The 63,180-nt window shown below is 32.1% G+C and overlaps 7 protein-coding genes and 1 pseudogene across 9 annotated transcripts; 3 read left to right on the forward strand and 5 right to left on the reverse strand.

Annotated features, from left to right (window-relative positions):
* Positions 1-3,126: 3,126 nt before the first annotated feature.
* LOC100306011 (uncharacterized) lies at positions 3,127-3,842 on the reverse strand. Its single transcript, NM_001249324.2, is given in 2 exon segments — positions 3,127-3,273; positions 3,383-3,842. Coding segments are annotated over 2 exon segments (417 nt in total). The 5' UTR covers positions 3,766-3,842; the 3' UTR covers positions 3,127-3,239.
* Positions 3,843-7,191: 3,349 nt separating this feature from the next.
* On the reverse strand, positions 7,192-8,034 carry LOC100500216 (alpha-amylase inhibitor/lipid transfer/seed storage family protein). Its single transcript, NM_001251704.3, has 2 exons — positions 7,578-8,034; positions 7,192-7,445 (listed from the first exon to the last, which is right to left on the reverse strand). Exons 1-2 carry the CDS (start codon positions 7,955-7,957, stop codon positions 7,412-7,414), a joined length of 414 nt encoding a protein of 137 aa, NP_001238633.2. The 5' UTR covers positions 7,958-8,034; the 3' UTR covers positions 7,192-7,411.
* A 3,012-nt stretch (positions 8,035-11,046) lies between these two features.
* Positions 11,047-16,162, reverse strand: LOC100779496 (probable polygalacturonase; annotated as a pseudogene).
* A 5,647-nt stretch (positions 16,163-21,809) lies between these two features.
* Positions 21,810-30,859, forward strand: LOC100809105 (auxin response factor 6). Its single transcript, XM_003519471.5, has 14 exons — positions 21,810-22,533; positions 23,181-23,293; positions 24,193-24,291; positions 24,377-24,433; positions 24,513-24,671; positions 24,761-24,845; positions 25,528-25,618; positions 26,004-26,168; positions 26,257-26,379; positions 27,687-27,762; positions 27,909-28,056; positions 28,195-29,324; positions 29,844-30,040; positions 30,462-30,859. The coding sequence occupies exons 1-14, from the start codon at positions 22,488-22,490 to the stop codon at positions 30,661-30,663; spliced, it is 2,691 nt and encodes an 896-aa protein (XP_003519519.1). The 5' UTR covers positions 21,810-22,487; the 3' UTR covers positions 30,664-30,859.
* Positions 30,860-32,103: 1,244 nt separating this feature from the next.
* LOC100780564 (pentatricopeptide repeat-containing protein At5g64320, mitochondrial) lies at positions 32,104-35,549 on the forward strand. Its single transcript, XM_003518445.4, has 2 exons — positions 32,104-34,900; positions 35,148-35,549. The coding sequence occupies exon 1, from the start codon at positions 32,356-32,358 to the stop codon at positions 34,573-34,575; it is 2,220 nt and encodes a 739-aa protein (XP_003518493.2). The 5' UTR covers positions 32,104-32,355; the 3' UTR covers positions 34,576-34,900; positions 35,148-35,549.
* Positions 35,550-38,317: 2,768 nt separating this feature from the next.
* LOC100781106 (uncharacterized) lies at positions 38,318-45,137 on the forward strand. The gene is made up of 8 exons (XM_006575570.4): positions 38,318-38,565; positions 38,656-38,761; positions 38,934-40,411; positions 40,992-42,322; positions 42,508-42,638; positions 42,781-43,574; positions 43,938-44,050; positions 44,630-45,137. Exons 1-8 carry the CDS (start codon positions 38,500-38,502, stop codon positions 44,922-44,924), a joined length of 4,314 nt encoding a protein of 1,437 aa, XP_006575633.1. The 5' UTR covers positions 38,318-38,499; the 3' UTR covers positions 44,925-45,137.
* A 2,082-nt stretch (positions 45,138-47,219) lies between these two features.
* LOC100811255 (polyamine oxidase 2) lies at positions 47,220-51,524 on the reverse strand. Its single transcript, XM_003519475.5, has 10 exons — positions 50,922-51,524; positions 50,189-50,304; positions 50,005-50,093; positions 49,788-49,901; positions 49,530-49,617; positions 49,278-49,363; positions 49,082-49,184; positions 48,664-48,761; positions 48,141-48,570; positions 47,220-47,928 (listed from the first exon to the last, which is right to left on the reverse strand). Exons 1-10 carry the CDS (start codon positions 50,959-50,961, stop codon positions 47,629-47,631), a joined length of 1,464 nt encoding a protein of 487 aa, XP_003519523.1. The 5' UTR covers positions 50,962-51,524; the 3' UTR covers positions 47,220-47,628.
* Positions 51,525-57,878: 6,354 nt separating this feature from the next.
* Positions 57,879-62,809, reverse strand: PIF4A (transcription factor PIF4). 3 transcript variants are annotated; one of them, XM_006575571.4, is made up of 9 exons: positions 62,548-62,809; positions 61,964-62,053; positions 60,930-61,869; positions 60,411-60,509; positions 60,253-60,318; positions 59,789-59,854; positions 59,391-59,687; positions 59,031-59,160; positions 57,879-58,242 (listed from the first exon to the last, which is right to left on the reverse strand). In XM_006575571.4, exons 2-9 carry the CDS (start codon positions 62,032-62,034, stop codon positions 58,223-58,225), a joined length of 1,689 nt encoding a protein of 562 aa, XP_006575634.1. In that variant the 5' UTR covers positions 62,035-62,053; positions 62,548-62,809; the 3' UTR covers positions 57,879-58,222. The 3 variants fall into 3 exon arrangements, with proteins under 3 accessions (XP_006575634.1, NP_001364086.1, XP_040862306.1); NM_001377157.1 differs by lacking the exon at positions 62,548-62,809 and adding an exon at positions 62,237-62,273; XM_041006372.1 differs by lacking the exon at positions 62,548-62,809 and having other exon boundaries at positions 61,964-62,054.
* Positions 62,810-63,180: the final 371 nt, after the last annotated feature.

Consider the following 63,180-nt stretch of genomic DNA (forward strand, 5'->3'; position numbering starts at 1 on the left):
AGAGTAAAATTTATTTTACTTATAACTATAATTGTAATTATAATTTAATAATAAATGAGCATTTTACCAACAAATGCACATGCATAAATTAACTGAAATGAAATTGTTTTATTTTAACAATATTTTGAATTCAAGTATTAAGTATAACCATGAATTAGGAGAATTTTTGGAAACATGACAAATTTTAATCCATGAGGGAGACAGACATAACATGGGCTCTATGTCATTTAGGGGTGTTGTTAGATGCATAGCATTATTTTTTGTGTACCTAAAAATTTTAAATAATTTCATAAATGGCCCTGTGTTTTCTTCTTCTTTTATAACTTGTTTAATGTGCTTTCTTCTTCGCTTCTTTATTTGGTGTTGGTTTTTCATTGTTGAGAGAGGTGCCGCTTCGAAGGTGAAAGTGTTATGGAAGTTTGTCGGTGGTGATTTGGTTGTTAACGGATGTCGGTCGGAGGTACGCCATAAAATATGTGTTTGCATGATATACAGATTAAATAATTCGTAAGTTTTAATATAACTTACGGATTACATAATTAATTCGTATGTTTTATACGAATTATGTAATCTGTATGGTTTATGCAGATTATTTAAAATACAAACAATACCTATTTTTAAAACAAAATTAAAATTTTTATATTTACAACTACAAATAAAATAACTATTTAAAAACATAATTCAAAATAAATCGTTTATTATTTCAAAAAATAACAATAACTATCTATAAGAAAAAAATATTTATATTTCATAGAAAACACATTTAAAAACAAAAATAAAATAACACTTTTTACATAAAAAACTTTTTCTATTAAAAACTAAAAATTCATTTTTTTTAATAATTAAAAAAAACATACAGTTGATCCATATGAAACCATAAACAACCCAACCACTAGAAGCAACCATTAACGAAGAGCATGAAGCTTACCTCGACAGCAAAAGCGGCAAAGATCAATGGAGACATCCTCAATGCCAACAACATAAGCACTCAATGACGACAACGCGGAGGAAACCAAGGAAGATGAAGCAACAAGAAGAACGCGCAGAAGCAACAAGAAGAACGCGCAGCGTGAGGGGAAAAGGAGAAGACGACGTGCGGATATGGAAATGAACAGTAGTGCGTCATGGTAGGATTTTTAAACTTTAAGTGAAAGACATTTTTGTCACTTCAGTTAAATTATTGGGTGCACTTAGTAGCATCCATCATTTAGGCATTGAAAGCCCAAGTTTTTTATTGGGCCAAAAACAATAAGTTGTTTTACCTTCATCAGGATAAAACAAAAATATCTTTAGGTTAAAAATTCTATTATACAACATATGAGTGGATGTATCAAAATTTGGTATCATACGCTTTTCTTTTTCTTTTTTTTTTATAAAAAAAGTAGTACCTTATAGATTTTTTTTCAGAAGTACCAGATACTTCCAACCAAATTTAAAATTACTTATAAAAAATGTAAATTTATCTCCCTAAAATACACGAGGATTTAAATTTGTAATTTGACAAATGAGAAATTTTGTCTTATTCTACTACACTATCTCTTTAATATTAAAAAGTATAAAAAAATGCTAGTTTGGCAGAATATTTCTTCCGAAATATTTGTCAATCCACTTAAAACATGACAGTTATCAATCTATTTAATTATACCTTCTAAAAAAACTTCGTTTCAAACGCATTTTTTACTCTTATCTTTATTATTTTATTTTAAAATTGTTCATGGAATTATTTACTTATGCTATTTATATAATTCAAACTAAATTTATAAAAAAAATAATCTCTACCATTTCTTTTTCTTTTTCACTCACCTTTTCCATCATATTAACGTTGGACTTTGTAAGGTGGACATCTAAAATGGTGTTTGATCCATCTTTACATCAAAGTTATTGCATTATATTTATGTTAGGTATCAGAAAATAAAATATGCACACAAAAGGCTTCAGGACAATTAACAATGCTAAACTAAGAATGAAAGTTAATAATAATTCGTAACAAGGAGGAGCTGGTCAACAAGAAATAACCATAAATCAAAAGACGTAACAACATTGGATTGTAACTAAGTCATCCCATGATGGTGTTAAACTAAGGAGTTGCCATTTGGCAGTAGTCGAAAATGTTTGCGGGACAACATCTTTTATATTTCGTATAAATAATTGTAAAATTCAAGGCTATATAAACAATGTACTGATCATATAGAATAATCATACACAGTGTTGAACAAAGATGAAAATCAATAGCAGAGAAAGAAGATACTTACAAGAAGTGAGGGAAGTGAAGAAGAAGCAGGAGGTAGAATAGCCATGAAATGAAAGATTTGAGTAGAGAGGGAAAGTGTGTGTGTGCGTGTGTGTGTCGCTTTTTATATGACAGTTACAGTGACAGTGCGCTAAGAAACAGCGACTCTGGCAGAAACATGACGATGGCGTGTGCTTGCGTTGTGCTTTGTTTGTGCAGTGGAAAGTGAAACTCAACACGGGCTTCTACTTCTGCTTCTGCTTCTCGAGTTAACACAAAAACCTCACTCCAACTTTCTCGATCCTCTCCTGCCGCTGCAGCAGGATCTTCCTTGCATCCCAAATCTGGACCCTTGATTATTTTCTTTAATCAATGGTTGTGATTTAACATTATTTTCTCGGTTCTCACCTCACTCACTCCCAAAACTTCTAACTTAAGCCACATGTCCTTCATTTATTTATTGTTAGTAGTAAACTCAATTGTGTTCCTGATAAGGTGACTAATTTTATTGATGTAGATTTTAAAAATTAGAGTAAAAAATAAATTATTTTTATATAATATATATTTCTTGAAAAAATTTATTTTTATCAATCAATTTTAACTATCGACATTTGACACTGATGTTGACAAAAACATTTTTATTTTTAGTGTTATTTGAAAAGACAAAATGTTTATAAATGAAATTAGTGAATTGACAGAAGCATTTTTAAAGAATGATTTACGGGTGACTTCATGGATTTCGTTCATTAAAATATTTAAAATTCGAAATAATTAATCACTTTTTTTTTATTTGAAACATTTTTTTCCGGAAATTAAAACACAAATTATTCAACTTAATTAAACATTATATATTAATCTATATGATGAAGATGCATATGAATAAGAACACATTTAGAAAATATCCACTCATTATTATTTCCAACATGAAACGCTTGTATATTCAACAAACCATTTTATTTTCTTTTTTCAAGAAGAAAGAAACTTCCAAACATGCATCAATTTTATTGTACTAATCTCTCCCTTGCCTTGAGCTTACAGGAACACTGAAAAAAGACGACAACAAAAAAATTGACAATGAAAACAAAATAGTTAATGATGACTATTAATATGATGGATTAATTTTTACATGATAAAAAAAAAAAAAAAACTTACTTGTTACAATTGGTGTTCTGCTTGCTCATGATAAAACCCAAATCAACACCACATAATTTAGGAAGTGAATTGGCCTTGTTTTCGAGCAAGGAAGGAAGGCGAGTTGCTACGTCGAAAAAGCACTTACATGCAGCCATTCGTTGAATTTGTGTTGGTGCTGATGCTTTCACTGCATTAACACTTTGGCAACAAACACCTGAAGGGGCACCATCATCTCCACCAATCATGTAATCTACGCACGAAACTAACAGGTTATAGACTTGTGAACAATTGTAGTCATTTGATGCTGAATTTGTTTTAACTGGTAGTCGTGCCTCTGAAGCTTTCGCTGTAAGAACAAATACAACTAGCACAGCTAAAAATGTGACAAACACTTTCTTCATTTTGTGAAATTGAAGCTAGTTTCTATATATCTCAATCAACTTTTTAGGATTTGCTTGTGTTTTGATGGGGATGAATGGAAGGTTGAGAAATGTGCTAGCTATATATAGCAACAGAAGTTTATGCAAGCAGTTAGTGGAATCCAGGTGTTGTGTTTCTAATTGGAACAATTAATAAAGCATATTAATGCATGAGCTAGCAAACAAAAGGCACCGCTTCTAGTATTAAATTCAATTTGCATTTGACCTGAATTCAGGTTATAAGAGAGAAAAAAAACATGCAGGTAAATAAAGAAAAAAAAACAAAACATATTCTCTTCATTCCAAAATAAATGTCGTAATAAAAAAAATCTTAATATAAATATTACATTTAACTTTTTAATATAACATTAATTATTTTTTTCATTGTTATCTTTAGTAAATATCATTTTAATTTTAAAATTTAATATTATAATAATATGATTGTCTTTTATTTATTTATTAAGATTAATTTTATAAAATTATTAAGTTAACTATTTCCTTTCCTTTCTTTTCTTTTAAATGAATATCTCAATTAAATGAATGTAAATTTAGAGTCATGTAACGTAATAAGCATTAAATTGTTTTATTCGTAAATTAAGAGTCATTAAATATCTCATTCAATGCCATTAAAAAAATTAAATATTTCATTAAATGAATATCTTTTTTTTATGGAGAGTCATTAAATATCTTAATTGACTGAATAGAATAATTTTTTAGGCAATAGAATAACTGTTTTAGTAACACATTTTATTAAAATGTCGATAACATACTTTTTAATATATTTTGTTTAATTTATTTTATTTTTTTTTATTAAATTTTAGTGAAAACTACAAATTTTGAAAAGAAATTAAAATTCTAAAAAAATTGTGATTTTTAATAAATTTTAGTTGATGATAAAATATGTTCAAAATAGTACGTTGCTAAGATTTTTTATTGATTGAAATTATTTTTGAATTTCAAATAATGAAACTTTATAAATATAAAATTATTTTAATTTTTGGGAATATATTCTATTCTAAAAAATATATTTTATCCTTACTTCAACTTCGTTGCATCATCCATGCTCTTAAATTATGATTATACATCAAATAGTCTATTTTTAATATAAAAAATTAATTAATTGGATATTACTACAAATGCGATTTTAAAATAATTATCATGAAAAATAACAATTTTATTATTATATATATATTATTAAATAATAATATAAAATTCTTAACACTCTCACTACATCCTAATTAAATTCTTATAACATATTTTTTTCTTTGGAACCCGATGATTTTTTTTTCTCAAGAGGTTATTTCCAGAATCAACCAATCGAGAAATCCGTAGTTCAGGTGACTCACAACCTCCCTCTAGCCAAAATAAAATAGAATGAATTAAAAAAACAAAAAAAAAAGCTTTTTGATTGATTCATGGCGCAACGAAACCAAATTCTTCCTTTACATTGTGTTTGGATGAAGGATTTGAAAATTTTCAGGAAATTCAAATACATCACATTTTAATTGTCTTGATTTAAATTCCTTTCATTTTGTAAATATTTTGTTTGGATGAAGTAATTTAGTTTTTTGTATTTTAGTTTTCTTGTTTGGATAAAGTAATTCAATTTCAATAAAATTTAAATTTTTATTTTTAAATATTTTTTTTTAAAAAAAAGTGTTGATAGCATTCCCAGCCACAACCCCTTCTAAACCAAAATCAATTGCGCCTGCTGCTTCTCTCACTTCATCTCCACCATCTTCATCCCCCAATGCTGCAATCGCAACCCTTCCCGTTTCATCTTCCATGATAGCATCTCCTTCGTTTAAAGCTGTTGCTCCAGCTCCAGCAACTACTCCTCCGGTGGCCACACCTCCCACGGCCACTCCTCCTGCGGCTACACCTCCTGTTGTGATACCTGTGAGCTCGCCGCCAACGCCAGTTCTGGTGAGTTCTCCACCATCGCCTGTTCCGATAAACTCTCCCCCTACATTGGCACTGACAACTCCAACACACATGGTAGCACCCAGTGCTGAGGTTCCCGCTCCCTAGTCGAAGAAGAAGACGAAGAAAAGTAAGAAGCACACTGCACCAGCACCGTCGTCGACATTGCTTGGCCCTCCCGCTCCTCCGGTAAGAGCTCCGGGATCAAGCCAGGATGCGTCGTCTCCTAAAAAAAAGGTATGAGAGAGAAAACGAAGGAGCCTATGGTACGGTGTGAAAGGAGAAAAGTTCAAATTCTTATCATTATGGTGGAATTTCAATTCCTATCATTTTAGTCTATTAAAATTCTTTTAAAAAATGATGTCATTTAAATTTTTTTAAAATCCTATATCCAAACAAATAAATTATGATGGGAGTATTTTAAATTCATTAAAAAAATAAATTGCCTTATTTAAATATTCCATCCAAACACAGGATTAATGTTCTTAGTTATCTAGTTAAATTCATTTTAATTCTTTAACCATGTTACCAATAAACGTGTAAACAACTCGCTTTACATAAGATTTTTTTAAAAACAAAAATAGCATTATAATTTTTATTCTTTTAGTTAAATTTAATTTCTAATTAGTATACAAATATTATTAGATGTTTTATTTATTTCTCTCCGCCCATTCTTTCCATCATCTAAAGAAACAGAGATTTTTTTTTTTTTTTTTACTTCTTCTCTTTTTATTTATATCCATCCAAACTAGAAGTAACAAAGATATCCCATGCACGTGGATTCCTATTTTCATAACAAATTAAATTGAATAGCTAAATGAATACTCACAAATAAGTTATACCTGTCTATATAACGAGGCTAGACAGGTATCGAGGTACACAATGTCCATAGGTAAGAAATTACTCAAATATCTTTACATATATTGTAGTCTCTGTTTTTCTTCTTCTTTTATTTGGACTTATTATATTGAAGTATTTTAGCGTCTAAATTGAAGTATTCTGGTTGGGGTATTTACGGATTTCAAGTATTTTAATTAAATTATTGACTAGCACAATTGTAGGTGGCCTATAAAAAAAACAATTGTTGTTTTTTTTTAAAAAAAAAAAATAAACTTTGCAAGTAACCATGGATATCCAGAAATATTGATAAGTATGAGACGAATGTTCAATGTTAAAGAAAAAAAATTCCACTCACGTCCCACATTACTTGATATTATGCTCAATGAACATGAATAAACATTGGACATGTTTATTTAAAACCAAAAATTAATTATTTTCACTTGTGACACATGTTTTAATATTTATTTAATGACCATTTAAAATAAATTTATAATATTATTTAATAATAAATTATAATTTAAATTACGTTAAGATAATTATTTTAAAAATTAACAACTTATCATATACGTCCGAATAAGATTAAGTGAGTATCTAAAACTTTTTACATGATTTTTTTTCTCTTCTATAAAAATCAATTCTACTCTGTTTTAAAACCAACTAGTTTTCATTTTGCATTTCATTTCATAGTAATTCATTGCCTTACATTATGATAAATCAACAAAAGAAGACCTTGGTTGCCCCTGAAAATCATTCATTATTATTTGCAGCATGAAACGCTTGTCCCATATATTGAACAAGCCATTTTATTTTCTCTTCTTCAAGAAGAAAGAAAAACTTCCAAACATGCATCTTTTTTTTTATTGTACTATTCTCTCCCTTGCCTTGAGCTCACAGGAACACTGTAAAAAGAAATCAACAAAAAAAAATGTCAATGAAAATAAAATAGTTAATGAGGGCTATTAATATGATGGATTATTTTCTACTAAGATAAAAAAAAAGAGTAAGAAAAAGAAAATAAAAAAGAAGCTTACTTGACACAATCGGTGTTCGCGCTCATGATAAAACCCAAATCAACAGCACACGATATAGAAAGTGAACCGGCCCTGTCTTCGAGCAAGAAAGGAAGTTTAGTTGCTACGTTGTAATAGCACATACATGCAGCCACTCGTTGAATTTGTGTTTGTGTTGATGCTTTCACTGCATTAACACTTTGGCAACAAACACCTGAAGGAACAGCATCTCCACCAATGAGGTAATCTACGCACGAAACAAACAAGTTATTCATCACTTGTGAACAATTGTAGTCATTTGGTGCTGAATTTGTTGTGACTGGTGGCTTTGACTCTGAAGCTGTCACTGTAAGAACAAATACAACTAGCAGAGCTACAAATGTGACAAACACTTTCTTCATTTTGTGAAATTGAAGATAGTTCTATATATCTCAGTGAACTTTTTAGGATTTGCTTGTGTTTTTTATGGGATGAAGGGAAGGATGAGAAATGTGTTGGCTATATATATAGCTACAAAAGTTGACGCAAGCAGGTTCAAGTGGAATCCAGGTGTTGTGTTCCAATTGCATGCAACAGTTAATAAAGCATACATTAATGTATGAGCTAGCAAACAAAAGCCACCGCTTCTAGTATTAAATTAAATTTGCATCTAATGTTTTTTTAAAGGCAAATTAATACTATAAATTTGAATTTAATGTTTTTCTAAAAGGCTCTAAGAGAAATGACGCACTCATCAATTATGTGCCTGTTCCCACTAGCTCACAACATTGGCTAAAAAATTGAGTATGCACGTAGAAAACCAAAAAAAAAAAAAAAAAACACTCTTATCTTAAGGGTAAATGATATTTTCATTAAGTTACCTATTTCGATTTTTTTTTTCTTTTCTTTGTCAAACCAAACAAGTGAAACAACCCCACCAAATTTATTTTCACTATTTTCTATTATTTCACTTTAATCAAACAACTATAGTTTACACTTTATTTCTTACTTATTTTTTTCATATATTTACTTCCCCTTTCTTTATTTTCTTTCTCACAGTCAAACTCCATGGTAACGAGTCACTCTCATTAAAAATCATTAAATATCTCACTTAAGTAAATTTGACTATTCAATTAAATGAATTTGACTATGCAATTGTGTAACGTAATAATTAAATTGTTTTATTTTAAAATTAAGAGTCATTAAATATGTCATTAAATGAATATCATTTTTTATAAAGTCATTAAATATCTTATCTTAATTAAATGAATAGAAGAATAGTGTCGACACATTTTTTTAGACGCCAATAACACACTTTATATCGTATTCTTTTTAACTCATGTTTTATTTTTTATTACATTTAATAAAAACTACAAATTTTAGATAGAGATTCATTAAATATGAACTAATATGGTAATACTCGTAACAAATAATGTAACTTTATAAACTACAAATTTTAGATAGAGATTCATTCAATCAATTTTAGTCAATACTAAAGTGTGTTCATAAGAGGGTATTAATAACAGTTTTTATTAATTAAAATTATTTTTTGACTAACAAATAATGTAACTTTATAAATATAAAATTATTTTAATTTTTGTGAAAATATATATTATTCTAAAATAATATTTTACCGTTACTTCAATATCGTTGCACCATCCATACTCTTAAATTATGAGTATACATTTCATAGTCTATTTTTTGTTTAAAAAAAAACCATTAATTAATTGGATATCACTAAAGATATGATCTTCTTTAAAAATACTATAAAAAATATTATATATATTAATTTATTATCGGATAATACTCCTTTCGTTCTCAACTATAAGAAAAAAGTCACATTAACTTAGAAAGTTAATTAATCATATTTAACTACATCAAATTCAATTAATTTTTTTTAACTTACTCTTCATTAAAACTTGATATTAAAAATTTAAAATAAAAATGATATATAATATTTTTTCAAATTAAGCGTGCAAAACACCTCCTTTAGTGCTCTTAATTAGTTATCTACTTAAATTCATTTTAGTTCTCCAACCATGTCACCAATAAATAAGCGTGCAAACAACTCGTTTTATATAAGAATATTAAATTAGCTAATTTTGCTTTGTCTTTAGATGCTAAGGTAACAGTTTTTTTATTTTGTCACTCATTTTATTTTTGAGGCCGTTAAAGCTGATGTAATGTGAATCGTGTTCTTGCGCGGTTTTAAGGGGCTCTTTTCCCTTCACTCCACCAAAAAAAAAAAAATAAGAATATTAAATCTTTTTAAGAAAAATCAAGCTTTTAGTTAAATTTAAATATTAATTACTTCACAAACATTATTATATGATTTTTTTCTCTCCATCCATTCTTTCAATCATCTAAAGAAATAGATAATTTTTTTATTTTTACTTTTTCCCTTGTTATTTCTATCCATACAAATATATCCACGATATATATATATATATATATATATATATATATATATATATATATATATATATATATATATATATAGAGAGAGAGAGAGAGAGAGAGAGAGAGAGAGAGGGAGAGAGAGAGAGAGAGAGGGGGGGGGGGGGGGGTTAAGTTTGATAACAAATTGAATTGGATAGTTAAATATTTATCCATGACTCCAAGTACCCTCTTATATGAAATTACTCAAATACTTTTAACTAAGTACTTTAATTTTCTTGTCTTCTGTTTGGACTTATTAGATTGAAGTGTTTTAGCTTCTAAATTGAAGTATTTTGATTGGGGTATTTGTGGATTTCAAGTATTTTAAATAAATTATTCATTAGCACAATGGTTGATTTTCTTACGAAAAAAAAAATCTTTGCAGGTATCCATGGATAGCCACAAATATGGACAAAATTTGTGGGTATAGAGGGAGTACTAGACAAATTTTTACTCAATGGGTTGTGACGAGTACTACTACACATCTATATGTGTCACCTTGCTATATTGTTATCCCTAATTCAAACAACTCATTTTTTAATCTATTTATTTTTTGCATCATTCTTATTTCTTCTTCCTATTTTATTTTTAATCCAAACTGAGCAGTAGTGTTAGGTTTCTTATGCCTTTAATCTCTCACTCCAAGTTCAAATGTTCATGATTTTTCTTTGTTTTAGTTGTTCTTCCAAGATTGATATTCTAAAGGAAGAAAAAGTAAAATCCATGCCCTAAGTTTAAAGGGAAATAAACTTGGTACAAGAGAAAAGAAAACTTACCCCATTTGATGTTATATTTCCTTAGATTGATCTTTAGACACGTTGTCTAGTTTAGTCTCGTGTTCTATAGCAATATTTCTTTCTATATATTACTCTTGTATTATCTATATTTACATTATTTTTTTCTAAGCATATTCTAAATTTATATTTGAATGACCATAATTGATTGTATAACATCCTTAATCATTTGGGTAACTTTTGGAATTCACGTTATTGATCAGTTGTTCGTCTCTAATCAATTAGATTTATTTTTTAAAAGTCCACTCGTGCTTTTCTAAAGAGAAAAAAAAAGCCTATACTTGTAAAATAATTTTATTACTTAACATAATTCTGAATGAACATGAATAAATTTAGGGCATATTTATTTAAACCCAAAAATCATTCTTTTCATTGGGACACATGTTTTGATATAGAATCTATGACTGAAACTAATTTAGACATACATCTCAATTCCATTCAATAATGTAAAACTATTTCTGCCAAAATCAATTATACTCTATTTTAAAACCAACAAGTCTTCATTTTGCATTTCATAGTAATTCATTGCCTTTCATTTATGATAAATCAACAAAAGAAGCCCTTGGTTGCCCCTGTCAATGCTTGAAAAGTGGAAATATTCCCATAATCTCAGGAGTAATTGGCACATGATCCCTTTTGGTTGCTGCTAAGCTCAGAAAATGGCCAAGGGATAACCTAATGAGCAAATCCAGACACATCAGTACACTTCCAAGGTGGAGTTCTAGGTCCTGTCACTCCATGAAGGTTGATATCATATTGGCAAATATCACGGAAAGGTTAACTACTCAACCCTTGTATCAAGCCAGCCTGCAAAACCTTCACACCCCAAACATTCTTAATTGTGACACCCTTCACAAGTGGAAGAGCATTAGGGTCATATTTGTCATCAGGGTGGTCCCCAACATCACCTGAGATCCTTATTCCCTTCCTTGCTTCCTCCATGTACACATGAGACATGGTTATGTTCTTTATATATCCAGCCCTGCCAGTGTTGGTCTTAATGTGGATACCAATTCCCATGTTGTAAAGGTTGATGTGCTCAGAAAGTACATTCTCCACCCCACCAGAGGTTTCACTGCCAATAGCAATCCCAGCAAATGGAGATGATCCAGTTACGCGCCGGATAGTTATGTCTGAGCTAGGACGGCCATAAACAATCCCATATTCATCCCATCCACTCTTCTCAGCCACAAGATCATCTCCAGTGGATATATATGAATCCTCTATGCACACATTTGAACTTGAATCTGCATAAATGAATTACTATTTGTATGAATGGATATACTCATGTACATATGTTCTTATATTTATCATACCAACCAAATGGTGCCATAATATTTTTCAACCATGAAAGGCCTGTGGATTTTGCCCATAAACTACAGCATTGCAATGTTGGTTTAACTAGGAAGGAAACAAACATAAATACAGAACTTGAGAGGATACTTGTCAAATCTCAAGCCACTGACAACATTTAAGTGCAGCTTGTCTCCAGTATGAAACAAGACACAATTGTCTTAAAAGGGAAGAATTACTACAACCAAAATGCATTGCTTACAACAATAAAATGAGGTCAGTTACTAGTTAGTAACTTAGCATAGTATTTGGCTATTTCTATTTGTTGCATCTATTTCACTATTAGCACAAGATATGGCATATATAGTAGAGGTGTATTCTCTAATACTCATTCTCACTGAGATTCTATTATCAGTTAAAATTTATTGAAATTATAAATTATAAGTGAAACTCATAACAAAAAAAATTTATTTTTTAATAAATTTTAAAAATAGGTTAGCATTTATCTATTTAGAAAACAGATACTACTTACGTGGATCAATGCCATCAGTATTTGGAGAGTCACGAGGAGCCAAAATCGTGACATATCGAACAACAACATTGCTGCAAAGAAGTCAGAAATTTGCAATCAGATTTTAGAATGAGATCCAGTTAGTTTCAAGAAACAAAGTAACAAGTTTATAAAGAATTGAACAAATTTGCCTATAAATATTTTCCCACAAACATTATGGTAAAACAATGTTACCAAACAATAAACAAAAAAGGACACAAGGAATTCCACGAACACACCTTTTAAAATCCTGATGACCTAAATTGACCTATACGGGTGTATATTCCAGAAGGGAGAACTCTTGAAGATTACATTTGAAATGATAATATCTCTAGAATTCACAAATTCAACAAGGTTTGGTCTGGTAAACTGAAGAGTTCTCTGCTTCCACTTGTTCCACCACTCATCTCCTTGCCCATCTATTGTCCCATTTTCACCTATGAAAATATGAGTAGTGTGAGAGAGACAAAGGGTATAGTTTGGACACCAAATCCTGTAGCCTTAACAAAGAAACTTGCAGAACCAAAGGCATCGACTCAATTATGAATATTCAGTATAAAGCTTTGAATAAATAATATATGGACAGAAATTGTAGAATTTTTATACTCTGTCATCCAACTATCCAATTACAAATTGACATAGAGAGTAAGAGGGTTGATTTATATAGAAATGCGGCAGCGCTTGTGTTTCCGCCAGTCCATAATAAAAGTTTTCACTTTTGATAATGCATGTCTATTAATATGTTTATAAGTACTATCATAGGATCATCATATTTTAGATACTATGTGGTCTAGTACAATCCTCAAAATCAGATTCAGTACTTATTTTGCAGTGTCCTAAAAAAATAGGAAACATAAGATACCCACCTGTGATTACCACATCCTAAACTCCATCTCCATGGATAAAACTCATATACCTTCCTGCAGGCCGTTCCCTTCCTCTTCCATAAGATGGCAATGGTGCAATCAAAGGCCAATTTGACGAATCCTAATGAATCAAGCAATGAAGGGGCATTAGAAATTGAGTCCTTGTTCATCTGAAGCTTTTGATCTATTTGCTTCCTTTTCTCTTAAAAAAATAAACTGTTTAAGAAGGAAGAAACAAAGGTGTTTAGTTTTAATTGAGCAGACCATGAAAATGTTATCCAAGTATGAATTTATTGTAATTTTGTATGTAGCTAAGTACCTGGTGATGAATTCATTATTTTGGAGAATAACAAGGATAAAGAATTAAGAGTTCTGCATTCATATGCACCATTTCACTAACTATGGTATTCAAAATTAATCAATTTAGCATAGGTATAATAATCATCATCCCGGTTTGTGTTGTTTAACCACATGAATAAGTGAGTACCCCACTTCCACTTGATTATCAAAGAAGAAGACAGTAATTGTCAGAAATCCAAGCTGCCATATAAATAATTGGCCAAAGTTATAAATGGCATGCACATAGTGCCATGCATTGAAGAAGACTAGACCCCCCAAAAACTTTCTATCCATTCAGCATGGACCCACCATAGATCATGGAGATTATATGTTTCTCACGATCCATTACAATTATCAATAGTCCATACTCCATACCACCAACCATGCGGATAAACACGTACATGTATGGACTCAATTCATTATAACCATAAGCTTTTAATTGTCACGTCTTTTTTTTTATGCACGGGAAATTTTTCTAAATTGTTACATCGGATGTACACATTCACGTTCCTTTCTCTTTTTCTCCTCTATTCTCCTCGCTATATTTGGTAGTTGGTGAAGAATTTGCCAACATTATTTTGCATAGCAATGTTTATACAAGGGGAAAACCCTTGCAAACTTAACTAAGCCAATCAAAACGTTACGTACAACAGCAAATTTAGTCCATGTAATTAATATAACTTTATAATTAGCAAGCATTTCGTACAAATATTTCAACAAATACAGGATATATATAATTAATTTATGAAAATAAAAAATATATAAAAAAGAGACAAAAATTAGAATTGTAAAGAGGTTCATAATTAATTCAAAATAATTGGAATTAAAAAAAGGTTAAAAGTGATAATGTGTCATGTTATTTTTTAGGAAGAGTAGACTACGAGTAAACACCCGCAATATAGTGTACTCTAATTTAATAGTATGAATTTCTATGTTTTGGGGAGAAAAAATAGCATAAAAATGAATTTGAAAGTAGCTTTAGGAAAAAATAATATAGAAAAAGTTAAGTACTAATAATATGACAATTTTTTAAGAAAAATACATTCCTTTTTAAACAATTGCAAACTGGTCTGTATTAAAAAAGTACCATAAAAGATTTTATTTCATTTTTAACTCAAGATTGTAAATTTTACTTTATTATGTACGTATTGATAAAATTCACACCAAAAAAAAAAAATACATATTGATAAAATACACAGACAAGATAAGATTGGCCTTGTTGCATAATGCTCAAATATGCACAATGTCCACTTACGGGGGAAAGTGCAAACAAAAAACAATTAAGCACGCTAGTAATAACCTTTTCCGACATGACAATCTTTGCTTGCATTTGCATAAAATTACATTGACTTCTCTGATAAAGTTATTTTTATAGTATAAAGTAAATAATTTCATTTGTTAACAATAAAATTAATGATTAATATGATTTACAAGACATAATAAATCTTATATTTATTAAAATATTAACTATTTTTTTACTAACAATTAAAAGTACGTACTTTATTTTTACTCACATTCGAAGAGTTAAATCTCATAAAATTATTCCCTTTTATAGTAGTACTTAATAAGTTTATTTTAGTTAAGAACCTAATACTTAAAATTAGGGATTGGCAACAAGTTAGAGATTAAAAAAATAGAAAAACTTAATTAATTATAGATAACATAAAAAGTACTACATTAAATAAACATAATATTTGTTGCAGAAAGGGATTCAAAATATATTCAACACTTTGTATTTTGAGTAGTGATTTTACAAACGAGTAATAAAAGACATTTGTAAAAGAATCTTCATTCTAATTACTTAAAGAATAAATATTAAATAATTTCCATGCTTCTAAGTTCTAATGCAATAAACAAATAATTTAATAATAACTCCTTTTAATTGTTGTTTTTTTTAACAACTACTGTATTAAAGGATGCTAGAAAAAATTCTTTGAAATAATTACAAAATGTTAACCTGAGTGGCCATGATAATGGTACCGGTAGCGAGATACAGCGTCCTGTGGCTTGTGAGGTGAAAGGTCTCCGTTAAGTACACCCCGGGAGGCACATAAAGGAGCGTGCCTCCATCTCGTGGCAAGTGCTGAACGCCTCTCTAAACGTCTTCGTGTTGAGGGTGCGTTCATTACCCACGCCTACAAACTCCGTTATGGAAATGTTGTCGGCGCGGTGCCCCAACGCCACTATATTCGAACACGACACCGTTTCGCCCTCGCCCGACACACATGAGAAACACACCAACAACGCTAAGGTTGAGAATCCGAGGAGCGTTTTTTTCTTCTTCTTTTTCCGAATCAGTTTCGGAGAAACCGAAGAATGAACGAACGTGGTGGATATATCACTGGATCAGAACGAAGGAAAAAGGACTCTAAAGTTATAAGAGCACTTGCTCTGTTTTGTTTCTAGTTTCTAGTACTCTTTACATTAGCTGGTGAAAGCATTGAACTGGTAGTGATGGTATGGTTCTATTGTGTGTTCTCCGACAGAGAAAAATAATCTGATGTAAAGTTGTGTGATAATAATAATAAATGAAATTAGAGGGAGGACCACACAAGATTATATATTCTTTTCATTTCCAGATATGAAGTTTAAGCTTTTGCATTGATATTAAGAAATAAAATTAATTTATTAAATTTTAAATAAAGCATTAGATAACTTTGTAATATATTATTCTCATTAAGTATGTATTTGTTCTATTCATCTGCAGATGTGTTTTCTGAATATCTATAGGATCTAAGTATCCTTTATTATCTTTTAACTTATTTCTCTTAGTTTTATTTTCATACAAATTGTTTAGGTTCTCAAATCCTTATCCTTAATCTGAGGCATTAATAACAAATTATTTAAACTAATTGAACACAATTAATTTATGTGATGAAAATACATGGAGAAGAACATCTCAAAAACTATTCATTAATTATTATTTGCTTTACATATATTTAACAAGTTATTTTATTTTATTTTTCCAAGAAGAAAGTAACTTCCAAGCATCCATCCTTTTATTATACTATTTTCTCACTTGTTATGATCTTAAAAAGATTTCACCCTAAAGTTGTAAGTGGTGCCTTTGGCGGCCTTGTCTTTGGTGGTCTGAAGTTGTAATTAATTCTCTTGATGATCCTGAAGTTGTAATTAGTTTTCTTTGTAGTCCTGAAGTTGTAATTGGTGTTGATGGCCCTATCTTTGGTGGTCCTAAAGTTGTAATTAGTGTCCTTGGTGGCCCTGCCTTTGGCTGTCCTGAAGTTGTAATTGGTGTTGGTGGCCTTACGTTTGGTGGTCCTGAAGTTATAATTAGTGCCTTGGTAGCCCTACCTTTGGCGGTCTTGAAGTTGTAATTGGTGTTGGTGGTCCTGCCTTTGGTGGCTTTGAAGTTGTAATTAGTGGCATTGCCTTTGACAGTCTTGAACTTGTAATTGGTGTTGGTGGCCCTAAAGTTGCAATTGATGTGGACGGTCCTGCCTTTGGTGGTCCTGAAGTTGTAATTAGTGTTGGCAGCCTTACCTTTGGCAGTCCTGAAGCTGTAATTGGTGTTGGCGGCTCTGCCTTTGGTGGTCCTGAAATTGTAATTGGTGTTGGTGGTCCTGAAGTTGTAATTAGGGCCTTTGGTGGCCTTGCCTTTGGCGGTCCTGAACTTGTAATTGGTGTTGGTGTTGGGGATTCTACCTTTAGTGGTCTTGAAGTTGTAATTGGTGCCCTTGACGATCCTATCTTTGGCGGTCCTAAAATTGTAATTGGTGTTGGCAACCTTCCCTTTGGTGTTCCTGAAGTTGTATTTGGTGATGGTGGTCCTAAAGTTGTAATTGGTGGTCCTGAAATTATAATTAGTGCCTTTGGTGGTCCTAAAGGTGTAACTAGTGGTTCTAACTCTAAAGTTGTAACTATAATAATAAATACAACTAATAGAGTTAAAAAATCTACAAACACTTTCTTCATTTTGCAAAGCTAGTTTCTATCTCAATAAACTTTTTAAGAGACATTGGCCACCTTGATGACTGAAGGTGTGGTTATGAAAAATTGACTTCTTATTATTATTTTTACTTGGAGTGTGTCACATAAAATGGCAAAGTATTGCTTGTATTTTGTTCATTTTCTTATGTTGCTTTAATGACTTTAAATTGTGATGGCATCAAACTTTGTGTTTGTTCATGCATTTAAGTTCTTGCATTTATTTTTACAAAACATATACTAAAATATACTTCTTTCATTCCAAAATATAAATCATTTTAGAGAAAAATAATTTAAAATATAAGTCATTTTACAAACCAATATTACAATAAATAGTTTTTCCAAAATTACCTTCAATCAACATTTCATGCATTAATACAGTATTCTTTTTAATTATCGTGAACTATTTTTCCTAAATCACTAATATTTACTCATGCATTCATATCATTAATTAATTAAAAAAATCACTTATTTTTCCACAAGTAACACTTAATACAATGGAGTTAGGTGAAATGAAAAGGTCTTAATTCATCATGTTTGTATAGGAATTTGTTATTATTTATGAGAATTATGTGTACTGAGAATAAATGAATAAGAACACTATTTAATTAGAGATAAAAGAGTATATTAGGAAATCACTAATATTTTTTATGAAATTAAATAAATAAATTATTTTTCAATACATGTGCAAGAACTTTAAATGACTTATATTTTGAAATGAAAGGAGTAAATTGTAAAAAACACTAAAAATAAATTATAAATTATAATTTTTTTTATCAATATAAAAATTTAAATTTATCTTTATCTAATGTTATCCATATTAATTTTTTATTTTTCTCAAACTATACTAAAATGGTGGGGGAAACTTTCTTAATACTACAAAAAATTGAAATTCTTCTTATCTAGTTCTATTCACATGATTTTTATTATTATTATTTTAAATTATAATAAACAAATAATTAATAAATTAAAAAAGTGAATTTTGTCCTTCCAATACTTTTATTTAAATTTCAGAGTGCATTGCTTTTAATATTTATTTTTTATAGTTTTATTCAAAATATCAACTATATATAAAAGATATTCAAACATATCTGTTTAATCACAAACTTTATTGTCATATTAAAAGTCATTTAACAATGAACGTGAGTTATTATAATTTTTTCAATTGATTTGTGAACTAGCATTTATTTTTTAATTAGATCCTTACCAAGACCTAATTAAAAAGCAAATAAATTTCAAAGATCCTGTTTTTTTAGACCTAATTAAAAGCAAGTAAAGTTAAAAAACTCATTTTTGAAAAAAATATGCTAGTGATTTAATCATAAATTGTGAAATAGTTAAGGGGCTTGTAAATTAATTTAACCTTCAATTTATTCAATATTTATTAATTTGAAAATAAAATACTCATTCTAATTATTATTATAAGGTCCAAATTAAAATTGTGATTTAATATTTTTTTAAAGTTCAATCTACATTATCCTTTATATTTATTATTTTTCACAAAAATATCCTTCAATAAAACTAGTTCTAGAATAATGTGACGGTGAGAGAAACATAACATATTATTGTTATTTAGTTTTTGTTTAAGGATAGTTTTAAAACAATATACTACCTACATCTAAAAATAAGTATTATTTAGAACAAAAATTATCCCAAAACATGTGTGGCATTTGACTTTTCAATGTAACAATATTAATTGCTCTTTTCCATTAATACCCCTAATAAATGTTACTTAGCTTTTGAATTCAATATTACTCTTTTCATTTCTATATAAGACCCAATCATCTCATTTATAAGATTAAGAAAAATGGTTAATTTAGTTTATAGCAATAAATTTATCCTAAATTTATAACTTTTCAAAACTATCTTTGTCATTAATATTTTTATCTTTTCTAATTTTTTGTCAACAAATTCTCTATCTTCTTTTAATAAGAAATATTTTTAGTATAAAAATAATTAATACAAGTAACATTATACATTTAATCTTATAAAAAAGAACAAACATTATTTCAAACTAGAATCTTATAAATAGGAATAGAGGAAGTAATATTATTCTTTTGAGTTTATTTAATAAGATTTTTTTTTATAAAACTATCACTTTCTTTTTTCTTTCATCTATTTATTATTTTTTAATGTTTATTTTAGAATAGAAGGAGTATTAATTTAAAACAAATTCTCTAAATTAAAATAAGTAAAATCCTCAATTCTAATAAATTATTTAATTAGACGTTTTAATAATAACAAAATAAAGTAAAATAATTGATATATTCAATGATTTTTAATTTTACAATAATTTTTTTTTATGTTTATTACGATGCACTACTTGAAAGTGAAAAAAAGTAGTTTGTATTCAATTCAATTAATTGAGATTTTTAATGATCTTTAGTTGAGAATAAAATAATTGTTATATTTAAGTCTCATAAATGAAAAAATATATATTTCAATTTCTTTTATATATAAATTGTCATATTTTTTGCACCAAAAGATGTGAGAAACTAATTGCGTAATAAATTCTAACGCAATCGCAATTCAAAATCATTAAAAATTAAATACATGTTCATGGATTCAATTAAAAAAAATTTAAGAACTTAATTATAAGTTATTCCTATCACCTGCAAATTAATATAACCTTCAATTTATTCAACAAATCTTTTTTTACACGCAATGACTCTTGTTGAAAATAAAATAGTAAATCACTAGTAATTAATATATTCAATAGTTCTTGATTTTAGAATAAAACAATTTTATGTTTATTACTACTAAGTTGCACTACTCCAAAGTCAAAAAGTAGTTCCGTTCATTTAATTGAGATATTCAATGGTATTTAATTTAAGAATAAAATAATTGTTATATTTAAGTTTCATAAATGAAAAAAATAAAATATTGATTTTTTTAAAAGATAAATTGTCATTTTTTTCCACCAACGATTACAGATGTGAGAAATTAAATGCCTAAAACAAACATAAATTCTAGTGGTATCACAATTGAGAGCCATTAAACCAAAAAAGGGGTATAAATAAAATACAACCTATACTTACCATTTCCTGTGGTCTATCCTAAACCACACTCGAAGTAAAAAAAAAAACTCAAAATTCATAACCACTGCTCACATCATCAAGGTTGACAAATGTATCACATTTGTAGGTATGTAATGAATATCTCTCCCTCAACCTTTCATCCATCTACATCAAAACACAAGCAAATCCTAGAAATTAAGTTCATTGAGAAATAGAAACTATCTTGACAAAATGAAAAGAAGTATTAATTTGTACCATTCTTAACTCTGCAAGTTGTATTAATCCTTACAATTATGGTTGCAGATCCAGCAGGGAAGGGCTACAAATGTGAAAAGGCAAAAAGCTCACTAAAGCCATGCATAGAATACCCCCGTCAAATTAATCGATGCATTATATTTTCAATTTTTCAGAAATTTGTGATTGTGATTTTTGCTTGTTTGTGGCATTCTTGATTGACTTTGTTTTATCTCCCTTGATTGTGATTTTTGCTCGAGGACAAGCAAAACTTGCTTGAATAAGTTTGATGCATTCCATTTTAATTAATTAAATTAGTGCAATAACTTTTGTCACACAGGAATATTAAATTTATCATCTATACCTCTTATATATTATTATGAATTATGATTTTTGATGTATATCTATTATTTTTAATTTTATGTTTGCATATTTCAATCTAAGTATGCACTTAACCTTCAATAGACTTATTTTTCTTTATCACAGTGTCATTTGTTGATTTTGTCAGGAAAAGTGTGTTAAAAATGGTTTCTTTGAAAACATATAGGTGGAGCCATGGAGGAATGATGTTCCAATCCAAGATAAGAAAAATCTTTGGAGTGAAAACTTAAACTTGTGACGGTTAGATCCCATCTTATTACTCCTCAATAAACTCATTGAGATCAGTGTATTAAAAAGTGTGGTATAAATATTTCTCATCTTTTTATTTAATTTTAATATTTACTCATTTTTAGAAGTAGATATTGATAATCACCAGTCATAAATTTCAAAATTGAGTCCTAATTTGACTGCAAGTAAACTTGCATTGGAACAGACCAAACTTGACAAGTCTTTGGGGGTTGGAGGCAGAAAAGAAAACCAAAACCATAGTATCCAATGAGTATCTATGTACGAAGCGTAGAAACGTTCCGTATTTTCCTTCGTCGTTACCATTTCGTATAATAGCACAACACATACCATGCCATGGATCAATTATTACCAGTCACTGTGCATTATTGTTGTTGAGTAGTAACATAGCCATTACCCATTTCTCTGTCTCTCTCTCTCTCTCTCACACACACACACACACATCACATTCTCCGCCTCTTCCACTGAAATCCCACATGAATGTCACTCTCACTTCACTCGTCTCTCTCCCCCAATCCCTCTAATTCCACTGTTTAGCTCCGTTTCGGTGAGATCTGGGAAGCTAGGGTTTGAACTTCAGGTTCGCAATTAGGGTTGGATTCGAGCGTGTTATGAGAGCAAGGAGGTTCGGGTGTTGCATTGGAAGTGGCTTTGGATGATGGTGTTCTGTGGGTAGCTTCAATTTTTGGGGTGGGGGGTGGGCAGGCTACGCAATAGGATCATTTCTGATTCACAGGGGCATGCAAAATTTGCGACTTTTATGACAATAATCATAATGCTTTTATTCAACTTGGGGTGCTTCAGTTTTTGCTAAGTTTGGAACTTCACCTATTGTTATAGCTCCAAGCATGAAGCTCTCTTCTTCTGGATTTAATCCTCCGGCTGAAGAAGAAGGTAGCAGTAGCAGTAGCTTCTTTGATTCTTTCATTTTGTGCAAATTGCTTTGTATTTTGCTGCCCCCACTTTTTGAAAATTTCTCATGTATTGTCTTTACCTTGGTTTGTTGGTGTAGTTGTGTTTTTTGTGTTTGAAGTTTTTTTTGCCTTTGCATGGGTTTGGAGGGAGGGGGATAAGGATACTCTAGTAGTACTTTACTTGTCGGTGTTTGTTTGGCATTATTATTATATGGCATGGAGTGAGGTTGAACAAGTTGCCGTAGTTTGTTTTTGTTTGTTTTTAATATGTATTTATGTCTGGGTCAACTTCTTAGTGTCATGTCGATTTGATTTGTGTTTGATTTGTTTCAACTTCTTATGTGTGGGTGGTGCTAAGTTTGCTGGTGTGTGCAGTTTATGATTTTAAGTTTGAGATGACAAGGTTGTATTGTGTGTTACTATTCATGTGTGGTTATTCTGTTTGCCTGTTTGTTTGTGTGGTTGGAGCTCGGATTGTGGTATTTTTTTTATTGGTAAAATATGCTGTGGGTTTAATGAGTTTATTACTCATATGCCAGTTGTAGGCTTGACTACGGTGTGGTGCCCTTTTGACTTGTGTGAAATGATTTACTTCATGTGTATTCATATTAGCCTGTGATTGTGTAGGGGAGAAAAAATGTTTGAATTCTGAACTTTGGCATGCTTGTGCTGGCCCTCTGGTTTCTCTGCCTCCGGTTGGAAGTCGTGTAGTCTACTTTCCCCAAGGTCATAGTGAGCAGGTAAGTAATGCTTCTTGTATCCTATAAGTTGGTTTATTGCACTATGCTTGAATTTTTCGCATTTCATGGATATTTTGTGAAGCTTCTATGCTCATGAAAAGTACATTAAGTCGTATGGAAAAATTGAAGCTCATTTAGTATATCCACATGATCACAGTGAGCTGGTCAGTTGTAATATTTTGATCTGTCCACCGCAGTCAGTGGAGTAGACTTCAACTTATTGTTTCTTGTGTGTGTATGGTGAGATCAGTCATGCTTGTGCCAGTGCAAGCTCATAGTTTTAATATAAGATAGATTTGGTATTTGACGTGATAGGACTGGGATTCACAATTTGTCTGCAGTACCGTGAAAGTGAAAGTATGGAGATGTAAGCTGTAAGTTACATGTTAGCAGACTTCATGGATTAGTGTTTAAGTTGTTGTGCCTGGAGGGAGGGAGGGTGGGCTAAATAAGTTAAGAGAAAATAAAATATGCTCCAATAAACTTTTGATTTTAGGCTTTCTGTTGTTGTTGCTACCTCTAGCTCATAAGTGAAGTCCCTAGTAATATGATATTGCTTCATGCTTGAAATGAGCAGCATTTTGTTAAATTTTAAATAGAAATTGACAAATAGAATAGTCTGAACTTTGATCAGTCTGATTAAACGGTATAAATCTCTTCTATAATTACTATGCTAAAAATGAGTGGCTGGCAGATAGAGAACTCTTTATTGCATCATTATGATTATTCTCAGTTTCATTTTTTTCCCCGGGAAGGGGAGGGGGTTCAGCCAAATGGTTGTCTTTTCTAATCTATTGTTGTTGCATTTGAAATTTCCAAATAACTGATTCCTTTTCATATATTTCATTTATATTTGGTTCTTCAGTTATTTGATAAAAATGTTGATGTTTATTTTACAGGTTGCTGCATCAACCAACAGGGAAGTAGATGCACATATTCCTAATTACCCCAACTTGCCACCACAACTTATCTGTCAGCTTCACAATGTGACAATGCATGTAAGAATAAAATTAATAGTTCAGAACTTCAGAAAAACATTTTTATGTGCTTACACTCTGAACCTTTTAAGCATGCACCTTGCAGGCAGATGCTGAAACAGATGAAGTATATGCTCAAATGACTCTGCAACCTCTAAGTCCAGTACTTTTCTTTTATTTGCTATCCTGTTCATTTTTATTTTTATTTTTTATAGCATGTCTTGACATTATTTATTTTCTAGCAAGAGCAAAAGGAGGTGTATCTGCTGCCTGCAGAATTGGGTACTCCCAGCAAGCAACCAACCAACTACTTTTGCAAAACATTGACTGCAAGTGATACCAGCACTCATGGAGGATTTTCTGTTCCTCGAAGAGCAGCTGAAAAAGTCTTCCCTCCTCTTGTAAGTCATTTGTCTGCTATATTTGATTCACAGTAATTAGTTTGTCAGCTCTTGATCCGACTGATATGTTTCCTTAATTTGTTTCTCAGGATTACTCACAGCAGCCTCCTGCTCAAGAACTAATTGCCAGAGATCTTCATGATAATGAATGGAAATTCAGGCATATATTTCGCGGTCAGTTTTCTTTTTAAGTTTTTGGTATAGAATTATTTGTGGTCCTTGCATCTGCTTCTTTATGTTCAGTTTATGCTGTCACGCTCAATTACTGGTAAAGAAAAGCACCTCTGACGATAATCTATATACTTAAATCTGTGATCTTCCTTTTTATCATTCAAAACATTAAAATTGGAGTAGCATTTGAAGCAGGACATAGTTTTCTAAGGAGTAATTTAATTGCATATGATATGACTATAGTGGCTGTACTATTTTACTTCTGTCTTATTGCAGACTCATTTCATCCTTATTTGGTTGTCTGCTTGGCTTACTTTGTTTAGTCATTTTCTTTTATTGTGTTAAACTTAGCATTACTAGTACTACATTTAAAATAGCATTACTGTTGTAATTTTTCAATTTTAGTCAACCTTGGTCAATCTAATTTTTGTTTAGCATGAACAGTATGAAAGTTGTGTTAAGGATCATTATATTGTTGAGTGTATAGTCCTTAATCATTTGCATGTTATCTTTGGCTCTTCCTTTCCTCCTGAAAATCCTTTTCCATATCAAGTTTTACAAATTGTCTGTAGTGAAACCAAGGAATGATCAACAAGCAACAGTCGTGATATGTGATGTCATGAAAGCTGCTTAAATTGTTACTTAAATGTTTTCACTTCTAACTGCTTTATATTTTCGCTTTCAGGTCAGCCCAAAAGGCATCTTCTTACTACAGGGTGGAGTGTCTTTGTCAGTGCCAAGAGGCTTGTTGCTGGTGATTCAGTCCTTTTCATCTGGTACATATAATTTTTAATATTTTCATTAAATTGACCTATTGGAAATTCAATTCCTTTTCTCTCCCTCCATCTGTGTGCACAGTTTTAGTTATAGATATATTTAAACTGAGAAGTCATGTTATATTTATATTAGTTCTCCATTATTTAAAAATAATGTCTACTGAATTGGCAATACCGGAACATGCCGCGTTGAGCTTGGTTCCGAGATTCTAGTCTACTTCCATGGGAGCTTTTTGACCTGAGAAATATGTTTTAGCTTGTTAGCTTGTCCATAAAGCAATATCGTCAGTAATTGCATCTATATAGGCCATGGCTGCATGACTGGAATCTATTCAAAGGAACTATAAGATATTATTGTAACCATTCTTCTTATTCCCTTTATCAGGAATGAAAAAAACCAGTTACTCTTGGGCATACGGCGAGCGAATCGTCCGCAGACTATCATGCCATCGTCTGTTTTGTCAAGTGATAGCATGCACATTGGTCTTCTTGCTGCTGCAGCTCATGCAGCTGCCACTAACAGCCGCTTTACTATATTCTATAATCCTAGGTTTGTAACTTTAATGCTAATGCTAACAATGAGAATTATTACCCTACAAATCACACTGAACTTGCTTTTTGTCCCCTTGATTTAATAGGGCAAGCCCATCTGAATTTGCCATTCCGTTGGCCAAGTACGTTAAAGCTGTGTATCATACACGAGTTTCTGTTGGCATGCGATTTAGGATGCTCTTTGAGACAGAAGAATCAAGTGTTCGTCGGTAGGCATTTCTTGTCTTAAATTTTCCCTTCTCTTATTACTATTTTGGACCCTGCTTGAAAAAGAAACTCAAGGAGGATAAAAAATTCTTCTCCCATGTGAATCGTAGTGTTCACTTTATACTTTTGTGCTATGAATTAGCGAGACAGTTGATTTGGTTAAATTACTTCTTAGGTCCCCATACTTTTTGAAAAAAATCAAGATGGTCTGAGGGTTTGAAATTTTGAAGTTTCATTTTTTTTTTTTTGATCAGCAAAGATAAATTATATATATATATTAAAGAAGTACCAGAGGTACTGATTACAGTGTTAGTCACCATAAATATGGTTCCTCAATCAGGCAGCATAAGTCTGATTGGGAACCAAAATATGGGAAGAAAAGAATACATTTGATTTGAAGTTTCATTTTTGTAAATGGAGCCCCTATAACCCTCTAATGGTAGGGTGGATTCAGGGACTCTTATTTTTATTTTTTGAAACTATAGGAATCCAACCCAGTTGCTAATTCAAACTATAGGGATATCTGGATTCTCTCTCAAAAAAAAGTATAAGAGACCTATGAAGTAATTTAACCTTTTTTTGGTTACAAATTTAACCTTCAATTTTACTTTCCAAATTTTTTTATAGTCCTTTTTTTATGTGGTTCATGATCATCAATAAATGTGTGGTGATAACCACATAGTACTTTGGGTTGGGTGTGCAGTATTCTGTGTCATATCAATAAAAAAAAGAATATACTGCTATTCACAGAACACTGCAATTCCTAATCAGCATTGCAGGTAACTGCACATGATTCCATCCCAACTTTAACAGTGAAAGTATTAGTTGGATCCCTTTAAATCTAGATCTATGTGTGACTGTGACTTCAACAGTTGTGTCAGTATCAAATCTGCTGTGGACTTTTGATCCTATTGAACACTGCTCTCTTTTCCCTTTAGCTTTCCTCGATTTTGGTTCCTGCCATTTTATGTTACTGATTTATTGGTTTCTAACCATTATTATGTATTAATAGTTTTCTGTATGCCATTTAATGCTGCTCTCTGCTGTGCACTTCTGTTCATGACTGTTGATGCATTACTTATGTGCTTCCAAAAGATAAAAAGCCAAAATTTTTGTGACTGATTAGCCATGACAATATATTCCAAAAGATAAAAGCTTTGAATGATTAGCCACAACAATATTTTCTTGTCCTTCAGAACAGTGGTCTTTTCTAAGGTTTTATTATTTTTGTTTTCCTTTTTCTTTTCTTCTTTTTTTTTAAAAAAAAAAACATTTGAACCTATACTCACTGTAACATGTTCTTGTCCAGATACATGGGTACCATAACTGGTATTAGTGATTTAGATCCGGTCCGCTGGCCAAATTCACACTGGCGTTCTGTGAAGGTTTGTTATGACTGTTTGATTCATATAGCAACTATATGGCATTGTCATGATAGAATTTAGCACTATTATTGAAATATTGAAGAATGTGTTTACAGATGAATGAGATGATGTATAATTTGGTTTTTAACTTTTGTCTATGGGTGTAGGTTGGCTGGGATGAGTCTACTGCAGGGGAGAGGCAGCCAAGAGTTTCCTTGTGGGAGATTGAACCTTTGACAACATTCCCAATGTATCCTTCTCCATTCCCCTTAAGGTTGAAGCGCCCATGGCCATCAGGCTTACCTTCTTTATATGGTATGGGTGGTTTTGTTGATAAAATTTGTGTCATGGCATTCTATGGGATCTGTGACAATGTGCTTGTTTTATTTTGAGTTGTGAAGTACATGACATCTTCACCTTAATTTATTTCTTCCTTCCATTTGTGTAAGTCAGGTCTCAAGGATGGAGACATGGGCATTGGTTCTCCATTCATGTGGCTCCAAGGTGGGCTTGGGGATCAAGGAATGCAATCTTTAAACTTCCAGGGGCTTGGTGTTACACCATGGATGCAACCTAGACTTGATCCTTCTATACCAGGTCTCCAGCCAGAGTTATACCAAGCAATTACTTCTTCTGCATTCCAGGAAATGAGGACAATGGATCTTTCAAAATCTTCGCAATCTCTTTTGCAGTTTCAGCAGACTTCAAATGTTCCCAGTGCTCATGCTTCTGAGGTACAGAGGCAATTGTTACCACAGTCTCAGCTTCAAAACACCCTTCTACACAATTTTCAAGAAAACCAGGTGCCTGCTCAGTCACAACTTCTGCAACAGCAGTTGCATCGTTACCACCCGTATAGTGATCAGCAGCAACAGCAGCAGCAACTTAAAAACTTGCCTGTTCAGCAGCAGTTACCAAATGTCATCTCTCCTATGTCTAAGTTTGCATCAGGTACCCAGTCTCAATCTCCTCCCATGCAAGCCCTAGCTTCACATTGTCAGCAGCAGAGCTTTCCTGAACCTATGAGGAATCATATTTCCGGTTCTGATGTTTCCCCTATCCAGAGTCTACTAGGGTCATTCTCCCAGGATGGAACATCCCAGTTACTTAACTTGAGTGGATCCAATTCTGTTATGTCTTCTGCTGCCATACTGCCCAAGCAAATAACTGCCGAGCCTCCTCAGCTTCCATCTGCTGCTTCTCAGTGCATATTGCCTCAGGTGGAAAACTTGGGAACATCACAATCAAATGTGTCTGAACTTGCTGCTTTGCCTCCATTTCCTGGAAGAGAACATTCTGCATACCATGGCGCTGCTGATCCTCAGAGCAATCTTTTATTTGGGATTAACATTGATCCCTCTTCTCTTATGCTGCAAAGTGGCATGTCAAACCTGAGAAATATAGGCAAAGTGAACGATTCATTATCGTTGCCATTTTCTACTTCGAATTGTGGTGGTGCTACAGGCACTGATTTCCCCTTGAGTTCAAACATGACAACTTCAAGTTGTGTGGATGAATCAGGCTTCTTGCAGTGTTCTGAAAATGTAGACCAAGCAAATATACCAACTGGAACCTTTGTTAAGGTAATAGCTAATGTCTTTTTTGTTTATAGGTGGTATGCCTTTATTTATATATTTTATATGGAGCCTTTGAATATCCCTATATATTTTATTTATGCATTTTATGCCTTTATCAGTTAATAATATGTTCAAGGTACAAAAGATATGTTCTCCTAATATCTAGAATACCTTAGTCTTAGTATCTAGATATCAGGATGTATATCCCTATGTACTAGTACCTCTGGTACTTTTGATCATTGATATATATATAATATACTTAATTTTGCTGATTAAAAAAAAATATGTTCAAGGTACAAGTTAAATAGATTTATGTAATATATTTATGTTCAATGTTGAATTGGTTCTATTGTCCAGGGATATTGGGACCCTATTTTATATAAACAGCATATTGCAGCTATTTTTTATTTTTGTTTCCTCTCTTTTTGTAGGACTACTATTTTCTCCAATTAGTAAGCGGGTGTTGTCTACTGTCTAGGACCACTCTAATTTTATATGTTGATGGATGTGGTGTAATTTTGACAGGTTCACAAGTCAGGGTCCTTTGGCAGGTCACTGGACATTTCTAAGTTCAGCAGCTATGATGAACTGATTAGTGAGCTTGCTCGCATGTTTGGCCTTGAAGGCCAACTAGAGGACCCTAAGACTCAGAGATCAGGCTGGCAGCTTGTATTTGTTGACCGGGAGAATGATGTTCTTCTTCTTGGTGATGATCCTTGGCAGTAAGTTGCCATATGCCACTTGTTATTTATGTTCAAGTTATAGTATATTATCTTGTGATTTGCTACATCCTTTATTGATGCTAATGTCATTAGTGCTATAGGAATAGTCAGTAATGTTTCTTGCATATTTGATATTTCAACATGTCGGACATTTTACAATTTTTTATTTTATTGATCTGTATAATTATTTCTACTATTTTTCTTGTTCCTTCTATTAAGTTTTTGCTCACGAACTTCGATTATAGGTTCTTTGCTTTGACACTGCTGAAATCATAGTCAATGCAGAAGTATTTAATTACTTGCATGTCATCCCAAGTAGTAAAAGGCTAGAAGAACGATGCTTGACTAAAAAATGAATATATAAGCAAGAAAGCTGATTCCTGATTCTGCACAGAAACATTTACATTTGATAATTTTGCAGGGAGTTTGTGAACAATGTGTGGTACATAAAAATACTATCTCCACTAGAAGTGCAACAAATGGGCAAAGTTCTTAGTCCTTCTACTTCTGCCCCAGGTGACAAACTTTCTACTCCTGTCAACTCCTGTGATAATTATGTGAGTCAACAAGAGTTGAGAAGTTCGAGAAACGGCATGGCATCAATGGGGTCTTTTCACTACTAGGACACTCTCCCAGTCCCATGTAAGGTATATTAGTTGAAAAATTATGGTGGCAGAATTTTATGTTACAAGTTTCTTATGTATGGATTGGCCCAGCATTCTTATACACATTAATGGTTGAGATGTAGTGATTTAGCAAGGTCTAAATAGATCAACAGCAAATGACTGTAAATTATAATAGGTGACCCTGTTTCTGTAATGGTTAGTTGCTTATAGCAGTTATTAATTATTATCTCTTATTTTGTTTTGCAATCGATATTTTGGAGCTTCGATCTTGCTCCATTTTCTTATATACGGACGCACCACCGTCATTTGACAAACGGTAGTGGGATATTGACAACTTTTCGTGAAGTTGAGTTTCAGAATGGACAAATAAAATGTTTCTGATGAACAAATAATTTCATTTAAGTATTATATATTGTAATCAAGAACATTTCGAATGATTTTTTTTGGAGTTATCAAATGTATTTCTTAATATTAGTTTTAAAATTATTTTATTTAACAATCTTCCCAATAATTTTTTTTCAACGATCTTAAATTACTATTTTTTACCTTTATCTATGTAATTGGTTTTCTTAACCGCTCTCAAATCATTCCCTTTGTATCTTTATCTCTATACGAATATATTTGATTTTCTTAAGTTAACTACTTAATTCTTTCATCTTTATTTTTAAACTAGTTTTTGACCCATAGTTGGGTTAGAAAAAAACATAAATAAGAAAATTCTTTAAAATCTAATTTATCAAAAATCATTTATCTATATTCAAAATCTTGTTACAATTGAAATCATTTGGTTATGAAAATGTGAAATGAAATAACCATGAGATCTCTATCTTTATATATTAAAAAAATTATATAGAGACTAAACTTGTGTTCATTGCATTTTTTGATTAAATAAAAATAAAAGCAGAAAAAATTGAATCAAAATTACCTTTCATCGTTGTGAAAAAGTGAACTTAATTCTTCTAAGCTTTCACTCTTATTATAGATGGTGGTGTATTAGATTTTTTTTAGTGTAAAACTTAGGGATCAAAAACTATAATTTATAGATATTTTATAGATATTCTACTATGAATAATGTATTTAGTACTCGTCATCACTACAATAATTATTATTGAAAATTTGATTTTACAAATTAAAGAATATTTAAACCACCAAATAAAATTAAATATGTTTTTTTTTTCATTTATTAACCAAAAATATATTTCCATAACCACCCCACCCTTCTCCTTTTATATATATAAAAATTGAGTTCAGTATTTTAATTTTTTTATCAAATGGTTAAAAATAATTTTATATTATAATATAAATAATTTGTCATAAATTTAAAATATAATTTACATATAAAATAAATATTTATTATATTCATTGCTTACACTAAAATACTAATTATATAAAAATGTGACTAAAAACTCACACAAAACATAGAAGCTAGTAATAGCACCGGTAGCTTCTCTTTGGAGTTTCAAGTTTGACGCCGGCTCGTTGTCTGCGTCTAAAGTTGGAACCTAACACATCGCCTCCCTCACTCTCATCGTAACAAACAAACAACCGCGGTTGGACTTGAATATGTGTGTTTCAATTTTCATTGACAACAAGGAGGGTTCACTGTAGCATCAGCATCTGTATACCGTGTCTTCGTTTATTGCGACCCACATCGCGGTGGCTCCATTGGGGTTAGTTTCTCCCACCTTCATGTTGAAAACATTCAAGTTATCAATCCATGTCAATAGAACCATGCTACTTTGCTTCAAAATCCCTTCTTTCCCACTTTGCACCTCTGCCCCTGAAACCAATTTCAATGATCACAATGAAGCCGAGAGTAGTAGTAGTAGTAGTAGTAGTAGTGACAATGAGACAGAGTGGGAGAGATTGCTCAAACCCTTTGACCTCAAACAGCTTAGGAGGTCACTCTCGCTCACCCCAATTAGCCCATTTCAGCTTTGTAAATTGTTGGAGCTCCCTCTTGACATTCCCACTTCAATGGAACTGTTTCAAAGGGCTGGTGCGCAAAAGGGTTATTCTCACACCTTTGATGCTTGCTATCTCTTAATTGATAAGCTTGGGGCTGTTGGGGACTTCAAAGTTATAGAGAAGTTGTTGAAGCAAATGAAGGATGAAGGCCTTCTGTTTAAAGAATCACTCTTTATATTGATTATGAAGCATTATGGTAAGGCTGGATTGCCTGGCCAAGCAACTAGGCTTTTGTTGGACATGTGGGGTGTTTATTCCTGTGACCCAACTTTTAAGTCTTACAATGTTGTGTTGGATATTCTGGTTGATGGAGATTGCCCTAGGGTGGCACCTAATGTTTTCTATGACATGTTGAGTCGAGGTGTTTCTCCGACCGTGTATACATTTGGGGTGGTCATGAAAGCCTTGTGTATGGTTAGTGAGGTTGATTCAGCTTGCTCACTTTTGAGGGACATGGCGAAGCACGGCTGTGTTCCAAATTCGGTCATTTACCAGACCCTGATTCATGCTCTTTGCGAAAACAACAGAGTGAGTGAAGCATTGCAGCTTTTGGAGGACATGTTTCTAATGTGCTGTGAGCCTGATGTTCAGACCTTCAATGATGTCATCCACGGCCTCTGCAGGGCTGGTCGGATTCACGAGGCAGCGAAGTTGCTTGATAGAATGCTCCTTCGAGGTTTCAGCACCGATGCTCTGACTTATGGATATTTAATGCATGGGTTGTGCAGAATGGGGCAAGTTGATGAAGCGAGGGCGTTGCTGAACAAAATTCCCAACCCCAATACTGTGCTCTATAATACATTAATTAGTGGATATGTTGCCAGTGGAAGGTTTGAAGAAGCCAAGGATCTTCTATACAATAACATGGTAATTGCAGGTTATGAGCCTGATGCCTACACGTTTAACATAATGATTGATGGACTAGTCAAGAAAGGGTATTTGGTCTCTGCTCTTGAATTATTAAATGAGATGGTAGCAAAACGGTTTGAGCCAAATGTGATCACATACACAATATTGATAAATGGTTTCTGCAAGCAAGGCCGATTAGAGGAAGCTGCTGAAATTGTGAATAGCATGTCAGCCAAGGGTCTGAGTCTGAATACAGTGGGGTACAATTGCTTGATTTGTGCACTGTGCAAGGATGGGAATATTGAAGAAGCTTTACAGCTTTTTGGTGAAATGTCTGGCAAAGGATGTAAACCTGACATTTATACATTTAATTCTTTAATAAATGGACTTTGCAAGAATCATAAGATGGAAGAGGCCTTGAGTTTATATCATGACATGTTCTTGGAGGGTGTTATTGCTAACACTGTAACATACAACACGTTGGTTCATGCATTTCTTATGAGAGATTCTATCCAACAAGCATTTAAGCTTGTTGATGAAATGCTATTTAGAGGGTGCCCTCTTGACAATATTACATATAACGGCCTTATCAAAGCTCTGTGTAAAACTGGGGCAGTTGAAAAAGGATTGGGATTGTTTGAAGAAATGCTTGGGAAAGGGATTTTTCCTACTATTATCTCTTGCAATATACTGATCAGTGGCTTGTGTAGAACTGGAAAAGTAAATGACGCTCTAAAATTTCTTCAGGATATGATTCATCGTGGTTTGACTCCAGATATAGTCACTTATAACAGCTTGATCAATGGGCTTTGCAAGATGGGTCATGTTCAAGAGGCATCAAACCTTTTTAACAAGTTACAAAGTGAAGGAATTCGTCCTGATGCTATTACATATAACACACTGATCAGTAGGCACTGTCATGAGGGTATGTTTAATGATGCGTGTCTGCTTTTATATAAAGGCGTAGATAGCGGGTTCATTCCTAATGAAGTCACTTGGTCAATACTGATAAATTATATTGTGAAAAAAATACCATGGGGAGCAAGATTTTCTAAGGATTTTACGGTGGAATGTGGAGTTTCTTTTCCTTGAAGCCAACTTATTCTATCCAGTCTTATCTTATTTGATTTGTCTGTTGGCATTCTGATTATGAGCTAATGTTGGCTAAGAATTTTGGTACATTTGCTATTCTCATAGGAAATTGGGACTCCAACATTGTAAATTGTTTTTAAGATTTGTGAATTGTTATTGCTGACTGGACTTTGAAGTTTGCACAAGTGCAGAATGGGGAAACACTATTTTCAGTTATCTCACCAAACTGATCGAAGTTTTCTGTAGCTGAAGCATAAACATTCAATTTTTATGTATACATCAGGAGAGAGAAAGCTAGGCGGCTGGTTCCACTGCTGGTTAAGAGGTAACCAACTATTTCAGTATTTCATTGTCATATATCGAACTGTCTCCCCTCTGATTCAATTTATTTATCTCCTTCTCTGATTACTTGGCTAGATTGATATGATTGTGAAACTGAGATTTTAGACATAATGGTGGTTTTGATTTTAGCTTTTTTTTTTTGTGTGTGTGTGTGTGTTTGTAGCTTTTGCTTATGTTGCAAGAAGTTCTTGCAGTGAATTGGTTTGAGCATTGCTGTTTTTTTGTTGTAGGAACACTTCCTGGTTGGGGTGGATAAGAAATCACAGGGTTGGTAATTGACATGACTTCCTTGTAATATACCGCACCACTATATCAATAATTAGTTTGATTTTACCCGATAAAGGTTAGCACCATGACATAAAAGGAAGAGAAGGGTTGCTGTAAACTCAGTGATGAGGGCTCTGTAGAAGGACCACTTTGTGAGCTCGTGTGCCTTCCTTATCTCTTCATCAGTTTCTCTTTAAAAGAACTCATTGCTTTTATCTTTGCACACAAGTATGTCATGTTTAACAAAGAAATTTTACCCTTACTCAGAGTCAGTTATGATTTGTTTAGTTGTTCATGATGATTTTTCATTAATTTATTTGTTATTCTATTACATTTTGTGGTGGCTAATTATGTAGCGGTTAAAAATCGTCAAAAAATACTCAGTAAAGCTTTTAAACAAATATCAAACAGTTTGCTGTTAAAAAAACAGCCAGAAATTGCTTTGCAGTTAAAAACAACCAGAAATTGCTTCCTCCTGGTTCTCACAATCACAAGTCACAGATCCTACACAATCCCCAAATCAACAAACCTTTCTCCTTTCTTCTTTGGCACTCCCAATTTCTCAATGCCTACATTGAGAATGAACTCAAGTTGCAGCTCCTCCTTAATTTTATTTTTTTCATGCTTTTTTGCAGTGAAAATCATTCATACACTGCTTAGCATGTGAATCAATTGACATATAGTTGTTCTACCTTAACTATGGTCTTGAGTTTGCCTTGAATACTTAAAGAGAAAGCTTGTCACTTATAGTTATCCTAGCAAATAAAAAAACATTTATAAAATTTGATTTGACATGCAAAAGATTCAATAAAACCAACAATCTTACAATGCTTAAAAATTACTTCCTCAGGTCCATTATAATTGTCATGAGAAAAAAGTTTGTTCCAAAATAATTGTTATTTTAATTTTTTAATGTAACATTAATTATATTTTTTCACCTATAAGGTTAATTTTGTAAGAATACTACTTTATTTTATCTATTTAATATTTTTTCTTGATCTGTATAAAATTACCTAAGACAATTATTATTTTGGGAGAGAGAGAATATAATTAAATGGTAGTATAAAAAAGGAAGTTTAGCCTAGTTGATCAAATAATAGAGTCTGAGTTATTATAAACCATCTAACATTCTCTTTGTTTTCATTGTATAAAAAGTTAATATAAAAAAAAAACATTGAATTCAAACGGTAAAATTGTTAGTTATGAATGTACCATCTCATACTATTTATATTTAATAACATAACAATAAAATACACTAACTATCGAAATTTTAGTCAAATCAAACATTTTTTTTTTTATCGATGTACATATAAATTTGTCTCCTTTTTTCTATTTTTACATTTGTTTTATTTTCCAACAAAAAAAATCCCTGGAAAATTAGACAATTTTGCACAATTAGTATGTATTCAGTGTATATTAATTGTTATAACCTTTTCAAATCTTAATTAATATAATAAATACAACTATCAAACAATCAATACATCATTATATAATCAGTATGATTTTTTACTCAGGCACAACATATTAATTAAATAAATATCAGATGATATAACTTATATGCTAATTAATTAATATTATGCTAAAAATATACTAAATAACTCCATCTTTACTTAAAATTAGTATATTACAGTTCTTTTAAATAACTGGACCCCTTCTCACAAATTAATAAAATGAAAAAGTTCTGAATTTAATGTGATTTTATCCATTTTCCATCCACCCAAAATCATAAATATAATTTTTTATTATTATTTCTTTAAGTTTTAATATAATATCTCTTTTTCACTTCCCCCTTATCAGACAAAGTGGCATAATTAATACACACACAAAAGATTGTATCCTAATTCTTAATTGTTATTATTATAAATTTCATTAATACAATCAATATGAAAATCAAACAATCAATAAATTCTATATAAAAAACAAAAATCAATAAAAAATCATTATAATTTAACTAATATGATTTTTTTAATTTATGCATAACACTTTAATTAAATAAATGTTAGAAGATACATCTAATATGATAATTACATGATAATAGATTGCACTAAATAATTTCAATATGATAATTTAAGTACAATGTGATAATTTAACTTTTCATAAAAAATATGATAATTTAACTGATATGATTGTTGACATGTTAGAAGATTTGTTTATACAAATTAATTACGATAATAGATTATGCTAGATAATTTCAATTGTACTTAAAATTAATACATTTATAAAATTTAATTTGACTTACAAGAGATTTAAATGACTTGTCAACAATCTATTACAATTTTCTTAGAATAATTTGACCACTTCTTATAAATTAATTTTATATAAAAAAACTGAATTAAATATGTTTTTATCCATTTTCCATCCACTCAAATTAATGAATATAGATTTTCTATTTTTCTTTCAATTTAATATGGTATTTCTTTTTCACTTTGATTAGACAAAATTGCAAATTAATAAGTTTTCAAAGGTATATTGACTGTTGTTTGTTTGAAGCAAGGTATATTGACTGTTATTGTTATGCTTACTTTTACAAAGCTTAATGAATAATCAATACAAATATCAAACACTGAATAAAATTTCATCATCATATAATTATAATGATTTTTTTATTCAGTCACAATAATATAATTAAATAAATCTTAAAAGACATATCTAGCAGGTTAAGTAATATTATGATAAAAATGTACTAAATAATTTTATATTTTACTTAAAAATAATATCATAAAATTTGATTTGACTTACAAAAGTTTTTTTAACCACTGTAACTATAATCTTTGACTCTCTGTTTAGATCTCAATATATTTTTAGCTTTTATCTTTTAATTATAAGATTGATCTTTAATATGAAGTTTAATCATACTTAAACTCCTCAATCCCCTTATCATTATGGGACAAAAGATTTAACCATCTATCAACAATCTTTTAATCTTTTATAGGAATAATTTTACATTTTCACCCTTTCTCATAAATTAATTTATATAAAAGTTCTATCTTAAACATGTTTTTATCCATTTTCTATCCACCCAAATTATGAATTCACTTTTTGTTTATTTATTTCTTCCAACTTAAATATGATAATGATATTTCTCCGTCACCTTTTTTTCCTATTTAAATATGATAATTGTATTTAAAAAATTATGTTGACCCTAAAAAAATTGTAATCGATTCGAATTCAACACTGAAGTGGCGCTACCTCTGTTGTGTTGAGGTTGCTGTTGCTATGGGGTTTAGGGTTTACTCCATTACCGTCGTCACCGACTCTTCTTCCATCTCTTATTAGTGAAGCGATCTGTTACTCATTCATTGCATTGCGTACAACATGGCATTCTCAACGAATCGAGATCAGACTCCCAAATCTGACTCCACGAACCCCTGCTGTGAACTCGTAAAAAACCTCTCTCTTTCACTCACTTCCATTTTTTTTTCTTTCACTTTACTCATTTATCTTCTCCTTTTTCTTATTTGTCATGCGCAGTGGAAGAAGAAGTACTCGAAGACCCAAGAATCGCGGAATGCTCTGCGACAAGCCGTCAAGGTTCTTGAACAAAAAATTAACGAAATCCAGTCCCGCTACAACAAAGGTAACTAACTCTATTCATTTTTTTTTATAATTTTTTTTGTTAAGTTTTGGGGTATTAAAAAAATGAATATTTGGTGATGTTCTCAGTATGCGTATGCAATTGGTTTAGTTGAGTGAATAATGAATATGTTATATGCTAGTAATGTAATGTGATTTGATGTTATTCTCTGCAGTATGTGGGGCCAAAGTGGAAAGAGAGGAAAAATTGGGAGAATTTGTTGCTGCTAGGGTGCATTTAGAGAGTGAAACTTTCAGCTTGGAGTCTCAGATTGTTACTCCCATAACAAACCAGGGACGTGGCGGGGATGGAAATGAGAATAGGACCTTACAATCTGATTGGGAAAAGGAAATTGGTAGATTGAAGGAGCTTATAGAAGTGGAGAAGGGAAGGGCTGATTCTGAGAGGAAGAATGCTACTGAAGCTTGCAAGTTACTAGAGAATGAGAAGAATAAGGTTGTTGAAAAGGAAAAGGAAATTGGTGGATTGAAGAGGCTTATAGAGGCAGAGAAGAGAAGGGCTGATTCTGAGAGCAAGAAAGCTGCTGAAGCTTGCAAGATGGTAGGGGATGAGAAGAATAAGGTTGTTGAAAAGGAAAAGGAAATTGTTGGATTGAAGAGGCTTATAGAGGCAGAGAAGAGAAGGGCTGATTCTGAGAGCAAGAAAGCTTCTGAAGCTTGCAAGTTGGTAGGGGATGAGAAGAATAAGGCTGCTGAAAAGGAGGAGGGAATCCGTAGATTGAAGGGGATTATGGAGGTGGAGAAGAGAAAGAATGATTCTGAGAGGAAGGAAGACACTGAAGCATGCAAGTTACTTGGAGAAGAGAAGAAAAAGGTTGCTGAAAAGGAAAAGGAAATTGGTAGATTGAAGGGGTGTATAGAGGAGAAGAAGAGAAGGGTTGATTCTGAGAGGAAGAAAGCTACTGAAGCTTGCAAGTTACTAGAAGAAGAGAAGAATAAGGCTGCCGTAAAGGGGGAGATTGCCAGAATTGAAGCAGAGAAGGCAGTGAAGTATAGTTTTCAGATTGGTCAATTAGAGAAACAGGTTAATGAAGCAAAAACAAAGTTGGTGTCTGAGATTTCTACGTTTAGAGAGGCAACCAAAAAGTTTGAAGCTGAAAACCACAAACTATTAGCAGAGAAAAGAAATGCTGAGTCGGGGATGGCAAAAGCGAATGAAAGGTTAGAGGTTGAAAAACAAAAGGTCAATGAGGAAAAAAGGCGTGCAGATGCAGAGATGGTTAAATTAGAGAAGCAGAAGGCGCTTGCTAAGGATAACTGGAACAAGTTCATGAAAGAGAAATGTCTTGCTGATCAGATGTCTCAGCAGTTAGAAGAGGATAAGAAGACGATTGAGGATTTGAAACGGAAGATCCATGAACTCTCATCCTTGACAAAACCTGTTGAAATGGCTGCTGACAGCAAGGTCAATGCTGATAGTACAGAAGTGAAGCTTTTGAAAAACAAACTTAAGCTTGAAAAGCTAAGAGCAAAACATACCAGGCAAAAATATAAGTTAGAAACAAGTCGTTACAGTATTTTACGGCATGATTTAGGTCGTCTAAAGATGGATTTCATTCAATTTCTACAACGCCTTGATATACTGGATGCATCCTTTTCACCTGTCGCTGGAAGTATGCATGGCCAAACAAAGGTTGGTTTCACTGAAAAATTGTTTGTAGTTATATATAATGTTTGAGTATTTTTGTCATTTTTCTTATCTCCTCTCCCTGTTGAAATCATGCACACTTTTGAAGCCAACGAACTCATTCTGGCTTACTCTCATATGCAGATTAAAGTGAGACTACTTATGTTATGGACAAGTGGTTATGAACTTATTGGTTGGTTGTCCCCTAAATTATTGCAATCTTTGGGTTTATCATCATATTAGCTGTAGCACTAACGGTTTATTTAACCTTGGGAAATGGGAATTTTCAGGATCCTCTGAAAGCAATACATTATTATTTGGGTGGTTTTATTATATATATCAGCACTAAATAATTGTTTAGTAGTTATAGATAGTACTTGATTTTAGTTTAATCTTTTTGGGTTGGGGGAGAGGAAGGAATTAAATATTTTTTGTTTGTGAGAAGATTTGGTTTTAGGTCAGAGTTCATATAATTAAATATATTTTTTAATTTCTTTTGTTTTTGGTTCTCTTTTTATTGTATGTTATTCTTGTGTATGCACAACTTAACTATTTTTTTTATCTTTGTTGGATGATTGGTTTGCAGTTTGAGAATATACTAGATATGCAGAATTCAAATGTCACGAGACAAATTTGCAATCTAAATTTGTCTGAGACATGTCGCCAATTTGAGAATGAGCTTCTGGAACCCTGCTGCACAACAATTTATGCAAGTGACCCATTGAGGAAAAACATACAGAACACTCAACTCCTCACTCCAGGTGGAAATTACTCTGAAAAATCCATCACAGGTATTGGTTCTAAATTGGAGCCTCTTGTTAGAGGATCAGACAGAACAAAGTTACAGAGTTCTGCAGTAAATTCCAGTACAGAATCTTTTTCTGATGGACAGTTGATGGGCTCACAGGATGCAGCCATTTTCCCAGTTACTGCATCAGCAAAATTAACTCAGGACTGCAAGCCACCTGACAAATCTGTTGATGTGCACCACAGGAAGAGGAAAAGAATGCAGGACACAATTGAATATAATGCAAATTTATCTCCTGAGAAACTCTCTGATTTGCATGGTTTGATTTATAGAAAAGTTGGCAAATGCTTAGAAGGAGGAAAAGAGGTGCTTCATAATCTGAATAATTTACAGGAAGAGAATAAAAGGGCCCACAAAAAGAGAAAGAAATCTCGTAGAGAAAAAGTGGACATGATACCTTTGGTTAACAGGGATGAGCAAAAGGGCGCAGAAGAGGCCGAGACTGAGGTCTATGACGATGCAAATGTCTGTAGACATACTTCCTGCCTTGCTCCACATACTTTAGAAACCTCTGAAGCATGTGGGGATAGGATATGTGATGCTGCGAATAATTTCGATTCGATGGTTAATTTTGATACCGTGCCTGATGGAAATTATATGAAATTATTAGAATTAGAAGATGCTACCAGTGAGGAATGCTATAGAAAAGCAATGGATTTTCCCATTTCTCCATCTCTTCCTGAAATTGAATTTTGTGACACATTTGAAGAGGGTAATTTGACGAATACGTCTCTAGAGAAAGCACTCCAAGATGACATGTTGAGTTCAAGAACAGACCTGTTTACTTCACCTTACCTCAATGTAATTAATGTTGAAATCAATTCTAACGAACAAAAATGTGATGATTGCGGAGTTTCTTGTAATTTACATATGCGCATTACAGAAAAGCCAAGGACAGCTTTTTCGGTGGAGGATGTAATTGGATCATTAAACAATCAACTTCCTGAATTTTGTGTTGTCTTTTCAAATATTGAGGACAATAGTATCATATCTAGGATACTTGTTGCTACAAAAAATTGTATAGCTCGGTGCAATTTGGCTTCTCAAACAGGCTGGGGGGTTGCTAACATTCTGACTGCACTTAAAATGGAAGAAAAGCTCTCACAGAAGTAAGTGTCTCACACATTTTGTGATAGTATAGGGTCAATGCTGTCGAACACTCTTTATAGTTTTTGTTTCAATATTTTGCTTTTCTTGTAATAACAAACAAATCAGTTCATGATAATATTTAACTGTGGACAAATGGTGGGGCTGATATTAATTTTATTTTTTTGTTTCTTCAAATTTCTTTCAGGGAGAAGGTTTCAGTACTGTTAACACTTATGATGTTCAACTTTGCCATGACTGCAACAAAGACATTTGGAAAACTCTGGGATGGGAATTTATTCCACTGCTTGCAATCTTATTCTGAACATATTTGCACAGGTTTGCTAATTTGTTTCATAATAAACATCCATTTTCTGAACTTTTAAATAATGTTTTTAATTATATATATATATATATATATATATATATATATAATATCATGTTATTTTAATTTGACAAAATTTCACATCTTTTTCCCCAGTTATGTCTGTTGCAGAGACAAGAGTCCTGTTTGTAGAGAATTATTCTTTGCATGAGCTGCTTAGCCTCATTGAAGATTTTCTTATTGAGGGAAAAGTAATAGTAAACAATAGAGTATATGCTGAAACTTTGTCTTGTGATTTGAGAGTTAATGATTTTCTGGATTGTGTTAATCAAGTATCATCCGATGTAGCTTCAAGTGAACAATTGGCGGCAGCAAGTATTATATTAGCATCAGTATGTGCTGCAACTGATTATGTTGGATTTATTTGTGATGCTTCATATCATATTCTTCAGTCATGCAAGTGGGATTCTCTGATGGTGCTGACTATTCTCCATATTTTTGCTTATTTGGGCGGAGAGAAGTTTTTTAACATGGATAATTTTGGATTAATGGTGACCGTTTTGAAGTCTCTAGTTATGTTTCTTGAGGATGAGAGCCCATCTGTTGCATCTGCCTGTCTTCCTTCAATAAATCAGCTGCATGCTGAGTTGTGTATGAATGTTAAATGCCCATTCTTGGAAGGTGTTGAATCCATTGATGCAGTTGCATGCTTGCTCTTGGAAGAGATAAAGCGAATAAATTTGTCTGATTCCAGATTAATGTCAGACAATTATGATGCTGAACTATGGTATAATCAGGATGCAATTCAATGTACCATTAGCAAGAACTGTGATGTGCCCTGTTTGAGAAAATTCTCGATTTTTGCTACTCAACCAGATGCCCTTAGGAACGTCAATTTTTGTCGCCTGAATGACGTCCTGTCATTGGTGGAACTGGTTTCAAACAAAATGGTATTATTCTCATCATTTCAAGTTAATATTGACCCTGTTCTATAATTTCTTTTTATCAAGTTCTAAAATTAAAGAGTAATTCTCCTAAAATAAGTGACATGATCTTTTTTTAGAATTGATGCCATACTGAAATTAATAGAATTTTACAATATGAAATTGGCCGTGGTATAGTCCTTCGAAGTGATTTAACTCGTGGTATTCACCATCATTTACTGAAATAAGTGATTTGTTGCCAAGGCCCAAGTTTTTGTATGGTTGAGAGTTATACCGTTCTCAACTTCTCGTACTCGTGGAATAACTTGTCACTTTATTTTCTTGATGTCATCATAAAACCTGATTGCATGTTTCCTTTTCCTAATACAGAGCTGGCACTGGGCTGATATCAAACTTGTTCCTCAGCTTCTGAATATACTCGACTCGTGTGTAGAGGAGAACTTTGCTGTTCGGATAATTGTTCTTCTTGGTCAACTTGGGAGGTAAATTGATCACTGCTTCTTGATATTGCTAGTATCATGACCCAATCATTCATGCATAATATGATATATGCATGTTTGTAACTTTGTATCAATAGAGGATATATGTATGCTTTCATGAGAGTGAGAAATTGAGAGGTTATATATGAATGCTTATCAAGATTAAAAATCACTTACAACTAAGATGAGTATTTAAAGTCATCTTAAGGAAATGATTTTTTTAATTTTTTTTATTGAACTCTAAATCCCAATTGCTGTGCTAGTGTGGTAGAAGCCTTAGGCTAGGGTTAAAAGATACACAAATGAGTGATTTCCCTGGATATTCGAGAGACCAGGACATCCCCACTCTCTTAAGAGTCTTATCCTTTTTTAAATGATAAGAAGATAATTTCTCTCTCACATATGGTGATAGATTCATTTTTCTCGTTAACTTTTATTGTACATCTGTTTCTTTGTTGATAGATTCATTGACACATGTAGACTTCTAAAATATTATATGGTTTAATTTGATTTAACATAGAAAGATGCTTTCACATATTTTTGCTTCTGTTCTGACAAAGTGATAAATGTTATAAATTTCAGGACTGGAGTAGATTTTGGTGGATATGAAGATAAAGGAGTTGGAAACCTGAGATGTTATTTGTTTACTTATTTTTGCCGCACCTCTTCCATGAAAGCAGGTCTTTCTCTTCAAGTTGCTGCTGCCACTGCTCTGTTTGGCCTTCTTCCTCTTGATTTTGAAACCCTTTTTCATACTAAAATCAATCTTTCAGCATATTCTAAATCGGTTTCTGACAATGCTGAAAGTTTGAGGAAGTGGTTCTCTGGGCTGGATAAAGATCAACAGAAATTGCTATCTGATGTATTTAACATGTAAATTCTTTTTGTACTTTCACATGAATTAAAATAGGATTCCTGAGCCAGTTGATTTAATTGACAACGCTCTTGGAGAAGTTTTGTAGATTGGCCCAATTTTTTGAAATTAGATTAGATGGCGTTGATTCAATAATTTTGAGAGCCTTCAACATGGCTTGTAATCTTGTACGCTGTTGTGATTCCGAAATTTGTACATTCTTTTTTTGGCTGTAAATTTCTTGTAAATTTCTTGCTTTCAAGCGTGAGTGTTATCCCCCTTCATGATTTTAGGCATTAATCCTATCTTGAAAAAAATATAATCAAGTATTCAAAATCGGAAAAGGTTATAACTTCACCATCGCAGACCGCCATCGCTGCCATTCAATTTTTTCAGATGAGAAATTGTTACAGAACCATTGCTTCACCATGGCTTTCAAGAAAACAACAAATTAAGGACCCGTAGAACAAACAATCCAATACAGATAAAACTTTTTTTTTTACTGCAATACAGATAAAACTATGAAGATAATGTTGAATTTATTTTAGATTTGAGAAATTGATAAAAAAAAAAAAACATAAGATTCAAGAAACAGATCCAGATTCATGATATTAGATTCAAGAAATAGATCCAGATTCAAATCCAAATCAATTTTTTTTTTTTTTAAATCAAGCCAAACACGAACCCGTTTGAAATCCTTCGCAAAAGGAAAACGCCAGATAACGACGAACCACCGAACAACCTCCATTCCTCGCTGCGTCCCAAGCAACTTCAGTCTTCGTTGGAACCTCATCTTCATCGCCGCCGTGAGCCACATCTGAAAACCACCTTCTCTTCCGATGCCTGAAACGAAGAGCAATCGCACAATGCATCACAAAACCAATCTATCGCACCCACCGAAGCCGCCAAACGCGAACGCACCGTCGTAGATCGTTCTCCTTCCCTCTCTTGCTCTTCGTCTTGTATTTCCATTAACGGCAAAGGTAGACCATCGCAGTGGTGGCGGAAGCACCATCGCCTTGTGGCGCGGGTTTGACAGAGGTGCGGTGGTGGCACAGGTTGGGAAGAGGTAGAGGACAGATAGCATCAGAGAGGGTTAATTTTGGAAAGAAGATAAAAAAGTGAAAAAGAAAAAATGAAAATCAGAAAATATCTAAATCGTTGATTTTGAAAATAAAATGATCTAATACTCTAAGAATCGGTCTTTAATTTTGACACACAATGTTATTTGAAAAATTGCAATCAAAATTGATTATAGAACATAATTACCAAAATTACTTTTGTCTAAGGATATACATGAATATATATGTGGAACAAATAACATGATGAAGGGTATACATGAATATATAACACAACTTTAGTAGTATTGTTACAAAAGTTACTTAGAATAACTTTAATGAAACCTGAGTCTAAAACCTGTAATCATGTTTCTAATACAATACCAAACATCGTGATCAACGGAAAAATTATTTTTGACTCATTTTAGACCCAAACTTATAAATGTCAAATATGGATCCAAAAATGTTTCCTAATAATTATTTGTAAAATTGTGAGTTTCATATGTTATGTAATGATCATCATTCCTTTCAAAAAAATGTAATAGTAATAGTAATACACTAAATTTTTTTGAACAAACTCTTGTACTCTTTTAAACAAACTTTTTATTATCATTAATTGAAATTTATAACAGTTTGCATGGCAAACTTTATTTAATAAGTCTTGCGATTTTATAATTTTTAATAATTTTAACGTATAAAAATATGTATTAAAAAATGTGTTAAAAATGTATTACAAAGTGTTGTTACTTATCCTTTTATCTTGTACTTTTCAGGCATGGTATTAATTTCTAGCTTCTGATTAATCTTGTATTGGGCATAATGCAAGAATGAAATGTGAATGCATGGCTGAGAAAATAATCTACAAATAGTTCCTTTCTGCTTATGCCATGTACAAAATGAGTGAAATGAATTGTAATGTTAGTTAATAACCGAACCCATGCATTCAAATTGAAATGTCCAAAAAAGTAATTAAAAATTGAAAATAAGTTAGATGATAAAATGGCATATTAAAGGCTAAATCCGATCATCAATTAAACTAAAATAGACATTCCTTAAACCCATTTTATAAACACCAAACCAAACCTTCAACCGAGAATTGTGCCCATTGTCAACTTGTGGGCAAATTTAGTTCCTTCCTAGGAACAAAGTTGAAAATACATTCATCAAACAATGACTGCTAATCTTATGCCCTCATAAATAACACCTAGTTCAGACCAATCTGTTAAATTTCTATTAATATTGCCTAACTTTTTGCAATCACTTTCGATGATAATGGAACTCCATTTATTGTGAGCAGCAAAACTTCACAACTTCGATGAGTTCCGTATGAAAAATATACTGTTCTGGATGAATTGTGGCACGAACCATACATCCATGTATATATATCCTAATACTGTCCTACCGTCCACTTACAATGATTGTGCAAAGTTCTTCAATGAGAAAATAAGTCCTAAAAACGGTAGAGCTTAATGACAACAAAGAAAATAACCAATGCGTTACCATATTGGCAACTATAACTAAATGTGAGTGCATGTCATTCCAAATTACGCATTTCTGCGTTATTCACGAGATTATTCATACTCTGGGAGTCACAGCACCTCCCATTGAATTCCACACGACATTTGACAATGGATGCCACCCGGAAGAGGGCTGCATAAAGTCTCCTGAGATTACAAACGAGAGATCTGGAGGGGTATCACTGAAACATCTCCCACCGGCGGGAACAAATCTAGCTCCCCATAACGCTCCAGGACACGCATCCTGCAGTCCTCAGCAGCCATCATTCCAGTAGAGTATGCACCATGCACAGACCCCGTATACAACATACTTGTTGCTTCCCCTGCAAAGAATAAATTGTCTACAGGAACCCGTAGCTTCTCATACAGATCATGTGGTTTCCCAACTGCATCATAGCTATAGGAACCTAGTGTATTAATATCTGTACCCCATCGAGACACAAGATACTGAATCTGCATGATTGAAACAAATTGCATCTTCAAAACACCAACAACATACTAGTCACTGAAAAACAACTTATTAAATTCAATCATATAGCGATTGAACTAAAATGAATAAAACTTAGGACTTTAGGAGTCTGCCACTTATAAAAATATGGATTGCAGCATTTACTCTTCTTTCATAGTAAAAAAGTGAAATAAATCATTAAAATTATTATTGTTACCGGTGAAGAAGCATCTGGAAGGATCTTTTTGAGCTGCATGAAAGCAAAGTTAGCAGCTGCTTCATCAGACATTTTCTCAATGTCTTTGGCCAGCTGCCCAGCAGGCATGTAAACAAGGACAGGACGACCCATAGCCTTGTGGAGATTAAGAAAGTAGCTGCATCCATAAGATGTCTCTGCAACTACTCCTAAGAATTCTACATTAGGCCAGAAAACATTTTTAAAGTGTAAAATTATTTTATTCTCAATCCCAACCCCAATATCAGAAATGGCAGCTTCTTTCCAGTCTGGTAGCTTTGGCTCAAACTTTATGCTCTTTGCCTTCAGCACCCCAAGAGGTACAGCAACAATAGCGGCGTCTGCAACAAATGTTTTCCCATTTTCCACTGTCACCTTTACTTCATTATATTGCCTAACTATTTTTGTTACCCTGAGAAGAGGTATTATCAATGCCAATAAATTTAGTTAAGCAACACAATGGGGGACACAGATTTCCAAAACCAAACTTTAAACTAATACATACCTATGTCCCAGGCGAATATCAAGACCCTTGGCTAGGGTATTTATAACAGGCTGGTAACCCCTGACCATAAGACCATGACCACCAGGTAGTAATACTTCCTGTATGCAGATAAACAGAAGAATAAGTTACACACGAAAAATGTTGATGGAAACATGTAGTAATTAACAATAAAGTAGCAACATAATGTGACTAGGATCACCATATGAAGCCACTTATGTATCTCATATTGCATCCTTTACATCTAATATGGCGGCACGCATTACCATTTAATCTCAAACTAAAACCTATAGGGGATAACTATGAGCTTGCAACTTTACGATCAACATTGTATTCAATTATAAGTATACATAAGAAAAAAGAAAAAAAGAAAAAGTTGGCCATTCACTTCATCATCTCAAACTTGGTTTTGTCAAATTACCTGATCCCAACATTTCAGTGATATGGTATCAGCATCTGTAGCAAACCAGCCCTCCATTCTGCATAAATACCACTGTAGCACCTTGTGGGAAAGCCCTTCTAACCTGCATCCAACAGAGAAAGTTAAATTATACATTACTTCAGCTCCAAGAAAATCAATAAAGGTGGTCAAAGGATAATTTTATGCCAATAATCACCTCAATTCTGGTTTTCTTTCAAAAACAATTGAAAGTGCACGGAGTATGGACATGTCTTCACTGAATTCCTCTCGTACATTATTTGTCTGCATTAAAGCAAGGTGAATGTTTAGAGGTTATGTTCATAATAAGTGGAGTTGAACATTAACAGAATCAATCAGAAAAACAATGTATTCCTGAACCTTTGTCTTTTCTATTATGAAAATTCAATATATCAGTTAATCAAATAACTAAAAATATTAAATTACTCGCCTCTTCTAAAATCGCTCCAAATATTTTACCAATTTTTGTTACCAATTCTTGGGGAACTTGATTCCCATCCATATCAAAAAGTGCATAGCTGCAAGAAGTTGATGAATTTCTATTAGAAAAACTTGTATCTGATAATATATACCATTCAGTATAAGCAAAGGATAAATTGAAGCATACACTACAGTCACCAATTAATTATGGAAGTACAGCAGAAATACATAACTAATATCATTTAATATCAAAAGGAAATACTTTTACCTTTCCAAATCGTGGTCATAAAGGACAGAATTATCCTCACTAGTACGGTAAAGAGGTAGTCCCAACTTCCCAATCAATGGAGCCAGTGGATTCTCTGGGCAAACTCCATGCAGCCTGAATCACAGTCATCCATTTTTAATACTAAAAAATGGAGAAATGCCACATTCTTGTCAACATGAAAAAATAAAAAAAGGAGAACAAAGAGTGTAAGGTTTACCACGATGCACCAAGGTCAACAGGAAAGCCAAATGAGTAATCAGTGTGAATTCGGCCACCAGGTCTTTCCCGTGATTCTAGAAGAATAACCTGACAAATAAAAGTACAATTTATGCAAATAAATAAATTAACAAGTACAAAAGTATGTATGTATGTTCAAGAGGGGAAAACAAAAACTTTAATACCTGAAATGAGGCATCTTGAAGTGCCCGAGCAGCAGCAATCCCAGCCATGCCACCTCCAATGACAATAACAGATGGGGACCTCTCCTGCTGCTTGTCATCATTTGCACAGCAAAGGCCTACAAGGAAGGTGGAGGAGGGGAACCGAGTCAACTTTAGCAGAAATAGAATCAAAACTTCTGAAAAAAGACAATTCTCAGATACACAAGCTGGCACAAGCACATTTCACTTCTAACTTTCTGTTTTTATAATTTGGAGGATGACCCAATACAACATTTCCCTTTTCAAATCATACACTCATCATTCTGTTCTAAACCTACTTTTTGAGTGCTGCATGAACTTTTAGAGAATGATCCTCTCTGTATCTTTCATTCTGAACACATTTGAAACAAACAACGGTAATACAAACATACCCCAAGTCATAATCACACCTAGATTCCAAGAGATTGGAATCAAATTCCCCCAGAAGAGTTAAAATCACTTTCAGAAGCTCGATTGTTAGGCCCCACCAGCCAAAAGAGTTAAAATCAACTAGATCTATTTCAAAGTTCAAATTACGCAAAGAAACGCATGCACGTGTTCACATTACTCTTTCATTCGAACTACATACCGAATTTGGTCAAAATACATCACTATTATATAGAAAAAACATAACGAAATCAATTTAAACTGAAACTGTAGACACGTTGAACAAAAAAGGCATAAAAGGAAGCGCGGTGGAGGATAATTAACAAACCTCTGCGTAATTGGGGATTACTCTTGAATCGGGACTCCATATTGTGACGAAAACCGGAAATTAAGATTGAGATTAGTTTTACCGTCGTTGATCAATAAGGGTTGGAGGGAATTAGAGCGCGATTGGGGTGAAAAATGGAGGGTAAAAATTAACAAAGAAGTAATGAAGTGAAAGGAATTGAAATTGGAGAATAAACGCAGCTTCCCAAACCAGCTCATGCAGCTAATTTTTCCAAAGCCCAACCACTCTCAGCTGGATCGGATCGCGAAGGTGGGAGAGAGAGGTTGGTCGGGGTTTGGTTTCCGAGAAAACTCAGACAAGGAAAAAGAGAATCGGAGAAAATTCATTCATTCATATAATTGGTCTGTGATTGGGAGAGAAGGTGCATTGCAAGTTTCGTTTGGATTTTATTTTAGGAAAATACTCTTTTCACTCCCAAAATTGATAGATGATGTGATGGGACATTAAAAAAATTGCAAAAAAAGAAAACAAAAGAGTTTAATATATAGTATGTTTTTATTTAATTATAAATTATTATTTGAATTATTTTAAAATTGTATAACTCTTTTTTTATAAAAAAAATTATAAATACTGATGAAATGTTTAATATCAATGTAAAAAAATCAGGACCCTTTTTATTTGTTGGGGTTGGTGGTTGCGTTGTGCCACCCAAACCGACAAGGATGCCGAAGCCACGCGTCTTACGTCTCCTCTTTATTTAAAGCCACACGCGAGTTCAGAACTCCATCATCCTAAGGCTTGAAAAAGATCTTTCATCATTGTACAATTTTGGCATTTTCAATTATTTTTTTCAACATTTTGCTTCACTAATCACATCTTTTCTCTCATTCTCTCACTATATTTTTTTATCTTATTTTTAGTTGAAATACATTAACAGCGTTAAATAAAATTGACATATTTTTTTTTGCCATTTTTATTTAGAGACATGATAATAATTTTTTTTCTTAAATCTCTCTTCTCTCCACTCATTTCTCTCTCTTCTCATCTCACGCAATCACCCAACTCTCTTTTCTTCTCACACAGCTGGATCATTCGCAGGTTATGTTTATAGCTTTGTTGATTCCCTTATCATTGATTATCATCATCACCTGCAATGAATTGAAATCAATTTTGATTTAAAATATAAAAAAGTCAATGCTTTATCATTTCCCCTGCTCTATTAAACAACTCGAGTTTTATGAATTTGAAAGATCTTGCACATTTGTGGGGGATATAAAAGGTTTTGATATTCTAGATTATATGTTGTTCGATATTATTTACCGATCAAGTTAAAGAAAAAATTCACAAAATCCATGGACAATTTTAAAATATACTTTCATTGTGTGTATTGATGTAATTTTGTTAAAATATACAATGAAAATACATTTTCAACATGTATCTCAACAAATCTTTTCAAGATACACAACAAACAATTATTTTTATAAGGATATTTTTGTTTTAATAAAAAAAGAATTACTAAGTTGAAGGTGAACTTAGAAATCAGGGATGTGAGAATAGCAAGCCCCAAAGGACTGGATCAATGATAACCAAGAATTTATTAATTTCTTTCTTTTTAATATATATATATTTTTTGTCTACATTGGTACATCCCCAAGCACTTATGCAACATACAAGGCTTGAACTAAAACAAATAGGCCCAATTGCACATAGTGGCTCTACAGGTTTGAGATTCTTAATTTATATATAGGGAGGAAATACTGGAAAAAGAAAACTAGGTTTCTCTCTTGAATAATTTAGCAAACCTGTGAACTGTGATATATAGAAGAAAACTACCATGGTTTGAGGATTTGTTGGATACACACAATCTTCACCTTCTAGATCCAATGTTTACACTCACGCATGATTGAACTTAACTAAAGAAAAATATCTGATTAGAAAATAAACACAGCAGAAACTAAATTACATAACTGTAAACAACTAATAGCTGATGAAAAAAAAGCCATCATATTACCACATATCCATTGTTATCTTATCAGTATGCATTTTACTGTATGCAACATGATTCACGAGATTTAAATCTTTAATCCTTAATTATCTTACAGTATGCACTTTCTTCATGACGAAAATGAAAACGGTAATAAATGATGTGTTTGTTGCACTAGCTAGGTGAGTTATACTTGTATGACGTTGACAATATTTGAAAAATATATCTTTGCATGCATGTCCTAAAACGATCATGATGCAGATAAAAAGTGTGAAAGCCTAGCTAAAGGGTAAAATATATGTATGTTAATTATTTGACACCTTGAAAAAAAGAGAGAAGTGTCATTGAAACAAAGGATGAGGTGCTTGTTCAATTCGGTTACCAAAAATGGAGCTTGCTTGGAAGTCTGCTAACAACATGCAGATCGGGCTTGGAGTTCATAGGAAGAAGAAATTTTAATGATCATGTTCATTCTTTCACGTGAAGTCCGGCTAAGTGTAATACTATGACGGTTAATTGTGATGATGCGTGTGGTAAGTAACCAACTCTTTCACCTGGTGAGTATGAACATATCAAACTTCATATCTTAATTAAAATTAAAGGACTTAAGTATCGAATCAGATAATTTTAATAACATATTGAAATGTTAACATTAAATATATGTAACAAAATCAACATGGTTTGTCATTTTTTTTGTTGTGGTACGGCAATAAAAGACCATAGTTTATCTGAATTAGTCTTAATTTGATACAAATAATTAACTTGATGTTGTATCGAGTCATTGGGACGGGTTTTGGTGTTTGGCACGTAAAGACTAAAAAAGACAGCAGATGTGTTGCAAATGAGGTGGCCATGTTTTGCCCACTCTGTGTCGGGAACTAACTTCCATCTGCTAACTAATTATTGAACTTCAAGGCTCCGACATATATATGTCTTTTTTCTAATTACATATAATAATAAGAAGAATAAAGGTTCATCAACAAAATTTAGACATGTCACATTGTGAGAAAGGAAGGGGCCCCACAGTTCCTTGACCAATCGGCAACCAGCCAACCACTCAAATCCATTAAACATCAAAATATATACAGCCAAAATTACCAATTAATCAACTTTTTTGTTTGCAGCTAGCTGATTACCAATGTCTACTAAAGTACTAATGATATCGATATGTTTGGGACAGAGAGTTGAGAGAGAAGTGAGAAAAAAAAGACAATTTTTTTTATTTCAAACAAATAATTTTTAATTTGGTTATCTTTTGAAACAGAAGAAATAGAATTATAAAATTATCATAAGACTTTTCAAATTTCCATTATTCTTTTTTTTAATATTATAATTCTATTAATTTAGAAATAAGAAACTTGGGTGACTTTTACTTTATTCTTTATTTTTTTTTTTCTCTTTATTAATTTTTGACAATTTAGATATAGAATTATAAATTTGAAGAAAAAACATATTAATTTTTTTAAAATAATATAGTTACCCATTTATTTACTTACGCACTCATCATTATATTTAAATTAGTTACATTTCTTTTTAATTAAGCGATTTTTTTCTTTTCTTGATCTTTTTCTCTTCTCTTTCTATTTATTTATTTATTTCAATTTCCAAACAGAACATTAAGGACGATTTTTCTTTAAGGGCAAAGGAACTTACACAAATACAGGTAGGTTAATTACTATAATTGTTCATTTTTAATAATTATGTTCTGACTTTTTGACCTATTTAAGAAGTCATCCTTCCCGATTGCTTCAACAACGAAACTATAAATAAAGAGAAAGAAAGCCAATGATTAGAGCCTTCGATTTTTTATTTTTTACATCGCTATTAATTGCAGTTTTGGTTAATATATTAATTTAGCTCTGTAATGTGACAATATGAGTATTCCAGCGGTTGATTCGAGACAATAACTTCAAAGTTCAATTTGTGGGTATAAATTAACACCACAATGAAAATAATGTTTTCTCCAAATAATGGGGGAAAAGAAGTTTGTGAGAGGTATCAATCTTTTTCCAAGAAAGAGATAGATGTGTGGGAAGAGTGAAGATAGGTATATAGAGGAAGAAGCTAGTCCACACATACGACGAAGTTAGATGGCACGAATTAATTCATTCACATATCTATTAATTAATGTTCTAGTTATTGCATTTCCCCTTATGTGGGTCTCATCTCTGCCTTCCATCATTGTCGTTTTCATTGTATGTGTTTCACATAATTTGACTAATTTGCTTGCTTAGAAAAAATATCATGATTCATGATCTTATCCTAAAGTTGACACTGTTGGAACACAAAATTTGAGGGTCTACGCCTTTCGTGGCGAAAGATGATGGGGACAGAAGTGAAAATGGAATCAAGTGATTATGATTGAAAGGGAGAATATAATAAAAACATATGGCCGTGGGATTTGATGGCATTGTGCATTTCAACTTTCGATATATTTGGATATGGATTAAGGTTTAAATTAAATGTCATATCACGAACTCAAAGATTCCAACCAGGTAAGTGACTCAGGATATTTTTTCTACGAATGAAAATTAGTGAGTGAAAAGAAGAAGAATGAAAGCATGATATTAAGTTGACTATAGAGTTCTTTTTCATTAGTCAGTTTTAAATGTAAAAAATAATAATGAAAAATGTTAGTTATTTGCGGTTTTAGTAAGAGTATCTGATGCTGAATAAATAAATTGTCAGTATTAAATTTATGATATATTCAATTTATAAGTAATTTTAAGTTACTAATGGTATCACTTATCTGATTAAATTAAATTTTGTAAAGTTTGCATCATGCATGTTATGTCCTCACTTTTATTGTTTAGCTATTTGCATAAATTTATTAGAGTTTAGAGCAAATTACAGAAATTTTGTCTGAGGTTTGTTTTATTTATATATTTTTTTTTCTTTTAAAATTATTACATTAGTATTTTTTATTATGACGGTGTGAAGTTACTGTTTGAAGATTAAAAGGCATTTAAATTAATATTTAATTCATTTTTAGGAAAATCTAAAATTGATCTTGATTTTTAAGTGACTCAAATAAAGAGAAAATAAAATTATATTAGGTCTTTTTCCTTCTTCTTCGCACACTTAAATTGTGCCTTCCATATTTGTTGTTGTTGTGCTGTATTTTCTCCTCCAGCATTTCTCCTTCGCGTATCTCCTCCGTGGTGGTGCTAGGTGCGTTTCTCCTCCGTGGTCATGGTGCAAGGCACATTCTCCTCGACAGTGATGCTAAGTAAGCCCTTGATGTTTTTAAAAAAATATTACATATATACCCCTTGAGATTGGAAAAATATTACACATACATCTTCTATCTTTTATAAATAATACATGTATCCTCCTTTTGTTTTACAAAAATTACACATAATACCCCTCTTTCCTCTCATTCGTTAGAATGTTAAAGAAATGCAACAAAACATATGAACATCATAAAAAACGAAAATGAAAGTCAATATCATGAATATTAACCCATGAAAACAAACTAGCATCAGTTTCACTGCACTCAAGAACAATAATAGCTTGTAAAGATTCAACAATGGTATACCAAAGATAAGAGTTTTAAACGAAGGAAGGAGATGAAAATAACTTCATGATTAAAATTTTTAATAAAAGTCAAATGCCTACCATGTGATCTAAAAAATAGACAAAATTAACACCATTAATGATGGATGAGGAGAGACATGTGCAAATAGTGCATACCTAAGAGAAGTTGGTGTGGAGTTTAATCATCATGCACTAATGGTGTAAAACTAATCCAATCACAAATTATGTTGATAATCTTATCATATATGGTGGGTTGTAGTTGAACAACGATATAAAACTTTTTACTCTCCTACTATATAATTTTTTTTCTCAATTTATTATTGTTAATAAAGATCCATAGTTTTTTTTTTCTGGAAAAAATATCTTACTGTTTTTTTTAGTATCTTTTGGGTTATTTATATTCATTCCAAAACTATCTCCTAGATCCATAAATAACCAGTGTCATACCGATATAATTTTAGATATTTTCATATTCAGTTGTGATCCGTTTAATTTAAATTTTTTTTTATTACTCCTTTTATTTTTTTATGTGTCGTTTAAAGTTGTTATGTAAAAATAAAGAAAGATAATAATTTTTTTATTCTAATAAAATAATTATGAGATTTCCTTTTTTTTATTCATTTTTCTTATTTTACAATAAATATATGTGTAAAATATAATTAAGTATTAAAAAATAAGGATATAAATGTATAATTAATAAAAGAATAATTAACATAATTTTAAACTTTACAAATCACATATAAATAAAAATATTTTTTTCTTTTAAAAATACCACACACTTAAAAAGAAACCGAGGAAGTATAATTTTTCTTACAAGAGGAAAAAATATTAATGACACACTATTGATATTATTAATAGAGAATTATTGTTAGTAAATTATATTTATAAAAATTAAAATTAAAATATTGTATGAAAATAATTTAATTGATATATAAATGATTATTTCAACGATAATGAGTATAAATATATAGATATTTAATAATTATAAAAGTTCTCGTAAAAAAAATAAAAACAACAATAACAACAACATTGTAAATAAAGGCTTATTCCACTAGGTAAGGTGGATTAAATTATAGATCACCTAATGTTATTTAACACCATTAAAAATCAAAGCTTAAGTAATATATACATATTTAAAACTTCCAAAATTTCAAATAGTATTTTAATTAATAAAATTTTAAACAGACATTAATGTTGGTTGAATAAATTGAAGTATTTATGAATGAAATTATGTAAGGTAAAGATCTATTATTTAAATAGTTAATTAAGAAATAAATTATTTTTATCTAATATAAAAACTCATAACACACGTCACAGTATAAAAAAACATGCGACTTCATAAAAAGAAAGGAGTATTATCAATTTATCATATAATTTCATGAGAATTAAAAATAATTAAGGTGTCGAATTTAATATGGACCAGCTAAGGTAAATTAAAGACGACAACGAACGAAAGAATATCAAGCTTTCCTTCATGATAAAATAGTAACTGTTGTCGTAATTAAGTTCAGATAGAATTGAAGTACAAATTAGCACGTTAACTTATATAATTTACTTTTCCTAATCTACAAACAATACAACAAATGCCTGAACCTGATCATCGATCCTACGAAGCTGATTACATGCCTGACCCACAATCAACGACTTGTTTGATATAATATAATTTCTCGAAGTTAAACAACAAACTTTAAATTGGTTATAAATTGCATGAACTCCAAACTACATAAAATTGGAGCACATATTGGTGCTTGTGAGGATTGACGTACTCCATTAGGTAATTCCCCCAATTGAGTAATTTTAAGGTATTGCTATTCACTATTCAATTAAAGGTGGAAGAACCTGGAAAAATGGAGAGGGAATCAGTGGAGGCAATTAGCTTTTTCAATTTTTCTTTTATTTTAGCTCTCAAATTTTAAAATTCTAAAAATTATTTCGCACTATTTAATAATGATCGACATGATATAGATATAATTATGTGAAGTCATTGACTATAAAATGACATGTAACATGAAATATTTAAATATATATTAATGCGTTATTAGTAAATAGTGAAACAGATTATGGTTAAAAAATTGAAAAACTTTGAAAGATTAAAACTTACATTAAAAGAACTAAAACTAAATTTAACATGTTAAAAACATATTTTATTCTTATTTTTATCCTTAATATATTATTTGAAAGATGCGTAGATCCATTTTTTGAAGATATTTTAAAATAAATTATTTAAAAATAAAGAATAAACTATTTAACAATTTTCAGTGTCCTTAAAAAAATTTCAGTTTTTTTTTACTTTACTTTAAAAAGATTAAAAAGAGAAAGAAGAGAACGTACCAGATAAAACACAAAGTAGAGAAAGAAAAAGAAAAAGAAAAGCAAGAGAAAGAAAGGAGAGAGAACATAAAAAAGAATAAAAATAAACTTTTGTTTTGTTAAAATTTTAACAGAACAAAAGTTTATTTTTATTTTATTATTTTTCTTTGACATAATTTTCTTTATTATTTTTATTTTATAATAATTAACTTGCTTAATTTTTTTAAGATTTCTTAAAATGTAATTAGCCTATAGCTAATTTATTTTTTTTAAAGGAATAAAAATCCAGAAAAGTTGGATGTATCTAGTGCCCTTACCCGCTTTGCCACTGTCAGCATCATCAATATTAGCTGTTCCACTCATGGGTCCGCTGCTATTATTGCCTGGTGCAATCATCGTTTGACTGTGTTGCACTGCTTGGGAACCATATCTGAACACATTCATAGGCTGCAAGATAAAACCAAATATAGAAAATTAACTAACAAGAGTGCATTATTAAAATATAAAAAAAATTCATATAAAAATTAAGAGTTTAATCATCATGCATTAATAATTTGTCACAAATATAAACATAAGAAATAAAACAAAAAATTAGTGCATATGTAAATATCAAATGATTAAGTAAAGCAAAGAAGAATGAAAAATTTTCACTTGAAAGAACCCAATTAATTAATTACCTGAGAGGCATTTTGCATAAGATGGTAACCCATGTAACGTGCATATTGTTCTGGAAGGCACGGGTTCTGCATCTGGTTTTGGTAGTTAAAGGCACCCAAAACTGGATTTTGACACATTAAATTCTGGTTTGGTATCTGAAGCACAGACATGGCTTGATCATGTGGCACTTTTGGCAATTGCATCGGGTTGTGAATGGAAGGCAAAGAAGGTGCACCCATTCCCATACCCATTTGTGACATATAGTGCTGAATTCCTGGGAACATCACTGGTGTCATGCCACCCCCCATCCACATAACCTATCATGCACCAACAACAAAATTTGTCACATATTACTATAGTGTGAGAATATATCATCATCACATGCATGCTTGTGTATGTGTAAGTTGTATATATGTACCTGAAGCTGAAACTGAAGTGATTTCAAGTATTCGATTGCCTCTTCTAACATTGATGCTTTGTCTGTCTGCACGTACAATCCTTTGTTATTTTATCCATGACCGAAATCTTATGAAAAAGTAGAATCTTTAAAAAAAAAAAAGTGTGGCAATACCACTTTTAACCTTACCAATCACTTACGACATCCATCCGAATCTGCATAGAGTAATAATTAATACATAGACACCTGCACAGTATATCTATTTTATATATATAGTCTTTATTTTTTTGTTATTTTTTCTCTCTCTCAACAATCGCATTATTTATTATATTTACACTTTCTTCTCCTCTATTTCTAATTTTCTATCTATATCTAGCTGTCAGTTAGCGTATAAATGTTCATGCATCGTTTTCGGTCTAGATGCATGCATCTCTACAGAAAAAAGTTAACATAGTGGCAAGTCATCAAGCATTATGATAACGAACCTTGTTACTATTAGGTATCAGTTGCTGCAATGTCCTCATCTTCTCGTTGATCCTATCTCTTCTTCTCTGCATTAGTAAAATAACACCGGTAATAGGAGTTAATTAAGTTGACAAAATAATACAAATAACAAAATTACAAGAAAATACCATGCGCTCACCCTTTCTGATTGATTATGCACTTCTGCTGCACGGTTCCTTCTGGAAGACCTCGTCCGCTGAGAAGCCTTGTTTCCATCAGCTGATTTAAGTTCTGTGTCCTGTTACACATGTAGACACAACTCATCAGCCTACAAAAAAGCCGACAACAATGTCTTTTTTTGAGTTATCATGTTTTTTTTATTTATGATAGTTTTACTTGTAATTAGTCTTTATCAAAAAACTTTGACTAATCACGTTTAGCGAAATCTTCATTCTCAATTACTCATTTTCTATTTACAAGAATCCAATGAGATCTTACTTAAGAAATCTAAATTCAATTCCACTCCACTCAGACTAATGTAATGCTGGTACAACAACAAAGTCTTGTTCTTCTAAGTGAGGATAGTTACATGCATCACACTTGTCATTCAATTCAATTCTTGACTAAATCTTCAGACGCCATCAGGCATAAAGAAAAAAAAAAGAAAAAAGCAAGCATGCATTCATGAAGGGGTAAATGGAAAGAGTAAGAGCATGACCTCACTTTGTTCCTCTAACGCTTCTTCTTCTGTCCCTTTTCTCTTTTGGCCATGATCTCTTGTTGATAGGGAACAGGTTCTTCCGATACCAGTACTTCCCGAGCCACCGGAAGATGAAGTCACAGTTAGTTCAATCATCTCTGATTTTCCTTGGCCACTCTTAGGACAAATCGGTCTTTGGACATAATCTCTGACAGCTTCAGGCTCAGCAGATAAAGTAGTATTATTATTAGTAGTGGCCCAAACACCAGTGCTTGAAATCCTGCTTACATCTTGCTCCTGAGGGATGTGATTGCTGCCACAGTGACTTGAACCAACTGTGATCACTGAGTACTCTCTAGCCTCACTTTGTGACATGTTAGCAGTAGTTTTCTCTCTAAACTGTGTAATACCAGGTGCTGATGGAACATTATTACGGGGTGTTGAAAACTGAGGAAAATTTAGAACCTTTCGTGATGCTCCAAAGTCATGGATTTTCTGAGATGAATCAGGACCATGAAATCTTGGAGCTGGCATAGGAATAGGATTCCCTTGGAGTCCCTGAATACATGAGGGTTTCATGTTAGGTGGTAGTGGTTGTGAACTTGAAGTTGTAGGATGATGGGGGGTACCGGAAGCAAAAAATTTGGCAAACTTTTCCTCTTCCAATTGCCTGATTGGCTTGTAAGATTCAAATTCACAAGTTGGTAGTTCAGATAAAAGGTTTGAACAAAAATCTTGTTCCAATGGGTCCTCAAGTGGGAATTGGACCCATGGGGCGGCATCTTCTTGATCCAAGTTGCTTGAGTTTCCATAGGGACCGCTAGACCTTAATACTGATTGATCACTTTTCTGCACCTGTCTCAAGTTAGATGAATTCCCAAGTGTCTTCCTATGTGTTTGGTTGTGCATAACTACTTGCCCATTTTTCCATAGGAGCTCTACAAGTTCTTGGTCCGGCCTGTATAATTGACCACATAGAGAATTATAATCAAGGCAAAGTTAATAGGGACATAGACATTATCATGATTTGACAAAGATAGATAAACACAAACCCTATGAGCTTTCTTTGGTTGGTGAGACATGTATCACTCTCAAAATCCCAACCAGGAATACTGTTGTTCATGGTTCACCAAACGAGTTGTCTGTTTGAACAAGAGAGGAGAGAACTTTAGACTTGGAGCAGACTTTACAGGCAGAGTAAAATAAAAAAATCTGCATAGTTCAGCTAATTGAGTAATCAAATAAGAATATAGAACTTTTGAAGTGAAAGAAATAATAAAGGAAGAAAGAAAGCCATTGGGTCAAGTGTATGCAACTAGACTTGCCAAGGGGGGAAAAACCAATGAAATGGAACCACAAGTTGATTTTGCCATTGTGATCAATTGTAAATAAATAAAGCAAGGAATGTTCAAACTCCAAGAAACCCGGAAAGGAAAATTATTTTCCTATTTATTACAGTTGAAAGTACATGGAAATTAACAAGAGCAGAAAAAAATACCAAACTTTTAATCCCAACAAAGTCGGAAAAAATTGAGAGTCGGTTAGAAAGCTGCACTAAGTATTAACACTAGAAGATTGAAACACGTACACTTCAAAAACTAAAAAGTGATTGATATGGAACAAAGAAGAACCCCACCTGAGTTAAGGTAAAAACAGATTTTCTTTTGGTTAAGGCAAAGTCTGTTTTTTGCAACTTGTTGAATAGAAGCTAGAAATATATGCTAGCTAGAGACTGATGAAACAAAACTCCCTCTGAACATGTGCTTCTTCTGCTTAGGGAGTTTGGTGACAGACGTGTGGCACAGTTTTTAACAAGGAGAAGGACAGTGGCATAGATCCAAGTTATTAGTACAAAGAGAGAAGAGAGCAAATATGGCATGAAAAAAATGGTATTTATTATATATTGTGCTCGTCAACAGCGAGAAAAACATGGGTAGCTGCACATGTGGCATCAAATGAAGGAACACGGGACCAGTTGAAAACGGGGTCTGCAAAGATTTTGCTGTTCAATATGAATTCACAAACAAGGAAAATCCAATACTCCATGCTCACGGTGGATGCTATCTGAGAGTGCATTGTGGAGGCGACACGTGGCAGGGACAAGGTGTATGTTATTGGAGACTGATAAGGCTAATGCATTGTCCGAAAAAGAAAGGAAAAAGATGTGGTACTCGTTTCATGCTCATCTAGACATCTACTAATCAAAGGCATCAACTATCTAGCAAATATATGCAACCTGTCTGAGTTCTTTTTTTTTTACTTACTTTTT

This window comes from Glycine max, chromosome 2 (assembly GCF_000004515.6).
Source record: "Glycine max cultivar Williams 82 chromosome 2, Glycine_max_v4.0, whole genome shotgun sequence".
Taxonomy (NCBI): Eukaryota; Viridiplantae; Streptophyta; class Magnoliopsida; order Fabales; family Fabaceae; genus Glycine; species Glycine max.

Coding starts and splice junctions, on each gene's coding strand:
- LOC100500216 (NM_001251704.3), bottom strand. CDS start 7,957: ATGAAGAAAGTGTTTGTCACATTTGTAGCTCTGCTAGTTGTATTTGTT. Junction 7,446..7,577: donor GCGAACACCGATTGTGTCAA/GTAAGCTTCTTT, acceptor TTCTTTTTACAG/TGTTCCTGTGAGCTCAAGGC.
- LOC100809105 (XM_003519471.5), top strand. CDS start 22,488: ATGAAGCTCTCTTCTTCTGGATTTAATCCTCCGGCTGAAGAAGAAG. Junction 23,294..24,192: donor CCCAAGGTCATAGTGAGCAG/GTAAGTAATGCT, acceptor TTTATTTTACAG/GTTGCTGCATCAACCAACAG. Junction 24,292..24,376: donor TTCACAATGTGACAATGCAT/GTAAGAATAAAA, acceptor TGCACCTTGCAG/GCAGATGCTGAAACAGATGA.
- LOC100780564 (XM_003518445.4), top strand. CDS start 32,356: ATGTTGAAAACATTCAAGTTATCAATCCATGTCAATAGAACCATGCTA.
- LOC100781106 (XM_006575570.4), top strand. CDS start 38,500: ATGGCATTCTCAACGAATCGAGATCAGACTCCCAAATCTGACTCCACG. Junction 38,762..38,933: donor CCAGTCCCGCTACAACAAAG/GTAACTAACTCT, acceptor TATTCTCTGCAG/TATGTGGGGCCAAAGTGGAA. Junction 40,412..40,991: donor GTATGCATGGCCAAACAAAG/GTTGGTTTCACT, acceptor ATTGGTTTGCAG/TTTGAGAATATACTAGATAT.
- LOC100811255 (XM_003519475.5), bottom strand. CDS start 50,961: ATGGAGTCCCGATTCAAGAGTAATCCCCAATTACGCAGAG. Junction 50,094..50,188: donor TTCAAGATGCCTCATTTCAG/GTATTAAAGTTT, acceptor TTTATTTGTCAG/GTTATTCTTCTAGAATCACG. Junction 47,929..48,140: donor TTCCAGATGCTTCTTCACCG/GTAACAATAATA, acceptor TCAATCATGCAG/ATTCAGTATCTTGTGTCTCG.
- PIF4A (XM_006575571.4), bottom strand. CDS start 62,034: ATGAACAACAGTATTCCTGGTTGGGATTTTGAGAGTGATACATGTCTC. Junction 60,510..60,929: donor CGTTAGAGGAACAAAGTGAG/GTCATGCTCTTA, acceptor CATGTGTAACAG/GACACAGAACTTAAATCAGC. Junction 59,688..59,788: donor CACTTCAGTTTCAGCTTCAG/GTACATATATAC, acceptor GGTGCATGATAG/GTTATGTGGATGGGGGGTGG.